Here is a 72,089-nt window from a genome sequence, read left to right as displayed (position 1 = left end):
TTCTTCCTTTATAGAAAGAGTACATAGATCTGAATTTTTATATATACCTTGTGTTTTCTAATCCTGCTAAATTCAAATACAAGTTCTAGGGGCTCCTAGAGATTTCTTAGTATTTTCTCTGTAGATGATCATTTCATCTACATATAAAGATTTTACTTATACTTGGCCAATCCTATGCTATTAGTTTATTTTTATTGCCAGACTATTTTGATTTGGGCCTATGTTTCAAAGTTTAATGGACAGATGAAGAGTATGCATATCTGCCCTTGTTCCCCACCTTAGGGAGAAAGCATTGTATCTTTTCCATTCATATAAGATGTTTTTGCTGAAATGAGTCCATGTCTTTGATCTGTTGAGAAGGTTCTGTTCTACTTCTAGTCTCCTGATAGCTTTGACCATGAACAAATGTAGAATTTAGTCCAATACTTTTTCTGCAACTACTGATAGGATCATATGGCTTTTTCCTTTCCTTAGTTAAAATGATGACTTATGGGGGTGGATCTTCCAATGCTGAACCAACACTGCTATCCGTATAATAAAACCACTTACTACATACTGCCAGATCTGATTTCTAATAGTTTTGTTAAACAAATTTTTATTTATGTTCATACTTTTCTCTTCTATTATATTTATCCAGTTTTTGTATTAGCACAATGTTGATATCCTAAAATGAGGGGAGAAGTGTTCCTTCTTTCTTCTGCTTTAAATGTTTGATATAATTTATCAGTTAAAATTTATATGAGCCTGCTGTTGTCATATAGGTAGGTTTTCAAGCTAGGAATATACTTTCTTTAATAGGTGCTATTCAAATTTTATATTTCTTCCAGAGTCAGTTTCATTAATTTGTCTTCCAAGGTTCTTCTTAGAAGCTGTCAAATTTATTTCAAAAAGGATTTTTGAAATATGCTTTCTATATCCTTTTAAATTCTGTAAAATCTGTGGTAATGTCTCCTAGATCCTAATATTGTAATTTAAAAAATGTATAACTGATATTGTGTAACAGGAAGAAAAGGTCTAAAAGAGCAGGGGAATTGTGAGGGGTAGGGGAAGGGGAAAAAGGGAAAGGAAAAAATATGAGAAAAGGGAAAAGATGGAAACAAAATCTTTGCAACTAGGGAAGGATGGAGGGGGTGAAGGGAGGGCAGGGGAAGGGAAAAAAAAATAAGAACCAAGATACTCATGTAATGAGTAGCCCCCAATGATGTATGTAAATGTATTTTATACCTAAAATGTACCAATAAACTTAATGGAAAAATAAATAAATAAATAAATAAAAATCTACATACCAGGGCCAGGGATTTAGCTCAGTGGCACTGTGCCTGCCTCACATGTGCAAATTCCTGAGTTTGATCCCTGGTACATGCACAAAAAAATCTGCATACCAAAAATTTTATAAACCAAATTAAACAACAAATTGAACTGAAAAAATTTTCAAGATATATGAAAAGGGTCAATATTCTTAGCATATAAAGAATGCATAGAAATTGATGAGAAAAATATGAAGCACCAGATATACAATAGACAAAGAAGATGAACAATTTATTAAGCAAAAAATACAAATGACAAATAAATATTACAAAGACTGACATAATTAGAAACCAAAGGAATGCAAACTTAAAGATGAGATATAAATGTTTTCCTTCTCTGGATGTAGTGATGAACTTTTAAAATATTATCCACATGCTAATGAGGATGCCAAAAGATGGGAATTTTGAGAATGCATTTTAGAAAAAATTTGGTAATCATGATGTTCTCAACATTGAATCACATATATCTTTTGACCTCAAAATTTTCTTGTAAGTAATGTACTCTAGATAAATATTCTACATTTAAACATTTAAGCCCAGTTTTTTATTGTGGTAAAATTGAAAGTAATGAAATACCCTAAATACATTAGGGGAATGTTTTAAGACACACTATTAAGCAGCTTTAAAAATAGTTAATAATTTTAATTACATGGTAAATTATTTACATAAACAGAATGTTAAATTGTAAGGGCTATAAAATCTCATATATTAAAAAAATGGCTAGGCCAAAAAACATTGGAAATATTCCAAGTTTTTATCTGAATTTACATGACTGTTAAAATTTTGCTATTTCTCACTTTTCTGAATCTCCCAAATTTTTGTTCGGGCATCCATTAGTTTGATAATCAAAATTAAAAGCCTGACTTTTAAAAATTGTAACAGTGGCACCCAGAAAGAATTAAATAAAAGGACTTATATGTAAGAACATATCACAGTTCCTAGCATGGGATAAATTACCAGTAAATATTGCTTCCTTCCCTTCTAAGTCAAGATCTGGAATAAGTAGTTTAATATCAAGCTCTTCTCTCAGATTGAACTAAATTCTGAAATTACCCTTCACCTTTGTTAGATGTGAGACCTTGAATAAATTAATTCACTTATTAAAGCTTCAAGATCTCATCTAAAATTTAAAATAATAGTTGAAAACTAATTCATTGGATTATTATAGGAATTAAATGTGTTTTTTCATCAAAGTTACTCATCTCAGTGCCTGGCACATAAAAAGCTTACAATAAATGTTAACTGCGAATATTTGTATGGCAAAGTAATAGGTCAGCTGTCAGCATTACTTTGGATCCAAGTAATGAATTTTAAAATGAATAAACCAAATAGGCTTCCCTTTAATCAAAGAAAGCAGAATTGTATGTCACATGAGCTAGTATGCACAGATACAGTAGAATCCTTGGTCTAATGTGAGAAAAGGCCTATCAGGTGTTTGAAATAAATTCAACAAAAGATAGGCCATTAGGGTAATGTCCATTCAGTTCAGGCAGTCTCAGCAGAGAGACCCTCACCCCCACCCCTTCCCATTAGGGAAGCTGGCTCTGGCTAAGCAATGGTCTCACCAGGGATAAGAGGAGAATGCAAACTTTCATTATCAGGGCTACTGGAAGGAGGGTTGGGAGTTAGGGGGAAAGAACCATATCTTCTTGAAGTGGGAAAAAAATTTTCCCAAATGCATTTAAGGTGCAAGCACAAGGGACAGGACTCTGAGGTGCAGAGGAAATGAAGACAGAAGAAAAAGCATACCTGCAGACATCATTCCCTATTCCCAATCGGTGCCTGAACTGCCTCCTTCAATGAAAGGCAGATGGCCTTATTTTAGGAATGTAGAATACTGAAAATATGTATTACATTTTCAGTATGGAAATGTGAGCTCAAGAAAGTACCTTTTTACCTTAGAGCTTCTAATTTTAAAAGAAACTGTTACTTTCAGACTGCATCATTTGGGAAGGCAAAAGAAAAATTAAAAGATAAATAATTATATTACTTTCATTTAATGATTTCTACTACAGTATTGCCATGGTTTTGTGAGCTTTCAACAGTTTCCTTAAAATGAAATCTCAAGAATTAAAGTAAAACCCAAAATGCAAACTAATGCCATTTTCTTTTTTCTTCCCTCTCAGAGAAGAAAACTAGACTGAGGATAAGATATGAATCCTTCCAATGAGAGAAGAGTAATAATACAAATTTGTTCCAGAAGATGATGGTTAACAGTCCTAATAATGTGGCATTCCACTTTTAAAACTTGACTTCTGATTCCTGCCTAGGTTTTTTGAAAGAGTATTGGTCACCCAAAGTAATACACAGCCTCTAGGGTGCTCTGTTGGAAACCCACATAATAAGTCAAACATGGCACAAATAGGAGGCTTGCTAGCACTTGGAACATTCCAGAAAAGGCCAAAAATCATGAAAAGTGCTTGGGAAAAGTAGAAGCTCCCCAAGAGTAAGTACCTTCAAAATCAGTATTTTATAGTGATTTTTTCATTTTATAAATTAACAAATGCTGGTCATAGAAACTTTGAGAGATATAGGCATGTATAAAAAAGAAAATTATAACATAATCTGATTTGTAACACTACTATTCAAGTTTTATTTTTTTCCAGGAACTTTTCTATTCCTTTGTATTATTTACTGTTTCTATAGAAATGTATAAAAAAAAACTACATAAAATTTTGCTCTGTAAAGAACTCTATAAAGGACAAGAAATTATATAAACTTTTGCCAGTCAAAGAATCAGCATTATCTTATTATTTATTAGAAATTTAAAATATCAAGTCCCATCTATTCCTTTTGAGTCAGAATCTTCATGTTAACATGCTTGCAGGAAATTCTTTAGCACTTCTATGAGGAATTTATTATTTCTTCACTTTTGTACATCTCTAATTTTTAGTTAGCAGATATAAATGTTTTAAAAGCTCTGGTTGTATCTAAATTGTCTACCAGAAAAAAATTTTACAAGTTTATATTCTCTCCAACAGTTCTGAGTATCATTTTATTTATACTGATTGTTCATATTATATCATGATTATTCATGTTTGATAATTTAAAAAACAAAATTGTATTTTTCATATTTAAACTAACAATCTTCATCAATCAAGGTTAGTGATTTAACTCCCATAATATACACAAAAATTTTATTTTTAAAATGTCCCTTAACTTTATTGAAAAAGAATAATATTTCTGATTTAAAACATTTTTATGCAGGTATGTAAATATATAGTCTAAAACACCCATTGCACTGAAAAAATACAAAAATAGAAGAGTGACTCAGAAAAATTTCACTGAAGTTTTTAAATGATTTAGGTCAATAAATAGCTACTGGGCCAGGGATTTAGCTTAGTGGTTCTGCTGCCTGCCTCACAAGCACAAGATCCCAAGTTCGATCCCCAGTACCAAATAAATAAATTAATAGCTACCAATCAGAATGAAGCTTAAAAGGTAAGCCTGAAAAAAAAAAAACTGAACCTATCATATAATATTTAATAATAGCAAAGAAGCAGTAATAAAAATTAACCAAATTCACAATAGTAATCAAAAAGCTAATATTTTTAAAACATTTTACTGAAAATATAATATGAAATATTGCCCTGTAATTATATAAGAACTGAAACTTTGTAAGGTATTCCCCAGAAATCCCAAGTCATCTTGTCACTATATAAGTAACTGCAAGGAAGAGAGAGACAGAGATGTAGACAGAGAGGGAGACTAGGGAAGTAGAAAAACAATGGATTTCTCTAAGAAATTTAGTGAGCCTTTCACTAGAGTACAATCAGATGAGGTCTTTCAAAGTTTAGCAGCTAGCACTGTGGTGAGAGGGTCTCCTTGCTTGTGGGATTTATGAGTTGGCACCAAAAAGGAATGAAAAACAATGGGCTCTTTTAAGAGAGGCACTAAACCCATCATAAATTAGAATACAAACAACTCTGAAAGATAATCTTCATTCCCAAGAAGGAAGAACACACAAGTAAAATAAAATCCACATGACAATGAAGTAAAACTCAATTTTTTAAATATCTTAAGTTTCCAGACCTACAGAAATTGTATCCCAGGGTGCTAAAAGAATCTGCAGATGTAGTTTCAAAATTATTACTTATTTCTTTAAAGAATCCTGAAAAATGAAAGGTTTTTAAAAACCAAAACTTAGCAAAGGCAACAGTTTTTAATATCATAAGGGTGAAGTTCAAAAGTTGCCTCTACAAAATTTTTAATAAACCATCTGTTTAACAATGAATAACAAAATGTTTTCCAGAGATAAAATGTCATTTTCGCTGCCTTTGTACATCAATTTTTAACTTAGCCAACTCTATCAATTGTTGCTAATACTAGATGTTAACATAGAACAAGTTTTAAGTGAATTGAAAAGTCCTTTTCCTCAACTATTAAGTGATACTGTGAAGACTTATTCTGAGCATCTGTATAATGTAATAGAAAGATATGAATCTTGCTAGTGCTGCCACTTAGTGTCTATACATCTGGACTAGTTATTCAGCATTTTCATGCTTCTATTATTACGTCTATAATTGTTGGAATAATAAGTAGGACGGTACATGTTCAAAATCCTACAAAGTGTGCTCATATGATGAACACGGAAGTCAGTTTCCTTTCCCTAAGGTAGAAGCAGGACCAGAACAGTAACTGATAATGGGAATGTAAGAGAGAACAGGGAAGTTTTTTGCAACTTGTAAAAATGAAGGCCGATCAGAGGTGATGTCCTGCCTACCTTTGCAATGAACTCTTTGTCTTCACTTATTCCATCAGAGGCTAGAAAACCAACCAGACAGAAGGTAAAAGAGAGGGCCTGTAGCTGCTGGTGGAAGAGTCTGGAAAACCACTGATATACATCAACTTAAAGGACTCAGTAAGTTCAGATCAAAAAGAATATGTGATTCCTAAGAGTCCATTCTAATCTGATTTTTCTGAGGCCAGTGAATATGAACAATACATGACTCCAAGCAATACAAGTTCGATCTGGACAGTTTATTTCCTCCAGGTTGAAGGAGCAGACAGTGAAGAAGGGACATTGTCCTATTCCCTCAAGTGTGTCCCTAGGACATAACATGTTCAATTCACCATCCTGCATGCTACAAAAAGTAAGTAGAAAATAGGAACTTAGAGAGAAAGTAGAAGAGGGGTAATCTAACAAAAAATAAAAAAAAATAGTGATAAATCAAAGTCTCCAATAAATATAATACCCCAAAATAGAAACAATTGCCTATATTCTACTACATTTTCTCTATTTTTCTTAATGTTATTTCTTTATAGATCATTACTTTGATTTTAAATAAATGGACGAGAGGTGATCTGATTAGGCTGTGGATAACTGGAGAAGCTAAAGTGTATCACAAAAGTCAGGCAAGACTAACATAACCCTACCATTAGCTGATCGCTTTGCCCTTTGTAATTCAGTTAATTTGACAGAGACTACCTCACCCTGAAATAGTGCCACAAAATTACAATGGCAGAACATCTAATTTTTAATGACCCATTGGTGCTATTCTGTAACCATATCTGAGGATGAACTAAGCTCAATTATTGAAGTTGAAATCTGTGTAGTATTATATTTTTTAACTATTATGACCTCAAAAATAAGATAGCCATGTAAAATGAAAACTATAGGGAAAAAAACTAATTCTATCTAAGTGGTATGATCTAAGAGGTACTGGAAAGAACTTACCAACTTCTCCTCAGATGATATGATAATATTTAAAGCACCAACTTGGGTGTTTGCTTGTTTGTTGTATTTTTAGTTCTACGCACTTTTTTCCAAGGGTAGTGACAGCTTAGACACATTTACATCGAAATCCTTTAGAATGGTGAAGAAATGGTAAAACACTGACCAAAAGTAAGGACTTTTCTTTCTATCACTTACTGGTTTGAAACTTCAAACTTTGACCTACTTGAGCCCTTTATGTCCTCGTATATAAATTGGAGGTAATCCCTGATATGGTCCCCCTCTAGATGGAGAAAGCCAAAGAAAATATACATTGGACGTGAAGATCGACCTGTCCAAAACTGAGCCTTTCCAGGCTACCCTTCCAAAGAGGACATTTTCTCCTCTATAGAAATGAGAGCAGCCATTCTCAGTACTTAAAGCAACCATTTGCTATACCACCTGGCCAATGTGAAGATTATCAAATTCTCATTTCCTGTAACTGCAGACTTTGAATCACAGTCCCCAATCACATCAGAAGAAAAGTTGGTAGTTACTCCACCCAACTACTAAGTTTGAGCCTGGAAATACTACCAAAGTCAGGCTTTCTTTATTTTGATACTTTGTATGGCCCTGATTACATTAGGAAAGGAGTTAAGTCTTGCTCAATTACATAGCTAGCAAAATCCACAGCCTAAAGATTGACGTGTCCCTCTTGGAACATCCTAGATTTCTGTGTGCCATTGTGATTATAATGAATAAAAGGGACCCACATTCCTGTGATTAATCATGGGTGCATAAGTTTTCCCCAATAAATGCCACTCCAGTTAACCTGATGTGAGTGCCATCTGGTCCTGTACATTGGTGTACATTACAAAGAAAATAAAAACTACTAAAATCTTCACAGATGTAGTGTGTTAGATTTATGCATGAGTTAATTAAATTTGTTTTCCTAGAGAAATGATATTGGAGGAGGTGAAGAGAGCATTTGAACTCTGGGTTTATAAAACCAGAAAGTAGGAACAAAGGTGAACACAGATGAAAAATCCATATTCTATATTTCTTCTAGATTAGACTTGATCCTAGATCAAGGCCTAAAATTTAGACAAACTTTCTTCTATTCTCTTGAATTAAAAAAAAAATAGCTAGATTTCTCCAGAGTAGAATAAAGCATTAAATCAAAGAATACTAAAGAGAAAAATGTTTGCATCAAAACCTGGCTTTCATGAGACTAACTGTTCTGAAATGGTGCTTTTTGTGTGCTGATCTGTTATGATCTTTTGAGGGCAGTCTGATCTTCCCTTCCACAGGAAGCCCCACAGGAAAGCAAGACAATGAAGGTGCAGGATGTGAAGGGACTCACCCAGAAAATTCTGCAGATTGAAAAATAGGTGGGCTGAACTCAAACCACAAGTGCAGGCACAGGAAATGACCCTACTAGGTTGTACCCCTGCCAGGGAAGATAGCCTTTAAGGAAATAGGAGCTCTAGGATGTTTGGTTGGTTAAAGAAAAAAACACAAAACAATCTTAAGGAAGCTTATTAGACAGTTAAAATTTTTTTTTTTTGTACCCAGGATCAAACTCAAGTCCTTGCACTTTCGAGGCAGGCGGCGGAACCACTGAGCTAAATCCCCAGCCCCTACAGTTAAATCTTTAATGTGATGTGAAACACCTCAGGAGCACTCTCGTATTCATACATATTCATACACCACTTAACCAGTTACTTGGTTAGAATTCCACAAGCAGAAAACATTCTTCTATATTTTATTTATTTTAGCAATTTTTATATTATTTTATTTATTTTATTGGTAATGTTTTGAGTACATAACATTGGCATTCCTTGTGTGGAACTGGTAAATGTACATACCACATCTTAATTTCTTTCTTTCACCACTCTCTCCACTCCCTCCCTCTCTTGATTGCCTTCCCATTTGAGAAAGATCTCCCTTCGTATTTCCTATTATCTATGTCTTATTTTACTTTTTATTTATAATTTGGGCTTTTCATATAAGAGAAACCATGAGATATTTAAGCTTGTGTGTCTGATTTCTTTAATTTAGCATTATGGTCTCAAAGTGCATCTATTTTCCTAGAAATGACTATCTTTCTTTATAGCAAAGCAGTGCTCCACTATATATAAATATCACAATTTCTTCATTCATCTGGTAATGAACATATAAGCTGCTTCCAAGATTTAGCTATAATGAATTCTGCTGCTATACATATGGGTATGCATGTATCATTGTAAAACAATGTCTTTAACTCTTTCAGAAAGATATCTAGAAGGGGAAGAGCTGGGGAATTTCTACTTTTAGTTTTTTTAAAAATCTCCATATTGATTCCATAGTGGTTGTAGTAGTTTACATTCCCATCAACAATTTAGAAGGGTTCCTTTTTCCCACAGCCTTTTCAAAATTTACTATTTGATTTCTTGATGATGCCCGTTCTTTCTGGGGTAAGATTCCATCTTGGTGTTGTTTATTTTTACTTTTCTAATGGCCAGTGATGATGAAAAACACAACTTTGGGTTCTTGTATATTTATTGGCCTTTTGTACTTATTCTTCTGAGAAATGTCTACTCATTTTCTTGCCCGTTTTTTGATTGGGTCTTTAAATTTGGGGGTCTAATTTTTTTAGTCCTCTCCCTGAGTAAAAGCTGGCAAATGTATTTTCCCATTCTGCACGTTGTCTTTTAATGGTTGGTTGTTTCTTTTGCTGTGCAGAAGCTCTTTAATTCATAATCCTGTTGTTGATTCTTGGTACTATTTCCTTGGCAACCAGGGTTCTGTTCAGAAAGTCCTTACCTATGCCTATGACTTCAAGAGTTTTCTCTATTTTCTCCTCTAGCAGGTTAAATGTTTCTATTTTAACATTTAGTTATTTGATCCATTTTGATGTTAGTTTAGTGCTTGGTGAGAAATATGGATGTAGATTCAATCTTCTGCATATAGATAGCCAGTTGTCGCAGAACCATTTATTAAAGAGGCTATCCTTCCTCCAAAAAATGTTTTTGGCTCCTTTGTCAAAGATCAAATAGTTGAATGTGCTTGGGCTTGCTTCTGCATCCTCTATTCTGTTCTATTGATCCTCACATCTGTTTTTATGACATGCTGCTTTTATCACTGTAGCTCTGTAATATAACTTCAAGTCCAAAATTGTGATGCCACCTGCTTTGCTATTATTTCCCAAGATTGCTTTTGTTATTCTGAGTTTCTTCTTGTTCCATATGAATTTTAGGATTGTTTTTTGACACTTCTATGAAGAATGCTATTGGTATGTGTTGGGATTTGTTGGGATTGTGTTAAATCTGTATATGAATTTTGGAAGAATGGCCAATTTTCCTTACACATGTTCTCCCTATCCAGGAACAGAGAATATCTTTCCATTTTCTGATGTCCTCTTCAATTTCCTTTTTCAGAGTAATGTAGCTTTCATTGTAGAGAGCTTTCACTTCTTTATTTAGGTTAACTTCTAACTATTCAATATTTCTTAATGCTATCATGAATGATATTTTTTCCTAATTTCTTTCTCAGTGGTATTTTTTCTTGGTTTACAAGAATGTTATTGCTTTTTGTATATTGATTTTGTATCCTGATACATTGTTGAATTTGATTATTAATTCTGGGAGTATTTTGATGAATTATTTTGGATCTTTTATGTAGAGGAACATGTCATCATTTTAAAACTAGATTGATTTATAATCTAGTTATAGGAAGTGTAACTTCCAGCATAATAATTGATGAGCAGTTTGTAAATCTTTATTTCTTAGCATTTTACAAACTCTAAACTTTTTTGCGTATACTGTTTTATGCAAGTCTTTTTTCAACCTTGTTATGTCCATATTAATATTCATATTTTACAGAGAAAACAATGTACTCTTGAACAGTAAGAACTTTCCTGAGGAGGCACTGTTTATGAAATGACAGAGCCAGGATTCAAGCCCAGATCGATGATGTCTGCAAAGCTCCAGCTAGGCCACAGTAGTGGATCTCAAAGCTGGCTGCAGCTGTGACCTTCAAAGGATTCTCTGAATGTTCTGATAATACCAAAGTCAGGACCCAATTTACAAAACCATCCTATAGAAAGTGAACAGACATTAGTAATCACAGCACCAAACTGTCACTTAAAGTAGTCAAGTTGTAACTTGCTTATAGTCACTCTGGCCTTGTGTGGTTATTTTTTAATATCTGGTTTATGAGTCCACACATTCTCTCCTCAATTTTAGTTAGACTATGGAACTATGCTGTTCAGTAAATCTCTCAATTTCAACTGCTGTAAGTAAATTACTCAGGATAAAATTGACATCTCTGTTTGGGTTTAGCGAGATACTAATCTGCATTGCCTAGGCCAGTGTTTTCCAAATCTGGGCGCACCAAGCAACCTACAGAGGATTGCAGACACCATGTATTTGAATACCTATTTTTATTTGAATTTGAAAAAATCTTTTTCAAAGCACCTTATTTATTATATTTATGGATACTGATTTTTATATGGTTTATAAGTCAATAGAATTCTACAGCTTTATCCCAGCAACAATACTTTGGTGTATCTAGTGGAAAAGCAATAGGAACTACTGGTCTAGACCACATTTCATGTGACCAGGGAAGTGTGATAATTCAGCTGGGGAGGAATTAGAAGGCAAAACTCCCTCTGGGTATGTAGTTCATGTAGCAATCCTCACAGGATGGAAGACAATGCACACAGAGGCAGAAACACCTCCTACACTGTGAATTACTTCATCCTCTTGGGCTTCCCTAGTCGCTGGGAGATACAGATCTTCCTTTTCTCCATATTCTTTATGGCTTACATCCTGACTCTGTTTGGAAACATAGCCATCATGTGTGCAGTGCACTGGGACCACCGGCTCCACACACCCATGTACATCCTGCTGGCCAACTTCTCCTTCCTGGAGATCTGGTATGTCAACTCCGATGTGCCCAATATGCTGGTGAACTTCCTCTCAAAGACAAAAACCATATCCTTCACTAGGTGCCTCCTCCAGTTGTACTTTTTCTTCTCTCTGGGCACAACTGAATGTCTATTTCTCTCCATCATGGCCCATGACCGGTTCCTAGCAATCTGCCACCCTCTGCACTATCCCACCATCATGACTACAAAGTTCTGTTGCAGGCTGGTTATCTTTTGCTGGGTGTGTGGTTTCCTCTGGTTTCTGATTCCAGTGATACTCATCACCCAGCTGCCATTTTGTGGCCCAAATGTGATTGATGACTTTCTGTGTGATCTTGGTCCCCTGTTGGCCCTAGCTTCGGCCTGTGTCTCTATCCCAGGGACTGTTCTCATATGTGGCACCATGAGCTCTCTCCTCATCTTTGCCACCTTTTTATATATTATCAGCTCCTATACCCTGGTGCTGAGAGCTGTTATGCAGGTGCCCTCCTCTGCTGGCCGAAAGAAGGCCTTCTCTACCTGCTCTTCACATCTGGCTGTCGTGTGTCTCTTCTATGGCTCAGTTATGTTGACATATGTGAGTCCAGGATCAGGACAAGCAGAGGGCATGCAGAAGTTTACAACATTGTTCTATTCAGTTTTGACCCCTTTAGTCAATCCCATGATTTACAGCCTCCGGAATAAAGAAATGAAGGATGCCTTGAAGAAAGTTCTGGGATATTTCTAAAACTGGTCTATGATGTTAATGAGTTATATTCAAATGAATTCATACTCTAAGCCTCCTGTCAGTGAAGAGCCAGGAAACTGGCAAATGAATGTGAAATTTTCAAAGGGTACATTTCAAAATCCAAACTGTCATCTCAAAAATGAAGCTTTTCCCCAAGCAAAACCAATTGCCTTTTCCATAGTATGTTCCTTATACTTCGGTTGAACATGTCTTTCATTCTTCCTTGTACTATATTTAGCTGTACACAAATGTGTTTCAATGAGCCTCTCTATCTCTATTGGACTATACATTACTTGAGAGAAGTAACTATTCTTTATTAATTTCTGTAATTTCAGAACTCCACAAAGCACATTGATGTCAATAATGTCAATCTAAATAAAACAAATATATTTGTTTCTATTTTCTCGCCAGAGTCTGTCATTCTTTTTTTAATTAAGTTTATTGGTACAGTCTAGATATACATAATGATCACATTCATCATAGGGAATTTGTATCTGTATATGACATATCTTAATATTTATATTTTCCAGTTCCACTCCCCTCCCTTCAACCCTGCTTCCCCTCCTTATTTACAAAACTTTGCATCTATTTTTACTTTCTTTTCTCATTTTTTTCTTTTCTCTTTCTTCCTTTCCCCCTCTCTAGTGCCCCTTCCCATTTGAACATTTACTTCCTATTTCTCATTATCTATTATATTATACATTTTCATCCTTTTTACACTTTCAGTTTCTTACACAGGAGAAACAATGTGATATTTACATATGTGTGTCCAGTTTCTTAAGAGTATGGTTTCTAGGTGCATCCATTTAGCTGTAAATGTCTCAAGTTTATTGTTCTTTATAGCTGAGTAGTACTCTACTGTATAAAAAACCCACATCTTCATCCATTCATTGGTTGATGAGCATCTGGGCTGTTTCCAAGATTTAGCTATTATAAACTTTGCTGCTATGAATATGTGTGCACATATATCTCTGTGGTTAATGCCTTTAATTCTTTTGGGAAGATACTGACAAGGGGGATAGCTGGGTCAAATGGAACTTCTAGTCCAAGATTTTCAGGACTCTCCACACTGATTTCCAAAGTAGTTTGCACCAGTCTATATTCCCACCAGCAGTGGAGAAGGGTTCATTTTTCCTCTCAGCCCCCCCAGCATTTGTTATTGGTTGATTTCTTGATAGCAGCCATTCTTTCTGGAGTGAAGTGGAATCTCAGCATTATTTTAAATTGCATCTCTGGAATGACCAGTGATGTTGAAAAATTTTTCATATATTTATTTGCTGTTTTTATTTCTTCATCTGAGAAGTTTGTATTCATATCATATGCCCTTTTCTGTGCTGGGTCTTCAAATTTGGGGTATTGATTTCTTTTTAGTTCTTTATATATTCTAAATATGAGTCTTTTCTCTGAGGAACTGCTTGCAAAAAAATTTTCCCACTCTGTGGGTTGTCTCTTCACTCTGTTGGTGATTTCTTTTGCTGTGCAAAAGCTTTTTAATAAGATGAGGTCCCAGTTGTTGATGCCTTGTCATATTTCCTGTGCAATCAGGGTTTTATTCATAAAGTCTTTGCCTATCCCTATGTCTTAAAGAGTTGTACCTATTCTCTTTTCCAGCAGATTTAGTGTTTCTGTTTTAATATTTAGATCTTTGATCCATTTTGGTTTTAGTTTAGTGCATAGTAAGAGACATGGGTTTAGTTTTATTCTTCCACATGTGGAAAGCCAGTTTTTCCAGCATCACTTATTAAAGAGGCTTTCTCCAGTGAATATGTTTGGTCTCTTTGTCAAAAATAAGGCGGCTGAGGGGCCAGGTTGTTAGCTCAGTGGTGCTGCCACTTGCCTTGCAAGCAGAAGGTCCTGAGTTTGATCCCCAGTACCAAAAAAAAAAAAAAGTTTGAAAAATAAGGTGGCTGGGTGTGTTTGGAGTTGGTTTTGCATCTTCTAATCTGTTCTATTGATCATCAGATTTGGGGTTTCTTTTGCCAGTACCATGCTGTTTTATCACAGTAGTTTTGTAGTATAATCTCAAGTCAGGGATTGTGATGGCCCCCTGCCTTGCCTTTATTGTCCAGAATTGTTTTTGCAATTCTGGGCCTCTTCTAGTTCCAAATGAATTTTAGGAATATTATCTCTAGTTCTGTGAGGTATGCTGTTGGTATTTTGATTGAGATTGCATTAAATATGTATAATAATTTTGGAAGTATGGCCATTTTTTTACTATGTTGGTTCTTTCTACCCATGAACAAGGGATATCTTCCCATTTTCTGATATCCTCTTTGATCTCCTTTTTCACAGTACTATAATTTTCAGTGTAAAGATCTTTTACTTCCTTTGTTAGACTGATTCCTAATTTCATTTTTTCAGTGCTATTGAGGTAGATGTTGTTTCCCCAATTTCCCTCTCAGTGAGTTTGTTATTTGTGTACAGAAATGCTATTGATTTTTGAGTGTTGACTTTGTATCAACACTACTATTGCTCTACTGAATATGGTTATTAAATCTGGAAGTCTTTTGATGGAATTTTTGGGGTCTTCTATGTAGAGTATCATGTCATCTGCAAACAATGATAGTTTAATTTCTTTCTTTCCTATCTTTACTCCTTCTATTTCTTTCTCTTGTCTAATTTCTCTAGCTAATTTTCCAAAACTACATTGAATGAAATTTTTTTCTTGATTCATAATGTAAAAAACATTGAATTACTATATTACTTCAAAACTCTTATATTACAGTTTCTTTTTGCCAAGGATTGTTCTAGATCCTAGTAATACAAAAGTGAACATGATACAAGACAGTCTTTGTCCCAATAAAGTTATCCTTTGGAGAGATAAGAGTGATAATGAACAGATATATAATTTTATAATTTGTTAAATAGTACAGAGGAAATAGAATAAGAGAATAGAGGTCAATGAAGAGAAAATAAGATATATTTTAAACAAGATGTTCTCTGAAGAGGTGACAGTGATTAGACCTGAATGAAGCAAGGAAGGTAGGAAAATGTGCAGCTGGGAGAATAATTTACACATAAAGAATCAGTGGAGCACTACTCTACCATAAAGAAGGATAGAGTCATTTTTTAAAATTTTTCATATTTATTGAGCATTTATAGAAAAGCATCAAAATTTTTAACATTGACTGTTTTTTGGTGGACAAAGCCTAAAAAAGAACAACACAAATAAATTCTTGTATGAACTACAATGAAAGTACCAACAGCAATTTACCAAAGAAAAACAAAACTTCAATTATCACACCTAAGGCAGTCTGCACAAATGCCATGTTATATACACACATGTTGTTTACACTGACAGCACATGTGTTTTTGCTTTCCTTGCCTTTTTGTAGGACATACTTGATATCTCATTGGTCTGCCTGTTTTTTCAGGAGTATTTTATTATACAGTATGTAGTTAACAGGAACATAAAGTATTAAATTCTTTTTCTTTTTTTTTTAACTGGGGATCAAACTCAGGACCTTGCACTTGCAAGGCAGGTGCGGTGCCGCTGAGCTAAATCCCCGGCCCAGTATTAAATTCTTAATATGTATTGTGCATTTGGAAAATGGATCCACCTTGAGACCTTAATGTTAAGTGAAAGAAATCAGACGTACAAACTTAAATATCATATGGTTTCTCTTATATGAGAAACCCATAATATAAATAAAAAGCAAAAATAAAATATAGATAATAGGAAGTAGGGAAATAAATCTTTATCAAATGGGAAGGAGAGCAAGACATGGAAGGAGGATTGAAGGGAGGAGAAGGGAATGAAAAAAAGTAATTAGAATGTGTTATGTACATGCCCTGACTCCCCATGAGGAATGTAAATATTATGTACTGCAAACGTACTAATAAAAAGTAGAACCTCTAATACAAAAACTAGGATGATATATCTGTGTGATTAGCTTAAGGGAAGTAAAAATAAGACCATTGAAATAGCCAGAGCCAGGAATGTATATGTCTTGTAAGTTAAAGATGATGAGCTTTTCATAAGATATTAATGGAAGTATTTTTACTCAGGCTTGTGTTCTTCTATAAGAGGATATTTCAATTTAACAGTGGGATCACTGGGTCACAACTAGGACTGGTTTATTATTTGTTCTATTTATTTAGAGGAAAGTTCAAGGAAACAGGAACCTATTATGGATTTGGGTGTTGTCAGGAAACAGACAATTCAGTGACTGGCATAGTAAAAGTTTTGATCTAAAATGTGGGAGGAATGAAACAATGATGGAGTTGCTATTAAATTCTTTTAAAGGATCAGTCACTTTTAGTAGCTGGAGGAAGTGATGTTTGGTTAATTTCATTGTTGTAGAGTATTCCTCTTTTTTTTTTGGTTCCGGGAATCAAACTTGGATCCTTGCACTTGTGAAGCAGGTGCTGGAACCACTGAGCTAAATCCCCAGCCCCTGTTGTAGAGTATTCTTATCTTTGTTTGTTTTCATGGCTGGTTAAACGGTGGCCTTGCTTTTGTCTCAATGTCCACCATGTCATGAAGTAAACTTGTCTGATATTCTATAGAAATCATTTAGACTAAACAGAGAAATGATGAGCAGGGACTCAGCACCAGGGAAAACCCCAGACAGGCAGGATCAAACAGGAATCCCAAGTAGGGACCCAGGACCAAACAAGGACCTGGGACTAAACCAGGATCCCTGACCAGGAAAGAATCTGAAGGGAAAGCATCTGCCTGGGACAGTTTTGACCAAATGGAAGGTGTGGTGGGTAAGCAATGGGGAGCTCTGCATAAAAATAAAAGAAAGGAAGAAGAAATGTGAGAAAAAGGGCCCAGGGCAAAAGGGCAAAAGAAAAGAAAAGGAATAAGAATGTACTTGGAGAACTTTCAGAAAAGAAGAAAGTGGGAAGTAAGCAAAGGAAAAAGCTGCCAGGGCAAAAGTAAAAAGGTAAAGGAAAAAAGTAGACAAGGTTAAAAAAAAAAAAAAGGCATAGAAAGAAGTGAATGTATGTGGGAATATGATCTTAACCAGAGTAACAGGGCAAAATTTAAAGTGAAAGTAAAGTTCAAAATTAAAATGAAAGCAGAATTCAGAATTAAAGGAAAGTAAGTGTGTTAAAATTAAAGATTTTAAACACTTTTAGGTAATTACTATTATAATTAAAGGAAACTAAGTGTGTTGGTGTGGTGTCAGTGTTGTCAGTGTTGTGTCAATTGAGGAAAACGTTTGCAAGGATAGAATGTGTTTTGTTGGAAAAGATTCTCTCAAACCTATGTAATGCATTGTATGGACATTATATTGCTTGACATTGATTCTTGGAAACAATTTATCTTTCTTTTTGTAGAAATTTGGGAACCTTGCCAGTGTGGGCCAGGAGTTTTGTGTCATTGCAGGAAATGAATGGATGATATGGAAACAATTTATCCTTCTTTTTTTGTAGAAAATGAATGAGCTTTGATGCAGGAGGTATGCATAGCCCTAAGGAAAAAAAAAATTCAAACTCATTCTTTCAGTTATGTAAGCACCCTGTCAGTGTAGGGGCAGGGGTTTTATTTGCATGGTTACAGGAAATGGAAGGATGATATGGATACCGGGGAAGGAATGTGACTTGACTTTCCTCAACAGTGAGAGCTTTCTCCCAGATGATAACTGAAGAAAACTATCCAGGAGGCAGAAAACCTCATCTATCATTGAAGTCTACCTGGCAAAGGACTTTGGGTGGGCCCTTTGGGGGATGTTTTTGATTGTTGATTAGCAGGAAGAAGCCAGATTGGTCTTTGTTCCTTGTCCCCTTATGGCAGTTGGGGGTGCTTCATTGGAGGAGGGACAGCTATGTTGGTATAGGCAGTTAGCCAAGGTATGCTCTTTGAAAAGAGCCAGTACAGATACATTGTAGCCATAGATGAAGGCCTAGTCATTAAAGACCAGACCTCGAGGCAAGGTTAGAATGGTTGTGTCTACATATTTCCCCTAAGAATGAATGGTAGTGATTGATATCTTCCTGCTGTTATTGTAAAACAAAAAGGGGGAGATGTTGAAAATATGAGGGGTTGGCTACATGTGGCACCCCAGCATGGGGCTTAGGACCCAGGCTTACCTACACTTCACTTCCTATTCAAATTCCTACACTACTGCTACTCTCCTCTTCCTAGATGGGTAACATTTTCTGTAACAATGAAATATGGCAGAAAGTGAGCACACCTGGACTCAAAATGCCTTTATACTCTACCTTCCCAGAGAGTAAAGGGGTAAGTATCCAAATCTCAAAAGAAATATGAACTAGGACATTAACCCCTATCCAACTATTCATTTCTGTTGATTTTACTATAGTTCTAAGTAAGACATGTTATACTGTAGGTACACAAACGAAAAAGTATTTCAAGAAATAATAGCTAAGAATTTTTTAGAATTAATAATAGTCACTTAATCACAGATACAAGAAGTTGAAAGAACAAAAGCATATTACACACACACACACATCATAAAAAATGTAAGTATATTCAACCTGCTCTGTCTAAAGGACAGAGAAAAAAGTTATAATATATACAAAGAAGCAAAAATAGGGGTTATAGCAGAATCACACTAGAAACTGTGTAAGCCAGAATACAATGGAGGGATATTTTTAAAGTACTGAAAACAAAATTCTGTGAACCAACATTCTATACCCAGTGAAAATATACTTTCCTAAAGAACAAAACTAAGAGAATTCATTAACACCAGACAACATAAGAAACCTTTAAATTTTTCAAGGAGAAGTAATATGACATCATGGATCCACTGGAAATGAAAAGCACTAGAAATGAAATAAATCAAATATATAATGTAGCAATATTGTGTGAGTTTGCAACAAACATAAGTAAATAGTGTGACAAAAAATATAGCCTAACGGATGAGAGTAAAGAATTTGGAATACTCCATTGTAAAACTCTTACAATAAACATAAAGAAGATATTACTTAAAGTTAGATGTTTACTAAAGGTGTACATTATATTTCTAGTTTAAACATTCTTTTAAAAAAATAAATAGAAGCCAGGCATGGGGTCACACACCTTTAACCCCAGCACTCAGGAATCTGAGGCAGGAGGATTGCTTCAAGTTCAAGGCCAATCTGGGCTATGTAGTGAATTCAAGCCTGCACTACATAGGAAGGCCCTGTCTCAAAAAACTAATAAATAAATAAGCCAATAACCATGTTAAAATTGATTCACAAAAATACTCAATATACATGTAGCAACTCCATTCAAGGAATATAAACATTATGTACTGTAAACATGTACAGAAAAGGGAAGGGGATCGGGATGGGAGAGGGAGGGAGGGAGGGGAAGGATAAGGCATGAAAAAATGGAATTAAAATGTGTTACATGCATGTTAAGAAATACAAATATTATGCACTACACACATGCACTAATAAATGAGAATAATAAAAATATTTAATGTGAAAGAAGGCAGAAAAAATGGAAAAAGAATTAAACAGATAAAATAAATAGAAGGTAGCTACAAAAATGGTAGATTTAGTTTATCCATATCAGGAAATTACATTAAATGTGAATGATATAACCAAATAAGTAAAGACCTGAGAATAGAAGTGGGAAGATAAACAGGACCTAACTATATACTGTCTATAACAAATCTACTTTAAATAAAAATATTTTAAAATATAGACCATACAACCTTTAGTCAAAAGAAACTTGGAGGGCTGGGGATTTAGCTCAGTGGTTCCGCTGCCTGCCTCTCAAGTGCAAGGTCCTGAGTTCATTCCCTGGTATCAAAAAAAAAAAAACCCAAACTTGGAGTAGCTCTAAATAGCAGACAAAGTAGACTTCAGAATAAGGAAACTTACCAAGGAATAAGGAAAGATATTGCATAATTCAAAAGGGATCAAATTCCAGGAAGTCAAAACAATTATAAATTTAATATATAACAACAAACCAAAATACATGAAGCAAAAGCTGAACAAACTAAATTAATTGAATCAAGGAGTGAATTTTACTTTACATAAAGTTAAAAACTCAATAGTATCTTAAAATAGATTAAATGATTCCATTTATATCTATTTATATGATGTTCTAAAACAGTCAAAATGAAAGTATTTTTGGTAGATTAGTAAAAAATGAAAAGCAAGGAATCATGCTATAGACTGAATGGTTCCCCTGGAACTCATATATGGAACTTAGAATGTGATGAGCTATGGAGGTGAGGTCTTTGGGAGGTAATTAGACTTAGAAGTCACGAGGGTAAGGCTCCCACATTAGATTAAAGTGCTTACAAGTAAGGAAAAGAGACCAACACTCACCCTTCCTCTCTCCACCCTGTGAGAACATAATACGAGGGTGTATTTAGGAGCCAAGAGGAGAACCCTCCCTAGAAAACCAAATCAGCTGGTACTCTGACCCTGCACCTCCAAACATCCAAAACTGTGAGAAATGTATTCCTCTTGTTTAATCCACCCACCCTACAATATTAGATCACTGAAACCTGCAATGGTTTGGCTATTTGAACCTGCCTAATCTCAAGCTGAAATAAATTACAGTGTAATAGTGGACTAATGGTTTGGATTTGGTGGTGTTACTGACAAACTAGAGATTCTAAAATTGGTAGACAGACTCAAAATAATGAATAAAATTGCATATGAAAGAACAGGAAGATAAACAAACACCTCTTATTCAGCAAAGCTGTGTTAGAGTTCATACCATCCTAAGAGTAACTTTTCAATAGAGGAAAATAAATAGGTGCCTTAAGAGTAGGAAGAGAAGGTGTGATCACTTCTAGAGAAAATTGGTCCCAAGAGACAATTAATGGGCTCTCAAGGGAAGGGAAGATGTGGGACTGACAATCTTCCCCCAGGAAGTTCCACTTTGGAAATCCACAGAAGATTGACTGTATCCCCTAGGATGAGTAAGTTGAGGTATCACAGCAACATAGATAAGTCTCTGTGAGTAGCAAATATGCCAATCACTCTTCAAGCCTTACCTTTGTAGCTACTGATTTGCCAAAAGTATCATGCCCTCCACTCTATATGCCTTTTGCTACAGTCAAAACAGAAGATTACAAGTCAGACCTGGCAGTTCTATAAGAATAAGGGCTCAGGAGCAATACAAGTATAAGACAGCTCTTAAATGTGGATTTTACCTCTGCTTTCATTTGTGTGGCTGAAAAAACAACCCCTCAAGTTACATAAATTGATGGAAAGAGATTCATTTTCACAAGTAAGAGTGCTGCAAAACTCCAGGATGTGAGAGAGGGAAGAACTCAGTAGTATGTAACTTCTGTCTTTATTAACTAGCAGTTTGACCCAGTAAGAAATAGCTGTTTAAGAGAACAGAAAACGTAGTGAAATGAAATCTGGAAAGAATTAATAAAAAGGCTATGAGAAGCAGAGCTGAGAAATTTAACTCTCCTTTATTTTAAGTAATATTTGGTTGAGCCACTAGGACAGGAAAGCAACAAGATAATTCAGGACTCCAGATTGATGGGGTCACTTCCACTTGGATACAAAATCATGGGAATTCTCACACACGTTGCTCATCAAGAAGTTTTTCTTAATATTTGTATTCTCTCCTCATGACTTCTTGGGTACTCATAACTATTCTACGCCAAAGAGGATCTACTTACAGAATTTAAAGGAAACTTGAAGTAAGGTGAAATGTGGAAAATTATGAACCCCTTCCACCCTATGAAATATTCAAAATTACCCTTAAAGGTATCCCATGATGTGATCTGGAAAGTATCTCTTTTTTTGTTTTTGGTACAGGGGATCAAACTCAGGACCTTGCACCTGCAAGGCAGGAGTGGTGACACTGAGCTAAATCCCCAGTCCTGGAAAGTATCATTTTTGTAATTAATACATTAATAAATAATCTTAACTAGCACACTTTTTGTAAAAAATGTCCAGGAATGTATTTTATACTTCTATTTACTTGAATTAATATCATTACAACATCATTTTCACTTTGAGTCATTTAGGCCGAAAAGGTAATTGTCCTCATTAATATAATGGATCCAGGAAACAAATGAAAAAATTAAGACCAAACCACTAGTAATAAAATCTTGGGCAACTACATTGACTTGCTTTTTCCTCTCTCACAATGGAAGTTAGACAGTGTCACAAACTAAATCTAGTGAATTAAAGGATTTTCATGAAGATTCTCCCTTCCTCTCCCTCCCCTCCCCTTCCCTTTCCTCCCCTTCCCTTTCCTTACTTTTCCTTCTCTTACCTCCCTTTGCCTTCTGTTTCCTTTCCTTCTATTCTTTTTCCTTCCCTTGCCTCTCCTTCCCTTTTCTTGCCTTCCCAAACAACTCCAACCTTCTGATCTATAGTGAGATTCAAACAACAGCAAGGATAGGGGAATAATAGAGGGATTCCTGTCTAGATAGGTCAAGGATCCCACTTTGGCCTTGGTTCCCAGAGAGCTCTGGAAACATCTAACATTGGTGAGCCTAAACATAACATTAATAAACCAGATGAAGAGAAGTATCTCTAGAAATCCTGAGACCTCTGGAGTGGTAGACTTTTACAAAGCCTAAAATTTACATATGTTTTATGATCAAACTGGTATGAGAGGGAGCCCAGCTGAAATCCATTATGTAGATGTCTGGACAGTTGAAGTTTTCCTGAGTTAACAAGCTTTGATGACCTCTGAAGATAGGACATCACTTTGGATATGTTTTGTCTGGATTATCATAAGATGTGAATACTGGTAACACTAACAGTGGTCCAGAATAAAAATGAACTGCACAAAATTTTCACTATGCTATGTGTTACCCTTTTCTTTCCTCCTTTTCCTTTGATGCCTGACATTTGTGCTTCTGATTCCAAAAATCTATGTACTTAAAATCCTGTGTCCAATATTAAGGGTTTTTTACATTTGCACTTAGAGACATAGACTGTCATTAACCTCCAAGCAGCTTATTGTATAAGATCGTGTCTCGTGAGAAAATTCTGAAAGAGAACTAACATATGATGAAACAATTCAGAGCTTGATAGTCTTTGGTAGTATATTTATCATAAACTTAATAGAATAATAGAATCTGAAGAAGTTAGGAGTATTTAAAAAAGAAAATATCCTTCAGGGTTAGGAAATAAGGTCACCTGGGTCATTTTCATTTTTGTTTTCTCTATATCTTAGGAAGCCATGAATATGTCAGAAGCCAACAGAGTGACTGAATTCATACTCCTGACTTTTCCCTGCTCCAGAGAGGTTCAGATCCTCCTCTTCCTGCTGTTCTGTGTGTCCTACATCCTGACACTGATGGGAAATGGAGCCATCCTGTGTGCAGTGAAGGTGGACCACAGGTTACATACCCCTATGTACCTCCTACTAGCCAACTTCTCATTCCTGGAGATCTGTTACATCAACACCACCGTTCCCAATATGCTAACAAACTTCCTTTCTGAGTCCAAAACCATCTCTTTTACAGCCTGCTTCCTCCAGTTCTACTTCTTTTTCTCCTTGGGCATTGCTGAGACTTTCCTACTCCCCCTCATGGCTTTTGACAGGTACTTAGCCATCTGCTGGCCTCTTCAGTATCCTACCATCATGAACAGTCGTCTCTGCATAAACTTGGTTGTCCTCTGCTGGGTGACAGCCTTCCTCTGTTATCCAGTCCCTATCTACTTTATCACACAACTCCCTTTTTGTGGCCCAAATATCATTGACCACTTTGTCTGTGACCCCGGTCCTCTTTTGGCCTTGTCCTGCATCCCTGCACCTGGAATTGAGCTTTCTTGTTCTTTACTGAGCTCATTTATTATTTTCATCACCTTCTTTTTCATCCTTGCATCCTACATGCTAGTTCTCAGAGCAGTGTTTCGTGTACCATCAGGAGCTGGCAGACGTAAAGCCTTCTCCACCTGTGGTTCCCACCTAGTTGTGGTGTCTCTGTTCTATGGAACCATCATGGTGATGTACATCAGCCCAAACTCTGGAAATCCAGCGGGGACACAGAAGATTGTAACCTTGATCTACTCCTCAGTGACTCCACTTGTAAACCCACTGATTTACAGTCTCCGGAACAAGGACATGAAGGCTGCCTTGAGAAAAATTCAGATGTGCACAAAAATTAGTCAAAATTAATAAGAACTCATGAAAGGATCATGTTTCTTTTTGTTTCTTTTCCTTCATTTTTCTCCCACTTAAATGTAAGTCTTTGTTCATTGGTTCTTAGAGACTTAGACTCCAAGCCTGCTAATTTCTGACTTTCAAGTACTGGACAAGAATGTCAGTTGGAGCAGACATTGCCTGCAAATTAGTATGTGATAGCTAATAATTTGAATTAATTGACTTGGATATCTCTTGTTTAGATTCTTCTCATACTCTGATCTCAAAAACCTGTTCAAGAGCCAGGGATTTAGCTCAGTGGTTCCGCCACCCCCCGGTACCAAACAAACAAGCAAACAAACAACCTGCTCAAATTTACCTGATGTCACTGATCTAATAATTGGCCTCATATTTTTTGAACTCTAGTAAGGTCAATCCATTCTGACAATTGGCTTTTCTGGACTAAAGATCTATTCCCTTCTCCTAGCAGAATAATAAAACATTCACATATTTTTTAACTAAGAAATAAGGAAAACTGTGCCTATCAGCATATCATAATTGAGTCAAAATTTTTATTTGACACTCAAATGGTTAATAACAATCTATGAGGTTGGGGATTTAGCTCAGTGGTTCCACCGCCTGCCTTGCAAGCACAAGGGCCAGTGTTCAATCCCCCATATACACACACACAAAAAAAATCTACATCACTATCTCAATTTGTCTGTTTCATAATTACTTGGGAAGTTTTTTTTTTTAAAAAAAGGACAGTTTCCCAGGTATTTCTCCAAATTGCCTAAGTCAAACACTTTACAGTCCACACTGGAAATATGCATTTCAATTTCACCCAGTTGAATCTGATTCACTTGCCCTGAACTAGTAGAGAGACTGATCTGATAGAGCATATTTCTGTATATATACAGCAATAGGAAAAAAACATAGAAAACTTTTATTAGTTGAAAGAAGAGAACGAAGTTACCATGAGCTCCATAAATGATGAAAACAGTCATGATGGTAGCAGTAGCAGTTTCCTTTCCTAACTCAACTTTCAAGTCCTCCATTCATAAAATAAGAAAAAGATTGTGTCTTCTTAACTTTTCCTACCTGTGCAAAATAATTTACACACCTGGAAATAGGTTTATGTTTCAAAAGAAGATTGGTATGTGGAACCATTACATTTTTAGATTGTAGAAGTACTGGTGGTCAATACAATGCATTAGAACTATGTACAATGCACAGTTTAGTATCAAAATCTTTCTACACTGTAGAGTTTTGCGAAACTGTTAATGACATCAAACACTAAGCACTTAATACACCATTTTTTTTCTGCTATCACATTAGGAACATCAATGGGCAGTCCATTTCAACTTGCAGCCTCCATCCATTTCTAGTAGGAAATTAATTTTCTATGTATACAATAAAGTTTTAATTGGCTGTTACACATTAATGATCCTTTAAAGGGAAGTAGAGGTGTGTAAGCTTATTTGTGTATAGCTGATTAATTTCGTTGAATTATGACAGTACATTTTGTGGAGGTTTTTAGGTCTAGAGCTAATGTTTGAGGGAAATTAAAATAACTTAAGTTTTGGTTAAATGGCCATAAGAGAGTGGACTTCAGGTATCTAAAAAGGAGAATGGGGAGGGGAAGAAGTAAACAGGACCAAGATGTGATATGTATATTATGTACCAGCGGCCCACAATGCATTTATTATTTATCACAAACATAGGCTAATAAAAATTGTTTAAAAAATAAAATACACAAAATTAATCATGGACATAAAACTATAAAACTTTCAGAAGAAAATATATGGGAATATTCTTGTGATATCTGGCTTATGTAAATATTTCTTAAAAGAACAAAGGTATTATTCACAAAAGAGCAAATTGAACTGCATCAAAGTTAAATATATTTTCCCTTGGTAAGGCTCTGTTAAGAAAAATACATCTGGGAGAGGGATTTAGCACATTGGTGCCACTGCCTGCCTCGCAAGCACAAGGTCCCAAGTTCAATCCCCGGTACCAAAAGAAAAAGAAAAAAGAAAAAAGAAAAATACAGCCACACGGGGAAAAAAATTATCCACAAAGCATATATTTGTTTAACAACTTGCATTCAAAATATATAAAGAATGCTTAAAAATAAAACAATGAGCCAGAAAGGAGGATAAACTTGAGTAATTTGTAGGAAAATGGATGCGCTTTGAGACTACAATGTTAAGTGAAGTAAATCAGACACACAAGCTTAAATATTGCATGGTTTCTTTTATATGAAAAACTCAGTATATAAACAAAGTACAAACAAAAGATAGACAAGAGGAAAAAAGAAAAAAAAAGTTATTGTATTCCAGCATGAACACTATATCTAAAAGTGTACCTTAATTTAGTATAAGTGTCTTTATGTGTTTGATAGGTATTTTAGGCCTATTAGTTTGGTTTCTGAATATATGATAATTAACTTTTCAAGAACTTTTAAGATAAATAAATGATTCTGATGCTGGCAAACTAAAAGAAGTGGGGTGGAGAGAAGAGAAAAAAATAATTGAGAGGTTTTATGTACATGTACCAACTCCCTACAATGAATGTCATCATCGTGTACTGCAAATATGTAAAATAAAACTTTTAAAATAAAAGATGAGAAAATAGCACCTTATAGATCTAGAGGTCTTACCATTCACTGTGATGTAATTCACAGTAGCCAAGAACGCAGTGTGTGTGTGTGTGTGTGTGTGTGTGTGTGTGTGTGTGTGTGTGCGGTTTGGATAGAGAATGTCCCCCAAAGGCCTCATGTACTCATGGGCAGGTCTTTGGAAAGTGACTGAATGATGGGGGCTGTATTGCTGTTAGGAGGTGGGGCCTGGTCAGAGGCATTTGTCCATGGGGGTTTGACCTGGGAAGTTAGGTCTCCTTTCCTGGTTCTTCTCCTTCCTTTCTGCCTCTTGGCTGCCTTGACGTCGTGCAGCTTTCCTCTACCCAGGCCTTTCGTCCATGTGGGATCTGTGTTTAAGCCCTCCGAGCATGGACTGTAACTTCTAAAATGTGAGCTAGGGCCAGGGATTTAGCTCAGTGGTTTTGCCCCCTGCTGCGCAAACTCAAGGACCCGAGTTCGATCCCCAGTACCAAAAAAATAAATAAAATGTGAGCCAAAGTAAATCTCTCTTTCTTTAAGTTGCTGGTGTTGGGTATTTTGTCCTAGCATTGAAGAAAGTGAATACATAATTCTTTTAAAAGATAGAATTCTTGCCATTTTCAATAACATGAATGGATTTGGAGAACACTGTACTAAGCGAAATAAACCAGATGCAGAATGAAAATTACTGCATTATCTCTTTTATATGTGGCATCCAAAAAAAGGTGGAATATGTGGAAAAAGAGAGTAGAATAGTAGTTAGGAAAGTTATAGGGATAGGAGTAAAGGGGAGATGTAGATAAAGGGATATAAGTTGTAGTAATGTAAGATGAATAAATCTGGAAATCTACTGTATAGGGTAAGTACTGTAGTTAATATTTTTGTAACTACTGGAAATTTTGTAAAAGAATAGATTTTAGTTGTTCTTGCCATAAAAAGTGTATAAGATGTGTTATTTGGCTTAACTGTAGCAATAATAGTAATTTAAATATATATGCATATCAAAATATCATGCTGTATAGCATAAATCTATACAACAACTAAAGAAAAATGGTCCAATTAAAAATGGGCAGATTTGAGCAGACATTCGACAGAAGATATATGGATGACAAGTCAGCAAATAAAAACATGTTCAAAATCATTGATCGATAAATACAAATTTAAAACTCGATGAAATACCACTGCAAATGTGATAGAAAGACCAAAATTAAAAAGGCTGATTATACAAATGCTGATGATGTAAAGGGATTGAAGCTCTCATACCCTGCTTGTGTAGATATAAAATAGTACATTTGGAAGACAGCTTGGAAGTTTCTTGAAAAGCTAAGTATGCATTTACCAATTTTCACCTCTAGCTGTTTACTTAAGATATCCCACACAAAGCTTGGAGACAAATGTTCCTAGCAGGTATGTTTACAATAACCCCAAACTAGGAACTAAACAATACAAACATCCACCAACAAGTGAATGGATGAACAAGTTTGCTTATACAATGGAATATTTTTCAGTAAGAAAAAGGAGGGAAATATTGATAGCTGCAATAATCTGAACGAATTTCAAAATAATTATGCTGCATAAAAGAAGCCAGAATATTTTAAAAATGAGTACATAGTGGTGAAATTCTAATTACATATTCTTATGACTTTAAAAATGTAAATGTCACATGATTGCAAATATTTATGGGATAAAGTACAGTATTTTAATATATGTATATATTGTGTTGCAATACATATCTCTCTGTTGCAAATGTTCAAAATCTCTGTTAGCTATTTTGAAATATTCAAATAATTATGATTAACCATAATTATCCTATTATGCTAATAACCATTAAAAGTTATCCTTCCTATCCAACTGCACCACTGGTCCTGTTAATCTTCTTTCCATCTCTTCTTACCCCACACATATCCTTCACAACCTCTGAGAATTGCTATCCTACTTTGTTTTACCTATGGGATCAAATTTTTTGGCTTCTGTGCCTGACTTATTTCACCTAAGCCCTGGAAAATGCAAACTCATCTGCAGTGAGAGGAAGAGCAGAGTTCCCCTAAGAAGTCTCCTAGAGGAGGAGAAAGAGAAAGGATTTACAAAAGCCTTGGGGAAACTTTGGGGATGAGGACTATGTTTCCTGTCTTGATTATGGGGATGGTTTCATAGTGCTTATGAGTCAAAATGAATCAAATTACACATTTTAAGTGTATACAGTTTATTGCATGTCGATTACACAGCCACAAAAATTCTTCTAAACACATATTCTCAGATCGAACTTAGAGATGAGGAAAAGATAAAAGAAATACAAAAAATAGAGAGGGAAGAAGAAGAAAAGAGGTAAAGAGGAGTACAGATATCTCTGAATATTATTAGTTAATCAATCACACTTACTTTTCTTGCCCATTTTCTCCACAGGGCTTGGCCCTCTCCTTGCGTGTCATTCACACTATATGTTTGCAATGAATTGAATCCTTGTGTTCTCCCCAAATTTATATGTTAAAACCTTAACTCCCAAGGTTTTGGCTATTAGGAAGAGGAGCGCTTGGAAGGTGAGTAGGCCAGGATGGCTGAGCACCCCTGAATGATATTAGTGCCCTCATGAAAGAGGCCTGAGATCCCTAGCACAAAAAAAGAGGCCCAAGGAATCCCTCACACTTCCACCACGTGTGTGCAGACATAGGGAGCTGGCACCACTTATGAACCAGAAACTTGGTCCTCATTAGACCCTGAATCTCCTGGAAGTTTGATCTTAGATTTCCAAACCGCCAGAACTGTGAGAAATAAATTTCTATTGTTTAAAATTTAACCATTTTATGGTGTTTAGTAATAGTGGCCCAAACCACAAAGATAGTGCTCCTTTACATTTTCTAGATGGCAAAATTGCCTCAGAGCACATTACTTAAATGTCCACTGTGTGCTAGAGTGGCTTTGTTTTACCAAACTTAAAAGACATGTGGCAGGCAACTGGGAAGTGGGGCAGAAAAGTGAACAAGGCTGCACTGCAGAGTGTCAGACTTGCCAGTCTGGGGACTGTGAAGTACTTTGAGATATAAATTGTCTCCACATGAGAAAGTGAACTCATGGCTTTTAGGTGAAAACTTCTGCCCCAATAGGGAGAATGGAAAGATGGGAGATCAGTCGTATTAGAAGATCTTCCTCTTTGCTGGGTGTGAGTAAACTCAGAGCCAACTCCTATTTACCTCTGTTCAGAGAGCAGTTGCAAAAGGACTGCCTTGTTACTGCAGAAAGCCTTGTTACAGTAGGAACATCCTGGAGCCTGGAAGCTGTCCCCAGATAGAACTGTCTTCTTAGAGATCTCAGAATAAAGTCTCATGGGAAAACTCTTTGCATCAAAGCCACCTTAAGTTTGTTAATGCATTTAGTCCAAGGCCACAGGAACAACTGTAGATTAAAAAGTTATATTGATTACTCTTTATAACAAGGAATAATGTACACTTTGGGGAACTGCTGAAATGTCCCTGTAAGATGATGTTTAAAAGAACCAATGAAAGGATTTGTGTTTTGGTTAGGTGATTTAGGGGGAGTCTAAGGAAATGGCTGTTGGGTCCAATTGGATGTTATCTGAAAGACTACTTCGACAACTAGGTGTCTTAAAAATCTCACTTATAGAGAGAACCGATAAGAAGGAAAGTAAAATAATAATTGGCCTCCAGAAAGTATCAGTCACTCGTTTTAGTCAAGATAAAAGAATGTTTGGTAATTTAGGGTAGGGGTAGCCCTGAAATATTGTTCTTGCCTGTTTTTAGGAAAAATTGTGAAATAGATTTGTTTTATTTCATTTTATCATGATCTCTGAGCTTGTATGAGGTTATATTCTGTGAGGTCAGGTCAACAAGAGAATAGTCCAACCTAGCTGTGTCAGACCAGCTTGAGTAACTGAGGCCCCTCAGTGAATGTCAGATATGTTAGGGACATTTAAGGCTGCTTTTACTTCCCTCAGGCTTACAGGATTATTCATTGGCCACACTTAAAGGAGTTAGGGATAGTATTACTGGTTGGCTGACTAATTAATCAATCAATTAGCTTTTTATTAATATTTCATTCCACCTATGACAAGTTTGAACATGCAAAGGGTATTGCATCAACTTTCACAGAAAAACAAACAAACAAACAAGAATTAAAGCATTCCCCCAGGGAAAATGATAATAAGCACAGAATGTCTCTTGACAGTGTGCTCCTTTTAGAAGCAACAAATGGATCCTCAAGGATCAGGAGAAATAGGGTAACTTGCTTCCTGTCAGGCTTTGCTTATAACCCCTCCGTCCTTCAGCAAACAAACTCAAGGATCCTTGTCATAACTGCCACCTTTCTCTTCACTCTGGTTCTGCCACAAAGATTATCACTGCTAAGAAAATTCAAAGGAAGCTCCTGAAATCTTCAGTTTGGGATTCCCTTTTCTGATACAGGTAGTAAGGCAATATAGTGTTCAGAAGGACAAAAAAATATAATTGCAGAAGGTAATTCTGTGTTAGGATGCCTCTACCCCCAGCTCTCTTTGAATTTACTACATTCATACACAGAACACAATATTTCCTAAACTCTTACTGGTCAGGAACTGGTAAACATACTGCTAGAGCCCTTTAAAAACATATTATTATGTGCATTTTATAACTAGGACAGTATTAATTTACTATGATTGATAAAGAAAGCTCTTATCTAAACTCGGGAACATTTGTTAGACACAGCTACCTACACTTGTCCCAATCTGAACAATTATACATGAGTCTTTCTTTTTTAAAGTATTTTCTGGAGACAGATTACCCAGTGCTGCAGATGGGCTAGTCCTTTCACAAAAGAAAAAAAAAAGTGCAAGGAGGCTAGAGGAGGAAACTGTGCTGTCTTGAGGTATCTCGGACTGACTGTAGAGAGTGGGCTAACAAAGTTGAGCACTACAAAGATTTCTACTACGTCAAATTCTGAAGGAAAATTAAAATTTGAGGAAATGTTTTCCTTTCAAACTGTGTTTTGACACAACTTGCCTTATTCAGACACAGTCTCTGTCAACTTTTCTGGAGTTTACTAACAACTAAATAAATCCCCCAAAAGGCAGTTGTGTTGTTAGTTAACAGTGTGAGGAGCCTGGTGCCATAACCACAGAACACTTTACCTGTGTTCACAACCGCCAAAGCAGGGCGAATTGGCTAGACCTTTCGTTTTGTTTGGTTTGGCTTTTTTTGTTTGGTTGGTTTTTAAAATTTCATTGTTTGGGATGGAATACAGGGCTACATCCACAGCCTTAGAATTTTTCATTTAGGTTTGGTTTGGATTTTGACAGCTCCACCTGAGACTTTTGGCACAACATAGTTTCTTCGGCAGAGAAGGGAGAAGTAATAAAAGGTAAGTAAGAGTGAGGTCTGCTTAAATATGTTAGGTTTGACATAAAATGGTGTTGGCACACTTATAATTGTTTTCACATATTTCCTACTCTTTAAAACAGCTCGGTAAGACTTACACATACAGAATTTTCAGAGGGGGAATGGTTTTACTCAAAGGTCAAACATGATTTATTTTTCAGTTGTTATTTTTTTAAAGTAATTTGCTACTGCTGCTGCTGCCACCACCGCTGCTGCTGTTGAGTAGAAAATGAGGTATAAAAGGGCAAAAAGGGCTGTGTTAGGATCCCACTGCAGAAAATTGGTGGTGAAGTGTAATGATTTGAACTTAGAGCATGACAGTGGAGAAAAATAGAAATACATGAGTTATATGTTAGAAATAGAAGCAGCCAATCTTACTGATGAGTTAGATCTGGGAGATAAGAAAGGAAATAGCTGCACAAGCGCAAGGACCTGAGTTCGATCCCCGGTACCAAAAGAAAAAAGGAAATAAATGTAACATTAAAACAGAGTAGAGGAGGGGAGTTCTTGAATAGTCACAAAACCATTCATTGTTAAATATAATTTGAAATGATAAGCAAAATGATTATCTCAGAAGGCAACCTTTTAGAAATACCCTGCCCTACATCTTGATTTAAAATGCCCAATCATACTTAGTAACACATTATTTTGATTTACAAAGAGCTGATTGACTTTTAACTGAGTTAGTACTAAACTTGTAGACCTAAAAAGGATTTAAATTTATGTAATTTAAGATCTACAAGCCATATTCACATATTAGAGTAAACTTTCCTTAGTCACTCCTTCCATTCTTTTAGCAGGTATGCACTCTTATGGCTCCAACATTCATTAACAGCCACGTTCAAAGAAAAGAACTTTTGATTAAATAGTTTCTTCAGATGTGACCATGTTAACATCTTCATTCTTAAAGAAAATAACCTAAGGCAAAATATATTAGATATGTCCTGGGGATTTAGCTCAGTGGTGCCGGCACCTGCGTGGCAAGCATAGGGTCCTGAGTTCAATCCCCTGTACCAGAAAAAAATTTTATATATATATTAGATTTGTGTTCATCTAATTTAAATTTACCTTCCAAAAAGATGAACATGAGGTAGCTGACACTCTCAATCCCTAATCATATGTCCTTAAAATTTAAATTCAAAAGTCATTTAGAAAATGTAAATTAATGACACAAAGACCAGAATTTGTCCTTTCTATGGCTAAAGTCCTGAAAGAACTGAGACAATATAAATTAAGGCACAGATTAGCAGGATCTCAAAAAATTTTATCAGCTACTTGAGTCTTCCTGTCAGAGAAGTCAAATAGACTCTAGAACTAGATCAAGGTCAGAGAGAAAAGTTATTGCACACATTTTATAAGTTTCAAAATATTTATCAGTTTGCTAATCCCCTTCCAAAAAATGCACTGTAATCAACAGGTTCTCCCCTTACATCATCTGCCAATTATCCAGAAAATTCTTATGGCTTAATATTTCAACTAGATTATTGTCAGACTCCTCAAATACTCAAATAACTATGTTAACTTTCAAAAATAACTTTTGATTGAATAAAATTGTATTCCAGATGATGAAAAATTAATATTTTTCATGTTTCTTATGCGTGTTCTATTTATAAAGGGTTATAATAATGAAGCCCAAAATATGAAAGCAAGATTATTTAACAAAGATTATTGGGGTTTTTTTAATTCATGAAAACATAAAACCATTATACAGAAGTATAACTATCCATAGTTACTGTACTTTAAGAGAGGTGCTCTGTCAATAACGACAGGTTCTATAGTTTATATAACTGGATAGGAACCAATGAACTTTGTGGGTTTGCATTCCCATCACAGACAATTAAAGATCTATTTCAACAAGCCCCAATTAATGCTGATTCTACTATTGATGGCTAGAAAACTACTTTAACAGAAAGTAAATGTAGTTGTTTCTTATAATTAAATTACATGTTTTACTCACAAAATTGGGAGATTAAATTATCAAATGACATGTTAACTATCTCAAAAGAAAAGAGATTCCAAATATCTGTCCTAAGAGTTCCCTTTCCACACAATATAAGTCAACTTCACCTTCAAATACTTGTGTCAGTGTGAGATCTCTCTCTCTCTCTCTCTTGCATTTATTCATTCATTTTATAAATAGTTATTAGAAGTTTTCAAGGTGTGAAATATTAAACTCATCTTCAATCATAAACTAACTTCTCAGGCAAACTGAATCCTCCTGAGTGAGCCACTTCAAAGAATTCTTTCTTTGTAGAGGCAATTAGCAAAAGCAAGGTGCAGTAAAGAAATGGTTTAAATCATTGAGCTGACTATTGGTTCATCTAGTTGGATAATGAATTTCCCAAAATGGCTGTAAATTAGATCCTTCAATAAAATGTTCTCATAAACCAGATCTGGGGACAGTTTTTTATTACTTCTAGAATATACTTTAGAGAATGAAACAGACTTGTTGGCACCACATACTCAGGCAAAAAAAAGTGCTCCCATGAAAAGAACTACCCAAAAGGAAAAAAGTTATTTGAAATGCCATCTACATATTATTCCCTAGGCCGTGGTGAAGTCCTTAATATTAGAGTTTGCCAGTGATATTCAGAACACTCATATACTGCCAATCAAAGTGAAAAGTAGTGCAGTAATGAAGGAAAACTCTTGAGCTTAATCTGCTAAAGTTGAAGATACACACTCTCCACACGTATGAATGTACAGTGAACCAGAAGAGATTCAGTACATGATCCCAGTAATGTTACTTCTAATAACCCCAAACTGAAAATAAATCAAGGTATTCACCTTCAGTATGGTGGTTAAATAAGTGATTTATTTGTATAATGCAATGGTATAAAGCAGTAATAATGGACCAGCCCCAGATACATTGGATAACCCAAATCTCACACAAAGTTCCTAGTACTATTAAAAAAAGAAATCACCCAAAAGTCCAGCCATTTATGCAAAGTACAAACACAGAAAAGACCAATTAAAAATTTATAATTACATATTTATTAAATCATAAAGAAAAATAAAGAAGTGAATACTGTAAGGAAAGAAGAGTGTTACAACTGTAAGGCAGCAGCACAGGGAGAGTGACTGGTGTAGAGCAAGAGAGCAGAGTCTAGGGTATGAGTGACACACTATTTCTTGACCCCAGTAGTAGTTACACTACTACTTTCTTTAAAGTATTTTAGTAAACTATATATTGATAAATAATGCACATTTCCATACACTTCACAGTAAGGGCATTTCTGCATGTATCCATCGATACTCACTGAATTTAAGGGCTTTTAAAGATTAACAACTATTGTTTAACAGGACAATGTTTCAGGACTAGACTGAAATAGTGACCATTAATATATAAATGTTTACTGAATTACTCAGGTTAGCTTAAGGACATATCTGGGTTTGAATTTGTCTTTTAACTATCATTTGTTAATTGCTGGTACATGTTTCCCCTTTGGTTATCAGTGCGATTGCAATACATAATAAATATGTTCATCATGGGAAATTGGAACATACACATATTGCATCTTGATCTTTTTTACTTTCGCTTTCCTTTTTCAGCTCATCGACAAATGAAAACTTTCCATGCCCCCAGCAACTCCAACACTGTCACAGGCTTCATCCTCGTGGGCTTCCCCTGCCCCAGGGAGGGGCAGATCCTCCTCTTTGTGCTCTTCTCTGCTGTCTACCTCCTCACCCTCATGGGAAATGCTTCCATCATCTGTGCTGTGTGCTGGGATCTGAGACTGCACACACCCATGTACATCCTGCTGGCCAACTTCTCCTTCCTGGAGATCTGGTATGTCACCTCTACAGTCCCCAACATGTTGGCCAACTTCCTCTCTGACACCAAGGTCATCTCCTTCTCTGGGTGCTTTCTCCAGTTCTATTTCTTCTTCTCCTTGGGTTCCACCGAATGCTTTTTCCTGGCAATTATGGCCTTTGATCGGTACCTTGCCATTTGCAGGCCTCTGCACTATCCATCCATTATGACCAGATGCCTCTGCACCAATCTTGTGTTAGGCTGCTGGACACTTGGTTTCCTCTGGTTCCCAGTCCCAATCATCATCATTTCCCAGATGTCCTTCTGTGGATCCAGGATTATTGACCACTTCCTGTGTGACCCAGGTCCTCTGTTGGCCCTCACCTGTACCAGAGAGCCTGTAGTAGAGTTGACTAGCTCTACCTTAAGTTCTCTACTTTTATTTATTCCCTTTGTCTTCATCATGTGTTCCTATGCTCTGGTTCTCAGAGCTGTGTTGAGAGTTCCTTCAGCAGCAGGGCGAAGAAAGGCCTTCTCTACCTGTGGGTCCCACCTGGCTGTAGTTTCTCTTTTCTATGGCTCAGTGATGGTTATGTATGTGAGCCCAACATCTGAGCATGAAGCTGGAATGCAGAAGATTGTGACTCTATTTTATTCTGTAGTTATTCCACTCATTAATCCTGTTATATATAGTCTGAGAAACAAAGACATGAAATATGCAATGAAGAAATTACTGAGAAAATAAAAATGAGACATCTTAAAAGATTTCAAAAGACAGAATCTATTTTTAGCTTCTTGATAAAAAAGAATGATACCACTCAGAAAATTGGCCATTTTTTATTTCCCAGAATTTGTAGAGCTATAAAGGACTTCAAAGAAGTACTCCATCTCCCTATTTTTACCAAGGATAGAGCTATCAATTGAAAAAAATGAGTTGAATTTACAGGGAAAATATAATGAAAAACCAATCTTCTACCAAAAAAGAAAACTTCTCCACAAAGGTAGAAGAAAAAGAAATCAGTTCTGTTATTATTAGACCAGAATGCAGTGTTCATGATAGACAATTCATTAAGTGATTGCAAGAACAGAAATATTACTCTTTTTATATAGCAAAGTGAATACAATCCATTACAGGCACACTTTCAAGATAGACAATCGCTAGTCTTCAAAAGGACTTGATAGCATGATTTGTCACAGGCAGATTATCCTATATTCCCTCATTAATTAGAGTGCCTATCTATATTTCCTAATTGGCTTTATACAAAAGGAAAACAAGTTTAAACTTTTGGGACAGGAATAGTTTTGGAATAGAACTTGGAATTTAGTCCACCAAAGTTAGGCTCCTACCTTTCCACAGACAGTAAGAATAAAAGCTCTATCTTCCTTGATGATTACATTCCAAAGAATATATTTCTCAGTCCTTTAAAAATACATTCCTAGATTATAAAGCTGGGCCAAAGCTTACTGAGCATTTAAAAACATATACATCTTTCAAAGAATGAGAAATAACTTATTTACTGGTTTGCTAAAGTAAATACTCTAAGAAAACAAAGAATAGAAAGTGCCTCCTTTGTTAAGTAGGGATAATAAAGGCTTATGTTTTTATCATATTTGTCCTTGGAAGTTACATAGGACCATAACCTTAAGACAAACCTAAAGTGTTCTACTTTCAACAACCCCAAGTTACCTTTACTCCTTTAGTTGAGCTTATATTTCTGTCCTCCAGGACACCTGTCATAGTAATATCAATTAATAGCCTAAATATTAGTATCTCTAAAATATGTAAATATCTTCAGATAAGTAAGAAAAATATCATAGCTACAATTGAAAAAGTGCCAAATATATAAAAAACAACAGTAAAAGCTTTTGTGTCTAAAAAGACATTCTATTTTGTTCATTAGAAGAAATACAGATAAAATTATAATAAATATACTCCTTTTTATCCAAAATTGAAAAAAAAGTATGTCGAGGAAAATAGCAATCTTATTCTTTACTAATAGAACATAAATTGGTATAACTTCTACAGAGGACATTGTACCAATGACAATCAAACTTTGAATGGTTTTCCCTTAGACCCAGCAATTTCATTCTTAAATATTTATCTTACTGGTATATGCACATAAGAAAAAATGACATATGTACAATAATATTGACTACTCTTTCTAATAGCAAACAAAGAGAACCTTCTAAATTCCCATTAATAAGTAATTCAATAGATTTTTTATCTATAATACAGAAAACTATAGAATTGTTTAAAATGAAAATCTGTGCATATCTTAATTGTTAAAGATAAAGCAGAAGAGAGCTGTACCTTGGGTTCTTTCATTAAGAAAAATTATACGTTTATGTAAATCTGTGTGTTCACAAAGAGATAATATGTTTCTTGAAGAAAAAGAAACTAGTAATCATGGCCGCTTTGGGGAAAGAGAATTGGAAGTGAGGATAAGAAGAGGAGTCATTATACTATACATGCTTTTGTATTAAATTTCATTCTGTGTTTATGTATTGCACTAGAACACTTGATGTCAACATTAAAAGAATAAATTTTAGAACTATTTCACAATAAAATTGGAACCAGAGAAACATTTCTTCAAAATTACTTAAGAAACTAAGAAGGGACATGATTATTGATGTGAAATGGAAAAGAAAAAAAAGGAACTTCTTAGTGTCATCTGACTTAAATTCTTTGTGCTGGGACGGAGAGGAAGATGTATTCTTCCTCTAAGGAACTGAGTGTAAATAAAATATAAAAAATGAGAGTAGCTTTTCTTTCTCCACATTCACTGAGTCATTTAAAAAATTGACACTAGCCAGGCATGATGGTGCACACCTGTAATCCCAGCACTCGGAGGCTGAGGTAGGTGGACTACTGCAAGTCTGAGGCCAGCATGGGCTACATAGTGAGTTCAGGGCCAGCCTGAACTACAAAGTGAGACCCTGCCTCAAAGAAAAAAAATTAGGCATTTTCAATATTCTAGGTACTGAGCCAGTGGGTAAATCATTATAAACAAATGAACAAGACAGACTTTCATCTCTCATAAATTCATACTCTACAAGCAAGTAAACAACCAGCAGAGATAAAAGCCAGGTATATTCAAAGATGAAAAAACATTAAAATTTCTGAAAGATGCATCTATCCATGCAGGGGCTAATGTCTATTTACAAACATATCATATTATAGAGAATAGAAGTTCTCCTAGGATGTGTCTATAGGACATATATTATCCATCATGATGTATAATTGGCCTCACCTACTGATTTATTAATGAGTAACCTTAATAAAAATTAAGTATGGTTACAAGATGTAATATAATCTTACAATTCAAAAGATAATTAGACAGATGTAGAAAAATAGATGTAAAGAGAAATGGCAATAAATAAATGACATTATTTGGGCGTTAAAATCTTCAAAATATACAAAAGTGCAAATACTATATATTGATATTTAAATTTTTGTACTCAGACCTTAACTTTCCTCTGAGTCAGAATCACATTTTCTGAACTGTATCTTGTGTATCTGACCTGATTTTATGAATACAGTATTTGGCTTTCTTTTTAATTCCAAGGGATTTACTGACATTTACTTCCATTCAAGAAAGACATTTAAAGACATTTAATAATTATTTTCATCTACAATTTTAAAAATGACTTGCTTTTTTCACCTTCAATTCATATCTAGTAATGAAAATAACTTTACTTCTACTAACAACAGAACCATATTCAATAGCAATAGTGTAAATTTAACTAGCATCTTTTCTTTTTGTCTCGCGGTGCTGCTTATGTAGCAAGGGAATGTTTGGTGGAAGTCAGTGGAGAAGCACAATTACACCACATTCTGCCCTCCTCAAATAACTGAGGTGGTCAGATCTTGGGACAGGTAAAAAGAACTATAGTTAGTCACACCCACAGCACTGATGGCAGCTGGGAGGTGGGACCAGAGAGCTTCTGGGATCAACAAGCCTTCCTGCTGTTGCCCCGATCAACAGGCAGTTAAGCAAATTACAGCGGGTGGGAAGCTCTGATGGACTATAAATGGGACTGTGAGGAAGTTTTGATTGTGTGCTTTTGCAACCGTGTGAGGGGTTTATTTTTGTTTTGGTCTTGATTTTGATTGTGGTTTCCTTTTTATTTCTTATTTTATTGTTTTCTTTCTTTTTAAATTTTTTTTTCTTTTCTGAATTCCTTTTTTTTTCTCATCCCTTTCTCTCCAGTCCACTTATCTTCTTTCCTTTCTTCCTTTCATCTAGCATATGTACAGAAGATACCGGTACATATGCAAATAAGAATAAGAATTCAATGATACTTTGATTTAAATAGTCCCATTCATGGGCATTTTAACAAAACTCACCAAACTGTGCATAGAGGACAAACATAAAATAGCTACCAATAAAGTAATAGGATCTGACAATCTCAAGGCTTCTATAAATCTATTTATACTTCCTTGCCTCTACATTCCTCCTCCTATGTCCACAAATATTTATTCAAAGTCCTTCAAAACTAGCCCTCTACTCAAGCTATAAAAATAATTCCAACAGAGTGTAAATTCCTGTTTTTCACTTAATATTTGTATTTTCTTCCTCTCTTCATAATGACCTAACACCTTCTTTGTCTTTCATTTTTTCATCTCCAGTTTTTCATCATTCCAGTCTGCTCATAGCAGTATAGTGCAGTCAATAAGGGACATTGATAAAAGGATGAAATTGCTAAAGGAAGTTTTAATGTAACATGATGGTTGAAACTGTTCATACTGTTATAACTAGTGGGGATTATAAACTGGCAAAACAGCCACCGGGTCTGATCCTATTAAGTTGAGTATGCAAACGAAGCCAAGTTCACAGTTACTGGAAAGTAGACAGTAACTAAAGAGATCTCCATATTAGCAACAATGTCATTTCACTCTAATTGACCTGCAACCCTCAGCACATAAAAAGAAAAAAACAAACATGAGAAAGCAAGGCAACAAAATGCCTACAAAGACTCCCAACTCTCCCAAAGCAAATCCAATGGAGATCAATGGAAAGGAATTAAAAAACCAAACAGCTGAATTGTATAAAATGATAAAAGCAAATAAAAGGAAAATCAATGAGGTCACAGGTTATATAACTAAAAATATAATGGACTCAATAAGCAAAATGTTCAATGAATTTTACAAGTAAAAACTAGCAGAGCTAACCAAAATAATTCAGGCCATGGATGACTAATTTAGGAAAGAATTAAAGTCCATGAAAAGACACTAAGCAGAAATCCAGGAGATAAAAATTTCTGCCGAAAGTATGGCCAGCAGAAGTGTCTGATATGAGATAGAATGTCAGATGAAGATAGGATTAATAAGTATTATTATATACTAGAGGTACCTTAAAATAAAAATCATGGCAAATGCATTTAACAGTTGCTAGATAATGCAGTCTAACATAAAATTAATTGAAATGAATGAAAATTCATGTTTAGCATTGTAAAACTATTTATAAAATCATATCAGAAAACTTCCCAATCATGGAAAATGAATTGAAGTCTTTCCACTTTAATGACTCTTAAGCCCTCCACATAGATACACACACACACACACACACACGACAAATAAAAAAATAAGGCACAAAATGCATCCAAAATTCTAAACTCTCCCAAAGCTGACCTATGGGGCATCAATGGGGAAGAAATAAAAAGCCAAACAGCTGAAATATATGAAGTGATAAAAGAGAAAACAAACAAAAAAAGAATATGGGGTTCTATGAGCTAAAAAATGACATAATTATACAGATAGTGGATTAAATGAACAAAATGATCAGTGAGGTTTCAAGATATTAATAAGAAGCTAATTGAGCTAAGCAAATTGATACAAAACATGAACAATCAGTTTAACAAAGAATCAGAGAACATGAAATGATACCTAATAGAAATCCAGGATATAAAAATATTCTATTGAAAGTCTTGGAAGCAGAAGTGAGCACCATGAAGGAGATTGTCGAAACAAGAAGATAGAGCTGATGCATGTGGTAATCTCAGAGATTAAAAACAAGAGATAGGGCCTGGGATTTAGCTCAGTGGTTTGGCCACCTGCTGTACAAGCGCAAGAACCCGAGTTCAATCCCCGGTAACAAAAAAATTTTAAAAATTTAAAAAATAAATAAAAACAACAAATCATGGAAAATGGATCCAACAATTGCTAGATGATATAAAGTAGACTAATATAAAATTGATTGAAATTAGTAACAAATCACAATATGGCACCAACAAACTGTTTACAGAAATCATAGAATATTTTTCAAGTATGGGGAAATAATTTAACATACAGGTAAACAAAGCATATAGAAAGAATGCTAAATAGTCATGATCAGAAAAAACTTCTCTATGAAACATCATAGTCAAAAATCCCAAGAGTCCAACACAAGGAAGGACATAATTTTAAAAACTGTTAGAGAAAAGCAACAAATCACTTATAAAGGTAAACCCATTAGAGTTACAGTAGACTTCTTAACACAAACCTTAAAGCACAGGAGAACTTAAAATAAAATGTTTCAATTCCTAAAAGGAATCAGCAACAGGAAAATTATGCAAAGAAGGGAAAAAAATCAATGCTTTTGGTAATAACTCTCAATCTGAATAGTCTCCATTCCCCAGTCAAAAGACACAGATTGACAGGTTGGATCACATTTTTTAAAACTATATATTATGCTGTACAGAAGAAACACATTTATTTCTGAAAGAAATTCATAGACTAAAAAATTCAAAGGATGGGAAAAATTTCATTCAATGGAAACCCAAGAACAACCAAGAGTAGCTCTCCTATTTTCAAAGTGGATTTCAAGTCAAAACTAATCAGAAGAGGCAAAGATGTTAAATACATATTGGTTAAATGTATATGGTTAAGGCTAAATACATATGGTTAAATACATACTAGTTAAAGGAATGATTCAACAGGAAAAGATAGCAATTATAAATGTATATGTGCCTAATACCGGAGCTCCCAACTTCATAAAATAAACACTACTGGACATAAATGACCAGATAAACATGATCACAATTATAGTAGGTGACTTCTATACCACACTATCACAAATAGATCGACAAGGGGCCAGGGATCTAGCTCAGTGGTTCCCACTGCCTGCCTCGCAAGCACAAGTTACCAAGTTCGATCCCTGGTACAAAAAAAAAAACCAAACAGATCAACAAGACAAAAAAAATCAACAGAGAAGTATCAGAGTTGAACCACACTTTAGAACAAAAGAACTTAATAGATATATACAGAGTATTTCACCCAAGAGAAGAATATACATTCTCAGCATCACATGGAACATTCTCCAAAATAGGTAAATCCTCACCCGTAAAGAAGGTTTAAATAAATACAAAAGAATCAAAATTATCACATCCATATTATCATATAATAGAACAATGAGACTAGAAATTAATGACAAAAGAAAATGAAAAATTTTGCAAACACATGGAGATTGACTGATCAGTGAGTCACAGAGGACTCTAGAGAGTTCCTGGAATCAAATGGTAATGTCAATACAAAATGCCAGAACTTATGGGAGGGACTGAAAGCTGACCTAAAATAGAAATTCACAATTGTAAATGCCCATATCAGAAAAACAGAGCAAGCCCATAAAGATACCTAAGATGCACCTCAAGATACTAGATAAAGAAGAACAGTAAAAGTCTAAAATAGTACATGGAAAGAAATTATAATGATCAGAGTGGAAATTAATGAAATTGAGACTAAAAAATGTACAAAGAATCAAGGAATCAAAAAGCTAATTCTTTTTTTTTCAAGATTTCCAAATCAGTTTATTGATTCTTGTCCTGACAGCTGGCATTGTTAATACTTTAACAGAACCACTTAAAATAAGCTAAATATCTAAGGTAGATACAGGTACAAAAGATATACAAATTAAAACCATTTAAAAAGGAATAGATACCCTAAGTTGTCCTTGGCCATAACTTCCCCCCCCCCATTGTTTATTGCTACATTTTAGGTATAAAATACATTTACATACATCATTGGGATCTTGTACCATTACACAAGTATCTTGGTTCTTATTTTTCTCCCCTTCCCCTGCCCTCCCTTCACCTCCACCCTTCCCTATTTGCAAAGATTTTGTTTCCATTTTTTCTTTTCTCATATTTTTCCACTTCTTTCTTTTCCCCTACCTCTCCCACTTACCCTGCTCCTTTAGACCTTTACTTCCTATTACACAATACCAATTATACATTTTTTAAATTAAAATATCAAGACCTAGGAGACATTACCACAGATTTTACAGAATTTAAAAGGATATACAAAGTATATTTCAAAAATGTGTTTTGAAATAAGTTTGACAACTTCTAAGAAGTAACTTTGAAGACAAATTAATGAAACTAACTCTGGAGGAAATATAAAATTTGAAGAGCACCTATTAAAGAAAGTATATTCCTAGCTTGAAAACCCACCTATATGACAACAACAAGCTCATAAATATTTTAACTGATAAATTATATCAAATATTTAAAGCAGAAAAAAAAAGGAAAACTTCTCTCATTTTAGGAAATCAACAATGTGCTAATCCTAAAACTGGATAAAGATAAGAGAAGAAAAAAGTATGAATATAGATAGAAATTTGTTTAACAAAACAAACTCTTAGAAGTCAGATCTGGCAGGATGTAGAAAGTGGTTTTGTTATAGGGATGGCAGTGTTAGTTCAGCATTGGAAGATCCACCCCCAAAAGTCATCATTTTAACAGAGGAAAGGAAAAAGCCATATGATCCTGTCAGTAGTTGGAGAAAAAATATTGGACTAAATTCCACAGCTGTTCATGGTAAAAGCTATCAGGAGACTAGAAGTAGAGCAGAACCTTCTCAACAGATTAAAGACATGTACTCCATACTTACAGCAAGAATGCCTTATATGAATGGAGAAGATAACAGTGCTCTCTCCTGAAGGTGGGGAACAAGGGCAGATATGCTTACTCCTCTTCTGTCCGTTAAACTTTGAAACCTAGGCCCAACCAAAATAGTCTGACAATAAAATGACACAATTAGGATAGGATTGGCAAGGTAGAAGCAAAATCTTTATATGTAGATGAAATGATCATCTATAGAGAAAATACTAAGAAATCTCTAGGAGCCCCAAGAACTTGTATTTGAATTTAGCAGGATTAGAAAACACACGGTATATATAAAAATTCAAGTCTATGTATACTTGCTATAAATGAAGAATTGGATATTGAAATTTAAAAGTTATGTAGGAATACAAAGGATCTAGAAAAGATAAAAAAGAAACAAACAGACAAACAAAAAGTGTTGGAAGACATTTAGTACCTAATTTTAAGACTTCCTCTAAAGCTACAGTAATCAAGGCAGTGTTGGTGCAAAGAAAGACATATAGATCATTGGACTAAAACAGAGAATCTAGAAATAGAACCACACATATATGGTCCACTGAGTTTTGAAAGATTATTTAACATTAGCAATTTATAGACTATAAACTCAATTCAAGACCCGAGGAAAAGATAGTGCTTTCAGCAAACGGCACTAGAACACCTGGCATCTGTATATAAAAAGTTAACTTCAACCCTTTATTTCCATACATAAAAATAACTTGAAGGGATCTATGAACCTTAATATGAAAGCCTAAAAGTATAAAACTTTAAGAAGAAATTATAAGGGGAAATGTTTATGAATTTAGGGTAGGCAAGAACTACCTAGGATACAAAAGACATGATGTATAAAAGAAAAAAATTGATAAATGAGATTCCATCAAAATTTAGAACTTTAAATGACATAATTAAAATGAAAAGTAGTCCTTAAACAGACCATATTTACAATGCATATAACTTATGACCAGAATATATAAAGAACTCTTACAACTCACTAGTAGACAGCCCAATTAAAAAGTAGACATAAGAAGAAGATAAATGGCCAGGACAACACAAGGAATGGTGTGCAACTCTAGAATCAAAAAAATACTAATTAGTACAATTACAAGACTGAATTATACACTCATTAGGGAGATGAAGTTAAAAGTTTTAAAAGCCTTGTCATGACATTTTCTTTTTGTTGGATTCTCCCTCTTTGCTTTTAATTTGTCATGCCCAATGGATTCATTCTGCTGGGTTTCCTGGAGTTGTGATCCTCATTGTCTTTTCCTAGGATATTGTCTAAAATTTTTTGGAGTGCTGGTTTGGTGTTCACAAAGTTCCTGAGGTGCTCTGTATCATGAAAGTATCTTATTTCTCCATCAATTTTGAAAGATAGTTTTGCAGGGTACATCAATCTGGGTTGGAGACTGTTTTCCTTTAGGGCTTGAAATAAGTCACTCCAAGCTCTTCTTGCCTTGAGAGTTTGCGTTGAAAAGTCTGCTGTGATTCTGATATTTCCTTTGTATGTGATTTTTTCTTTTCTCTCACTGCTTGCAGAATTTTGCTCTTTTGTTGAATTTCTGGAATCCTAATTATTATATGCCTATGTGTAGACTTTTTTGATCAAGGCTATTTGGAGTCCTATATGGCTCACTTATCTGTACATCAAGTTCTTTTCCCCTGCTTGGGAAGTTTTCTGCCATCACTTCTGTGAACAGTTTTTGTATGTCAATTAGTCTTATGTTATTCTTTTCCCCTGCTTGGGAAGTTTTCTGCTGTCACTTGTGTGAACACTTTTTTTTATGTCATCTGAACTCTCTCTTCTTTCTTCATTGACTCCAATCAGTCTTATGCTATTCTTCTTTGCATCGTCTAGCAGCTGCTGGATTGATTTCTCATGTTCCCTTACAATTTTAAAGCAATTTTTCTTTTCCTGGTCACTAATTGCAATCTTATCCTCTATATCTGAAATTCTGTCCTCACATTGGTTCATTCTGCTGTGTAGACTTTTGATGGAGTTTTTAATCTCCTGGAAATCTGTTTGCATCTGTTTTATGGATTCCATTTGTTTCCTATGTTGGAATTCCATCATGTTCCTCAGCTCCTCTATTTTTTTTTAATCTGTGTCCTCTCTAGATTTATTAATCATGCCTTGCAGTATGGGCACAATCTTTGCTGTTATCTGAGAAATTATTTCTGATTTCATTTTTTCCAGATCCTCTTTTGTTGCCAGTTCAGGGAGTGGTTGAGTATCAGATTGTTCCATCTTGTTTCCCTTTGGGGTTGCTGTAGGTGATCCAGTAGCTTATTGAGGATTTTTGCATCTATGTTCCTTAGTGAGATTGGCTGATAATTCTTCTCTTTTTCAGTTGGATCTTTTTCTCCTTTTGGGATCAAGGTGATGCTTGCTTCCAGGAATGAATTTGGGAGTATTGCTTCCCTTTCAATTTCATTGAAGAGTTTAAACAGTAGTGGCAGTAGTTCTTTTCTAAATGTCTTGTAGAATTCAGCAGTGAAGCCACCAGGACCTGGGCTTTTCTTTGCTGGTATGCTTTTAATTATGTTTTCAATTTCTTTGATTGATACTGGGTTGTTTAGAATTTTTAGGTCTTCTTCGTTCAACTTTGGTAATTCATATGTATCTAGAAGTCTGTCCATTTCTTCTGTGTTTTCCATCTTATTGGCCTATAGGTTCTCAAAGTAGGAATTGATGATCCTCTGGATTTCTTCTAGGTCCATTGTAATTTCACCCTTTTTATTCCTACTTGCATGGATTTGGGTCTTTTCTTTCCTTTTTTTGGTAAGGTTTGCTAAGGGTGTATTGATTTTATTTTTTCATTTGAAGAACCAACTCTTTGTTTCATTGATTTTTTTTTTGTATCATTCTCTTAGTCTCCATTGGATTGATTTTTACTCTGATCTTTTTTTTTTTTTTTTTTTTTTTGGTACTGGGGATCGAACTCAGGACCTTGCACTTGCGAGGCAGGTGCCAGAACCACTGAGCTAAATCCCTGGCCCCTTTTACTCTGATCTTTATAATTTCCTCCCTTGAATGAGCTTTGGGTTTGTCCTGCTCTTCTTTTTGTAGAAACTTGAGGTTCAGCATAAGGTTGATTGTTTGAGCTCACTGTTTTCCTAATAGGAATATTCACTGCTATTAATTTCCCTGGTAAGACTGCTTTCATTGTATCCCATAGATTCCGATATGTTGTATTGACATTGTCATTTAATTTTAGGAAAGGTTTGATTTCTTCTTTAATTTCCTCTGTGTTCTGAAGAACATTCGTTCTTCAGAAGTGTGTTGTTCATTTTCTAAGTTTTTATGCAATTCTTGCAGTTTCTTTTGCTATGGATCTCCAATTTCATCACACTATGGTATGATAATATACAGGGGATAACTTCAATTCCTTTGCATTTACTTAAACATGTTCTATAAGCAAGTATGTGGTCTTTTGGAGAACGACCAGTGTGCAACTGAAAAGAATGTGTATTCTGATTTTGTGGGTTGGAACACTCTGTAAACATCTTTTAAGTCTCTTTATTCAAGAGTTTTCTTGAGTTCTAGTATTTTGTTTATTTTTTGTCTATTTCATCTATCTTTTTTTGACAGTGGGTATTGAGTTCCCCCACTACTGTTGTATTGCTGCATATTTGGAAAAAATGGGACAGGCATTACAATCTCCTGTCCATACCAACAGAGGCAATTGGTTATGCTGTTGAATTAAGACCTATAATATTTTCTACATTGTATTGCCTTGGATTATCCTTGAACTGAAAGTACAATACTAGAGAAATTAAATACCATTCATTCACCTGACATCTTTAGCATAGGATCTGACTTTTAAACTGGTTCTATCCCAACTTTTCTAAGCTGTAACGGGGGGTTAAGATGTAGGGTTTTTTAAAAATAACAATCAGAGCACGCATCCTATACTCATCCTATATACACAAGAACAATATTGAAAACATTGTATTAACATTAATTCTCCCTTCCACAACCAATATGGAGGAATCAGCCAGCTATTTGTGCAGCTTCTTCTCAGCATGTGTCAAGTAAACCCCTCTACTGGTTTCTGAACAATGAGAATCCATAAGCCCTTGCTAGAAATGTCTGCAACTTCACTCACTCTCAGTTGGGTTAGGTCAAGCATAAAACAGTGATGGCAAAGAAAATCATTTCCATACCTTCTTGTTTACTAGAGCAGATTTGTCAGACTTAAAGTTGGAGAATTGTCCTGAGGGAAGCTGGTATAGATCTTTTGGATACATCTATAAGTGACAACATACACAACTGATGTTTTAATCTAATCAATAATTGTAACTAAAACATCATCTTTTGATGAATAAAGTCCTGATATCATCTGTACTTGTGTACAGTTTGAATAAAAGTAAATATTTTATAATGAAAAGAGATTAAAAACCAAATACTTATTCTTTTCCATTTAAAGAAAATTAAAAATTAATTAAATTTAATTAAAAATTAACAAAAGAACTGCTTGAATCCCATAGAATTTTTATCTCTTCTCTTCAATTTTTGCATCTAAGGCCATTGGACCATAATTATCTTTAGCAGTCATAGGGGGTTGGACATGTTCTGTCACCAGATTGTTCAATTTCACATTTCTTCCTTTCAATGAAATACCTTTCAAGTTTCCTAGGACACTGCAGTGGTGTCCACAACAGCATTTCTTTTGTATGTTGTTTCCCCAAACTTCATCTCACAGGGTTATTTGAGTTTGAATGAGGTAGTTGGTACCTATGTACGCATACATGATCTATCTACATTCTGTTTGTAACAATGTAAAAATAATTTCTTCAGCAAATATTTATGAGATACCTACTGGCTTCTTCAAAATGTGCTGGGCGATTGGGTGTCTTGAGTAAAACTGAAGGACAAGAGGAGCAAAGATTCTGATTCCTGAAAGTACTTGACCATTTATAGAAATTGAAAAAACCAATGTTATTTTAGTTACATAGTGTGCAGAAAATACCACGTGTGCATGGATGGATGAATGAGTGTGTACAGGTGTGTGTGTGAACAGACAGTAAAGCAAATCCCAAAGGCTTTACAAACTCACTATTATTATCTGAAATTAGCTCAGAAGATCTGAGTTAGTTCCACAGAACAAGGTGATTTCAGCTATTCACCTCTAGCTGTCCCTGCCCTTTCCAACAAAGCCAATTTTTCTACTAGGATCCATAGTAAAATGGATAGTTTCTGGTCTCTTCCTTATAAATGTACAGGACAGGAAGAAGGAAACAATGGCCAATGAACTTAACCTGACCTGATACTTATTTTTATACAACCAGAAAGCAAATAATAATTTTTACATTGTTTTTGTAGGTTGGATATTTTTTTTCTTAGAGTATGTTTGTAGTACAGAATTTTATATTCCTTGTGGGAAATTGGTACACATAGATAATAAATCTTATTTTAAATTTAACTTAAAAATCATAGAATAAGATATTGTGAAATATTAAAAAATACGTGAAATTTAAGTCTTGCTGGACTTAAAGTTTTACTGGAAAACAGCTACATACATTCATTTTAGTATTGTCTATAGCTGCTTCTGTACTATAGCAGCAAAGCATAGTTTAGACAGAGAGTATTTGGTCCACAAATCTAAGCTATTTACTATAAAATTGGCCAACCCTTGGCACAAATCATTGTAGAGATGGGCTCTGTTTCTTTTTCTTTTTTTTAGTTTTATTTATTTATTTTGTATATCCTTTTATTGATACATTTTAGGTGTGCAATATAATGACATTCATCATTGAAGATATGCATCTTTACAATGCTGGCTAGTGCATGTGTGACCAAGTACACAGACTCTCAGTGGGAGCAGGTTAGCATTTAGGATGATTCACACCCTCTTACCTCTCTGTTGGACAGAGTTTCTTCAGTGTGCCCTATTTTATATGTGCAGTGGTTGTGGTAGTAGAGTGAATATGTATTCTTCATGAAAAAGAGTTTGTGTGTATATTTCACTGAAAGTCACAGATGAGTTTGGAGATGTTAAGATGGGTGAAAGCAAAGACCACAGTTTAGAAGTTGTATTTTATGCTAAATAAGTTAGGAAGCAAATTGTTGTTTGTGTGGAAAGGAAGAAACTAATTAGATTCCATTTTATTAAAATCCCTATGGCTGTGGCAAAAATAGAAGGTTGTAGAGGGGCAACATACACTTACACACAGAGCTGCAATGATTTTACTTCACAGAAATTGGAAGAAATCCCATTTTGGGAGGATATATATATATATATATATTTCATTATATACAACCCTGATGGAGAGTATTGCGTATGTGCTCAAAAGTTGAAATCTCACCAATAAATAAGTATTCTTAACCCATAGTGAAAAAGTGAATGGAAGGAAAGAATCAACTTTACATATTTAAAGCAGTTATTGATGTTGATATGTTTCTATGTATTTTCTTTCCTATGATTATTTAATTATAAATCAGAGTCGCATTTATGCATTGTACCATTTAGCAATTCTTCAATTTTCACAGCTCACAGACATATGAAAAGCTTCCACACTCCCAGCAACTCCAGCACCATCACTGGCTTCATCCTCCTGGGCTTCTGCTGCCCCAGGGAGGGGCAGATCCTCCTCTTTGTGCTCTTCTCTGCTGTCTACCTGCTCACCCTCATGGGCAATACTTCCATCATCTGTGCTGTGCGCTGGGATCTAAGACGACACACACCTATGTACATCCTGCTGGCCAACTTCTCCTTCCTGGAGATCTGGTATGTCATCTCCAGTCCTCAACATGTTGGCCAACTTCCTCTCTGACACCAAGGTCATCTCCTTCTCTGGGTGCTTTCTCCAGTTCTATTTCTTCTTCTCCTTGGGTTGCACTGAATCCATTATCCTGGGAGTTATGGCCTTTGATCACTACCTTGCCATTTGCAGGCCTCTGCACTATCCATCCATTATGACCAGACATCTCTGCACCAATCTTGTGTTAGTCTGCTGGATACTTGTTTTCCTGTGTTATTTGAGTCTGATTATCATCATCTCCCAAATCTCCTTTTGTGGATCCAGGATAATTGATCATTTTCTGTGTGACCCAGGTCCTCTGTTAGCCCTCACTTGCAATAAAGCTGCCATGATGGAGCTTGTAATCTCTAACTTAAATGCTGAACCTGTTGTTCTGACCTTTCTTAACATCATCTGATCTTATGCTTTGATCTTAAAAGCTGTATTGAATTTCCCTTCAGCAGCTGGGAAAAGAAAGGCTTTTAACACCTGTGGGTCTCACCTGGCCTTGGTTTCATTATTATATGGTTCAGTACTAGTGAGTATGGGAACCCAAAATCAGAGCATGAAGCTGGGATGCACACTTTATCTCTTTTATTCTGTTTTGATCCCTCTCCTTAACCCTGTGATATACAGTTTTAGGAATGAAGATATGAAAAAAGCCCTGAAGAAATTTCTAGGAAAATAAAAAACATTAATTAAAAATGCTTTGGATAATTAAATTGTATTTAAATTACTTTTAATATTTTTTCTCGATCAAACAAATGGTTAAGAGAATGGTGGATGGTTTGTGAATTCCTACTTCCCTCTGTCAGGTCCAGGTACAAGTTTGAGTTCAGAGGACAGAGAAGCTCAGCCAGTCCCAGGACCCAGAAGGGAGCTCCCTGCCTCCATCCCAGGCTCCTAGGGCAGAGAGCCTCAGCCTGTCCCAGCACCTGGAAGGAAGCTCTCCACCTCCATCCCAGGCTCCTAGATCCAAGAAGGTGAGCTGGTCCCAGCACCTGGAAGGAAGCTCCCCTGCCTGCATCCCAGGCTCCTAGGGCAGAGAAGCTCAGCTGGTCCCAGCACCCAGAAGGAAACTCCCCTCCTCTATCCCAGGCTCCTAGGGGAGAGAAGCTGAGCCAGTCCCAGAACCCAGAAGGAAGCTTCCCCACTGCCATCCCAAGCTCCAAGGGCAGAGAAGGTGAGCCGCATGGGCACCAGAAGCACTCACCCCGCGGAAATGAGAAAACACAATAACAAGCCTCAAAAACAGACTTCCAGATCACCTACAGCAACCCCAAAGGGAAATGAGATGATACTCAACCAGCTGGACTCTCTGAACTGGCAACAAAAGAGAATCTGGGAAAAATGAAATCAGAAATAATGACTCAGATAACAGCAAAGATTTTGGTCATGGTGCAAGACATGATTAATAAATCTAGAGAGGACACAGATAAAATATTAGAGGAGCTAAAGAACATGATAGAATCCCAACATAGGAAACAAATGGAATCCATAAAACAGATACAGATTTCCAAGAGATTAAAAACTCCATCGAAAGTCTGTGCAGCAGAATGAACCAATGTGAGGATAGAATTTCACATATAGAAGATAAGATTGTAATTAGTGACCAGGAAAAGAAATATTGTTTTAAAATTGCAAGGGAACATGAGAAATCAATCTAGGAGCTGCTAGATGATGCAAAGAAGAATAACATAAGACTAACATAAGGCTCAATGAAGAAAGAAGAGAGAGTGCAGACGACATAAAAAAAAAAAAAACTGTTCACACAAGTGATGGCAGAAAACTTCCCAAGGAGGGGAAAAGAACTTGACATACAGATAAGTGAGGCATATAGGACTCCAAATAGCCTTAATCAAAAAAAATCTACACATAGGCATATAATAGTTAGTATTCCAGAAATCCAACAGAAGAATAAAATTCTACAAGCAGTGAGAGAAAAGAAACAAATCACATACAAAGGAAAGCCTATCAGAATCACAGCAGACTTCTCAATGCAAACTCAAGGCAAGAAGAGCTTGGAGTGATGTATTTCAAGCCCTTAGGAAAACAGTCTCCAACCCAGATTGATGTACCCTGAAAAACTATCTTTCAAAATTGATGGAGAAATAAGATACTTTCATGATAAAGAGCACCTCAGGAACTTCATGAATACCAAACTGGCAGTCCAAAAAATTTTAGACAATACCCTAGGAAAAGACAATGAGGATCACAACTCCAGGAAACCCAGCAGAATGAATCCATTGGGCATGACAAATTAAAAGCAAAGTGGGAGAATCCAACAAAAAGAAAACGTCATCTCCCAAGGAGACCCTTACTACATTTTTTTATGTTGGGAAACTTTATTTTTGTTTGCAAAAAAAATGAGCATCGAAAAGAATACTCCAAAGAATAAGAATTACTACAGCAAATAAAAGGAAATTCAAATATGATTTAATCAATGTGTTGCCTTTTTAAATGTCACTTCTTGTTTAATCTGTTGTTTTTTAATTATTATTAAAAGCTTTAAATATGAAAAAAAAGAAAACGTCATGACAAGCCTTTTAAAACTTTTAACTTCATCTCCCTAATGAGTGTATAATTCAATCTTATGATTGTATTGATTAGTATTTTTCTGATTCTAGAGTTGCACATCATTCCTTGTGCGATACTGGCTATTTATCATCTTCTTATGTCTACATTTTAATTGGGTTGTCTATTAATGAGCTGTAAGAGTTCTTTATATACTCTGGTCATAGGTTATATGCATTGTAAATATGGTCTGTTTAAGGACTACTTTTCATTTTAATTATGTCATTTAAAGTTCTAAATTTTGATGGAATCTCATTTATCAATTTTTTTCTTTTATATATCATGTCTTTTGTATCCTAGGTAGTTCTTGCCTACCCTGAATTCATAAATATTTTCCCTTATAATTACTTGTTAAAGTTTTATACTTTTAGGCTTTCTTATTTAGGTTCATAGATCCCTTCAAGTTATTTTCATATATGGAAATAAAGGGTTGAGGTTAAATTTTTTGTATACGGATACCAGGTGTTCTAGTGCCATTTGCTGCAAACACTATCTTTTCCTCAGGTCTTGAATTGAGTTTATATTCTATAAAATGCTAATGTTAAATAATCTTTCAAAACTCAGTGGACCATATATGTGTGGTTCTATTTCTAGATTCTCTGTTTTAGTCCAATGATCTATATGTCTTTCTTTGCACCAACACTGCCTTGATTACTGTAGCTTTAGAGGAAGTCTTAAAATTAGGTACTAAATGTCTTCCAACACTGTTTTTGTTTTTTATTTTAACTTTTCTAGGTCCTTTGTACTCCTACATAACTTTGAAATTTCAATATCCAATTCTTCATTTATAGCAAGTATACACAGACCTGAATTTTTACATATACCTTGTGTTTTCTAATCCTGCTAAATTCAAGTACAAGTTCTAGGGGCTCCTAGAGATTTCTCAGTATTTTCTCTGTAGATGATCATTTCATCTATATATAAAGATTTTGCTTCTGCTGTGCCAATCCTATCCTGGTTGTGTCATTTTATTGCCAGACTATTTTGGTAGGGCCTAGGTTTCAAAGTTTAATGGACAGATAAAAAGTAAGCATATCTGCCTTTGTTCCCCACATTAAGGAGAAAGCATTGTATCTTCATGATTCATATAAGGTGTTCTTGCTGGAAGTATGGAATACATGTCTTTAATCTGTTGAGAAGTTTTGGTTCTACTTCTAGTCTCCTGATAGCTTTTACCATGAACAGCTGTGGAATTTAGTCCAATACTTTTTCTCCAACTACTGACAGGATCATATGGCTTTTTCCTTTCCTCTGTTAAAATGATGACTTTTGGGGGTGGATCTTCCAATGCTGAACCAACACTGCCATCCCTATATAACAAAACCACTTTCTACATCCTGCCAGATCTGACTTCTAATAGTTTGTTTTGTTTATTGCACAACTTTAATTGGGGGCATCTAATATATTGTTTTTTATATATTAGAGATATTAATCCTTTATCCAAGGAATAACTAGAAAAATATTTTTGGAAACTGGTCTGTCTCTACTTACTCTAGCTTGTAAATGGTTTTTTATGAGTTAGTGATTTGGTCCAGAGTGGAGCCACATTACCTTTCAAAGTGTCCAGCAGCTATAATACCTTGTCATCTGGCCAGCCACCATCTCACTGCATGACTGTGTGGAACTTTTATGCAGGCATGAATCACCAGACAGCACTTTTGTTCCTCATCTCCTTTTTTCTCTTTTTTAGTAACTGGCCTTAAGAGTTTAGCCTCTGATTTTAAACAGCAGATTGGCTAGTGAGAACAAGAGAGGAACATTTTTCTTTCATCTCACAAAGAAAAGAAAAACTGTTTACTATCCTTTTTAAAATCATGAAACCACTGGGAAGGCAGATCTACAATCAGAGGACAAGGGCAAATGCAAGTACATACTGCAAGGCAAATGTGGAGCACAGGCAACACCAGAGGGCTACTCCCATCCTGCACTATAGCTGGGCAGTTGAGGATATGCTCAAGGAAAAAAAAACTCATCCATTTTAAAATGGCCACAGATTTTGGCTCGACTTGAGTGACAGACAAGCCAAAACCAGCATATGATGCTGGTGCTGCCGACTTCAAGTGGGTGTACCTCAGCGTTGGGAACAAGCCTAATGGGAGCACAGAGCTGCTGGACCAGAGAACACACAGGGGCCTAAAGCTCCCTTCTCCAAGGTGGTATGTTGCACAGCTAGAGCAAAAGATCTTTGCACTTAAAACTTCTCTCCCTGGTCAAATAGGCTGCCTGTGGCCTCTGCCACCTGGCTTTTCTACTTCCTTATTTAAATGCAGGTAAATGAAAGACTGATGCCTGATGCCTGAGCAGAACAGCTTTAACATTTAAAATCTAATCAAAGTGACTGTGAGTGTATAAAAACAGAGCCATCCCAGTTCTTAGTCCTTTCTTCCATTGAAATAAATACAAGAGATGTTTTTCCCATATGGTTTCACTCTGGTTAAGTAGAGTCATCAAGGGACTTGAAATACCAGCTAAGCTATCAAGTGGCTAAGATAAAATACAAATTTGAACACGAAGAGATTCAACTAGGTGGTTAAAAAACTTTGGTGGCAAACTTCTGCCATTACTTCATGGAAATTAAAGGACTAAGCAAGGTAAATGATGCCCCAGCCTCTTTGTCCCTCAGGAGTTAAAGGGCTCCCCATATGGTGACGACAAAAGCCCCCAGGAGTCTTTCTTCTATAACTCTGTGTTATTGATACTGAGCAATAAATCAGGTCCATTCCTTCCAATTGACCACAGGACTCCATAAGAGCTTAGTGCCTAAAAAAAACCCAACATTATGCAGAGGAGGAGGCTTCCTGGCCACTGTACCACCACTCCCAGCACAGAGGAGAAGGAACCCGGGTGCCTCACCAGTGCTCCCACCAGAGAGGAGGAGACATCTGAGCGATCATAGCACTACTCCCAGCTAAGAGCAGGAGGATTCCAGGCCACCATATCACTGCTCCTAAGACAGAGGAGTTGAGCCACACACATGCCAGCACCATCACCTTCAAAATGGGAAGGCACATAAACAAGCCTCAAAACCAGACTTCCAGATCACCTACAGCCACCTCAAAGGGAAATGAGATGGAACACTCTGATACTCAACAAACTGGACTCCTGGAACTGGCAACAAAAGAGCATCTGGAAAAAATGAAATCAGAAATCATTTCTCAGATAACAGCAGAGATAGTGCCCATAGTATAAGACATGTTTAATAAATCTAGAGAGGACACAGATTAAAATATTAGAGGAGCTGGGGAACATGATGGAATCCCAACATGGAGAACAAATGGAATCCATAACACACATGCAAACAAGTTTCCAGATTAAAAACTCCATTGAAAATTTACCCAGAAGAATGAGCCAATGTGAGGACAGAATTTCAGATATAGAATATAAGATTGCAAATAATGATCAGGAAAACAAAAATTTCTTTAAAATCATAAGGAACTATGAGAAATCAATCCAGCAGCTGCTAGACAATGCAAAGAAGAATAACATAAGACTGACTGGAGTCAATGAAGAAGCAGGAGAGAGTTCAGATGACATAAAAAATGGTTCATAGAAGTGATGGCAGAAAACTTCCCTAGCGGGGGGAAAGAACTTGACATACAGATAAGTGAGGCATATAGAACTCCAGCTAACCTTGATCAAAAAAATTCTACACATAGACATTTAATAGTTAGGATTCCAGAAACCCAACAGAAGAACAAAATTCTACAAGCAGTTAGAGAAATAAAACAAATCACATACAAAGGAGGGCCCATCAGAATTACAGTGGACTTGTCAATTCAAACCCTTAAGCAAAGAAAAGCTTAGAGTGACTTATTTCAAGCCCTCAAGGGAAAGCCTCCAACACAGATTGATTTACCCTGAAAAACTATATTTAAAAATTGATGGATAAATAAGATACTTTCATGACAAAGAGCACCTTAGGAACTTCATGAATACAAAATGAGTCCTCCAAAAACTTATATACAGTATCCTAGGAAAAGACAATGAGGATCACAACCCCAGGAAGCTCAGAAGAGTGAGTCAATTGGGCATGACAAAAGAGTAAATGCATAGAGGAAGAATACAACAAAAAGGAATATTCATGACAATGATAACTCAATACGTATCAGTTATAACTGTCAGTGTTAAGTGTCTCAATTCAACAATCAAATGAAATAGACTGGCAGAATGAGGCAAGAAGCAAGATCCAGAAATATGCTGCATATAAGAAACACACTTAATTCAAAAAGAAACTCATAGACTGACAGTTAAAGGGTGGAAAACAATACTGCATGTGACAGGAACCTGATAAAATGCAGGAGTAGCTATCCTCTTTGCAGATCAAGTGAATTTCAAAACAACACCAATTAAGAGAGACAAAGAAAGACACTACATCCTTGAGAGGGGAACAATCAATGAAGAAGAGATAGCAATCATAAATATACATGCACCAAACACTAGTGTGCCCAACTGTATAAAACAAATACCAAGGGACATGAAAAATCATATAAGCATGAATACAATAGTAGTGGGGGACCTCAATTTCCCAGTCTCACAAACAGATAGACTAACTAGACATAAAATAAGAAACAAAATACTAGAATTCAATCAAACTCTTTTACAAATGAAATTAACAGATGTTTACAGAGTGTTCCACCCCACAAAATCAGAATACACATCCTTTTCAGCTGCACATAGGTCATTCTCCAAAATAGACCACATACAAACTGACACAATATATTTAAGTTAGTGCAAAGGAATTGAAGTTATCCCCTGTATATTATCAGGAGATAGTACAAAGAAATTAGAAATCAATAGCAAAAGAAACTACAAAAATTTCATAAACAAATGGAAATTGAGCAACACACTTCTGAAGAACCAATTGGTCACAGAGGAAATTCACAAAATCAGACAGTTCCTTCAATTAATCAAGGACAATATAATATAGGAGAATCTATTGGACATAATGAAAGCAGACTTAGAGGGAAATTCATAGCAGTGAATACTCATATTAGGAAAACAGAGTGAGCTCAATTAAACAACCTGATGCTGAAGCTCAAGCTTCTAGAAAAAGAAGAGCAGAACAAACCCAAAGCTCATACAATGGCAGAAATTATAAAGATCAGAGCAGAAATCAATGCAATGGAGACTAAGACAATGATACAAAAAATTCAATAAAGCAAAAAGTTGGTTGTTCAAAAGAATAAACAAAATTGACAAACCCTTAGCCAAACTTATCAGGAAAAGGAAAGAAAAAGCCCAAATCTATGCAATTAGGTATGAAAAGGGTGAAATTAGAATGGACCGAGCAGAAATCCAAAGGATCATTAATACCTATGTGGCAATAAGATGGAACACAGAAAAGAAATGGACAGATTCCTAGATAAGTACAAATTACCAAAGTTGAACGGAGAAGACCTAAAAGTTCTAAACAGCCCAATATCAATCAATGAAATTGAAAGTATAATTAAGTCTTACCATCTAAGAAGAGCCCAAGTCCTGATGGCTTCACTAATTAATTCTACAGGACATGTAGAGAGGAACAACTGCCACTTCTGTTTAAACTCTTCAATGAAATTGAAAGGGAAGCAATACTCCCAAATTCACTCCTGGAAGCAAGCATCAACTTTATCCCCAAAGCAGAGCAAGACCCAACCCAAAAAGAGAACTATAGGCCAATCTCACTAATGAACATAGATGAAAAAAATTCGTAATAAGATACTGGCAAATAGAATGCAGAAGATCACCAAGGAGATCATACACCAGGACCAAGTGGGATTCATCCCAAGGATGTGGGGATGGTTCAACATATGCAAATCAATCAATGTAATACAGTATTTCAATAGAGCCAAGGACAAAAACTATATGGTCATCTCTGTAAGCATTTGACAAAACCCAACAAGCATTTATGATAAAAAAAAAACCCCTACAAAAAATTTGAATAGATGGTCTCTACATCAATCTGATAAAAAACATCTATGAAAAGCCAATAGCCAGTATCATACTAAATAGTCAAAATTGAAGTCCTTCATACTAAAATCAGGAACAAGACAAGGATGTCCACTATCACCACTTCTGTTCAATATAGTCTTGGAAACATTAGCCACAGTAATTAGACAAGAGAAAGAAATAAAAGGAATAAAGATAGGAAATGAAGAAGTCAAATTGTCATTATTTGCAGATGACATGATACTCTATATAGAAGACCCCAAGAACTCCACCAAAAGTCTTTTGCACTTAACAACCAAATTCAGTAAAGTAGCCAGATACAAGGTCAACACATAAAAATCAATAGCTGTCCTCTACACAAACAACAGACTCACTGAGAGAGAAATAGGGCAAACAATTCCCAGTAAAATAGCATCAAAAAAAATGAAATACCTAGGAATGAACCTAACAAAATAAATCAAAGAATTCTTGTCTGAAAACTAAAGCACTCTGATAAGAGTGATTGAAGACTATATCTGAAAATGGAAAGACATCCTTTGCTCCTGGGTAGGAAGGATCAACATAGTGAAAATGGCCATACTTCCAAAACTGCTATATAGATTCAATGCAATCCCAATTGAAATCCCAACAGCATACTTCACAGACCTAGAGAAAAAAATCCAAAAATTCATTTGGAACAAGAAGAGACCCAGAATAGAAAAGCAATTCTTCCTAACAGAGGTAAGGCGGGAGTATCACAATCCCCAACTTGAAACTATACTACAAATCTACTGTGATAAAAACAGCATGGTGCTGGCAAAGAAAGAGACCTGAGTACCAATGGAACAGATTAGTAGATGCAGAAACAATTTCAGACACATTCAATCACCTCATCTTTGACAAAGGAGCCAAACACACTCCTGGTTTCACAGGAGTCTTTAATAAATGGTGCTGGTAAAATTGGGTTTCAACTTGCCAAAGAATAAAACTAGACCTAAATCTCTTGCCATACACTAAACTAAAATTCAAATGGATTAAAGATCTAAATATCAAAATAGAAACACTGAACTGGGTGGAACAGAGGGTAGGCAGAACTCTTAGAGACATTGGTATAAGAAAAGATTTTATGAACAAAACCTCAGTTGCCCATAAATTAACACAATCAACAAGTGGGATCTCTTCTTATTAAAGAGCTTCTGCACAAGTGAAACAACCAACACAGTGATGAGACAACACACAATGTGGGAAAAAATTTTCAATTGCTGTTCCTCAGACAAAAGTCTACTATCTAGAATCTATAAAGAATGTTAAAAAACAGACCTCCCAAATTTAAAGACCCAATCCAAAAATGTGCATCGGAAATGAAAAGACATTTTTCAGACAAGAAGCAGAAATGGCAAATAAACATATAAAAAAATGTTCAACATCACTGGTCATTTGAGAGATGCAAACGAAAACAATGATGCAATTTCACCTCACTCCAGAAAGAATGGCTGCTATTATGAAATCAACCAGTAACAAATTCTGGCGGGTCTGTGCATAAAGAGAAACACTGCTTTACTGCTGGTGGGAGTGTACATTGGTGCAGCTAGTGTGAATATCAGTGTGGAGATACCTCAAAGACCTAGGACTGGAAGTCCCATTTGATCTAGCTATTCTCCCACTGGTTAACTTCCCCAAACAATTAAAAGAATCATACCACAGGGATATATGGGAACCCATATTCATAGCAGCACAGTTTATAATAGGTAAAACTTGGAAACAACCCAAATGCCCATCAACTGGAGACTGGATTTAGAAAATGTGGGGGGTTTTTTATAAAATGGGGCACTACTCAGCCATAAAAAATGAGAAATTAGAGGCATTTATAGCTAAATGGATACATATTGAGATGAGACTCTTATGTGAAATAAATAGGACACATATGTGTAAATACTGAATAGTTTCTCTAGCGTGAGAAACTGAAAGTATAAATAAGAACTAAGAGGTATAATACATAATGTGAAATAGGAAGAAAAGGTGCAAAGGGGAAGGGGAAGTGGGATGGGTAGGGGAAATTAAAGAAGGAAATGAAATTAACATGGGAAAATAAAAAATGGAAACAAATTCTTTGTAAAGAGGAAGGGATGGAGACATTGAAGGGAGGGCAGGGGAAGGGGAAAAAAATAAGAACCAAGGCAGATTATGTAAAGGTGCAATTTTCCAATGAAGAATGCCATTCTATTTTATACCTAAAATGTACCAATAAAATGAAATTTAAGAAAAAAATGTATACACCCTAGCAACACAAAAAAATAAATCTTCAAAAATGTTCACCCCCAATTATTTACACCTTTTCAGCTAAGGCCTCTCTTGTTTTATTGGCAAAGTCCTTGTCACCAGCAAGTGCTTCAGGGATGTAACTTCCTCTTCAGCATCAGGGATAGATATGGAAGAATAACATCCTTTGAAAATTTGCTCCAGGAAGTTTAGTAAAGCTGTCCAAACTGAAGTGGCTGATTCCTGCAAATGACCACTAGCAACTGTTCCTCTGGAAGTTGTTAAAGGGACACTGCACATCTTGGAGGTTCCTGCAGTCTCAATGTTTTCATTTGTCCTATGAGACCCCCAGACTTCCCTTTGATGAGGAGCTTCAGTAGGCTATTGGTGTCCAAAATCATCCCAAGAACAACCATCTTTTTGTTCAACTTTAAAAGCATTCCAATATACAACTTGGCTAGGACCAGCTGAACTGAAGCCCGCAAAGTCATGAGAATCTTGAAAAGCATTGCAGTCATTTTCAATATTTGGCACATAATCAAAATCTCCAAACTCACTGTCTTTCCCATTTATCAGTTTTGAAACAGGTTCAGTGCCAGTTTCACTCGACTTTCTTGCCATGTGACATTCCTCTGATAAAGGAACAGAAGTATGTTTTAGGTCTGACTCAGTAAATAGCATTTCATCTTGGCAAGAAGTAGCATTTGTATCCCCAAATTCTCCAAAGTCATCACTTGGTTTGCTGACGTGTGGAAAGTGCTGTAAAGACTCTTCAAAAGTGACATCACTCATTGAATCTTGAGTACCAGTAATGAGAGGTGAAGTGGTGCCACTGGCTGTGCCAAAGTCACCAAAATCATCCTCATTGGTATCATTGCAAGTTACAAAGTCATCACTGCTTTCACCATTTTTTACACTTACAGGATCATGCAAAACATCGTCTTCTGTGGAATCAGTGCTTAGGCTTTGGGAGTTAGTAAACTTTCTTTCTTCTTTGGAAGAATCAATTTCATCAGCATCAGAAGTTTTCATAGAATCCATGCCTAGGTCAGCACATTTAGCAGAAAATAAATCAAGTTCTCCCATAGTTCTACATTGTTGTCTCATAATGAATTCTGAATAGTCAGCTGAGTCTACCAAACTCCACCACTTTGATTGCAGTGTGGGAAGGCCTTGTTTTTCAACACTGAAACCTCGGTTAGACACTATGCTTATTTCTGAAACACAGGTATCCTCTCCATCAGTATCTCCTTTATCATCAAAGCTTCTACCCAAAGACACTTCTTTAAGAGAATTCACTTCATTGACTCCGTTAATTTTGTAATTTTCCTGAATAGTTAGTGTATCTCTGTCATGTAAAACTGCACAGCCTATTTCTTCTAGTTGTATCCATTCCTTTTTGGAAAATGTAGTAAAATTTGCAATTCCTTCAGCAGGACTAGGTGCAGAGTGAAAGTTACACTCAGTGCTAATAGGTTTCTGTCCCTTTGAATCAGCTACATTGTCCAGATCATCTGTTCCCTGTGGATTTACAGTTGCCAACCCTGTAAACCCATTTGTTAGAACCTCCAGACAAGGAGGCTTTTCACCATTGCAGCTCTCTAACTGTTTTGATGAACTATGTTCATATCAGTTCTAAAACCTCCTAGAGAAAAACTTCCAGGTGTTCCAACATTCTGTTTCTGCCTCACTACTTTATTTAAATCTCCTGGACTTTTCATGCCATCAGTGGAAGTATCTAAAGTTTTAGATGAAATTATTTCTTTGCTGGTGGTTGAAAATAAAGCATGAGACTGTCCTTTCAGAGGAGTAGAAAGTTCAGAAGTGATATCCTTATCATTACCATTTTTCATGGACTTAAAGCTTGTAAGGCAATCTACATTTTCTGAGAAATCATGTATTGGCATAAAATGATTTGAAGGTATAAACTTTCCTTGGGACGAGTAAAATGTGATATATCAAAGGCAACGAACACTCTGCCACAGGACTAACTTCTGAAAATCCACAAATTAGTCAATCTCCCCAAATGAGTCATTATCATCATACTCCTCTGCTCCATTATCCAGTGGTGGTGGGCATGAAGAGTACATTTGAATTATGTCTGGCTCTATTTTTCAGTTCCTTTCAAATAATTAATTTATACCTAGCTTGTCTGGGGCCACCACATTGGGCATGGCTCGGGGGCCTGGGGAGAAACTGGTTCCCTGAGGAAGGACCGGCTATTCCAAGGAGGTGAGAGCAGAAGGCAGGCTACTCCCAGCCCTGTCAGTGCAACAGCACCATGGACACCCACCCAGAGTTTCAGTGCTGCTGCGGGACCCCCATCCCACTACCCTCTGCCCTCTTCTGCTGCTGTTGCTGTCGGCATGGCCTACACCTCCTCCTCCTCAGTCTTATATTATTCTTTTTTGCATCATCTAGAAGCTGCTATATAGATTTCTCATGGTCCCTTGCTATTTTTAAGAAATCTTTGTTTTTGTGGTCACTAATCATAATCCTGTCTTCTATATCTGATATTCTGTCTTCACATTGGCTCATTCTGCTACATAAACTTTCAATGGAGGTTTTAATCTCCTGGATATCTGTTTGAATTTCCTTTATGGGTTCCGTTTGTTTCCTATGCTGAGATTCCATCATGTTCCTGAGCTCCTCATGTCTGCTTGCAAGTTATTAATCATGGCTTTCACTGTGGACACGGCCTCTGTTGTTATCTGAGACATTATTTCTGGTTTTATTTTTTTCAGATCCTCTTTCATTGTCAGTTCAGTGAGTTCAGGTGCTTGAGTTTCAGATTGTTGTATCTCATTGCCCCTTGGAGTTGCCTTTGGTGACCTGGAAGTCTGGTTTTGAGTTGTATTTAGGTGTCTTCTCATTTCTATTTTTGTTGTTGTTGAGGTTGACATTTTTGTTTTAATTCCTGGGTTACTGCTTGTAAAACGTTCATTGTGAATATGTGTTTTGCTAGTACTTAGAGCCCCTCCGGAATGGCTACTTCTTGGATTGTCTTCCAGGTTTAGGTTGCCTGTAGGTTTTGAGTCTGTAATGGCCCTTAGGTAATCTCAGTCTTGGTATACTAGGAAGAACAACTGAGTAGATGAATCATGTCAGAATGGCCAAAATAATGCAATCAGCATCAACAATACCATCAAACACAGCCTAGAAAATGACAAAATGTGGCAACTATTAATCTACTACCTTTGACTGCATAAACAAGGCTTATGGTTATATATCAAATCTAGAACCAACCAGAAATATATTTACAATAAATAAGCCATTCAATATAGTGAATTTGCCCACTGGGGTGATTTTGAAGCAGTTGGGGTGGGGGTAGAGAAATAGGAGGGAAATGTTAGAAGTAAGGTTAGAGGAAGATCATGTGAACTTTGGGACAAGGTGAGGACAGAAGGAAAAGAGAGAAGGAAGGGACAAAAATAAGAACAAGACAAACTGACAGCAATGAAAGGACCAGAATTTGTATTCTCACTGCTACAAAAATAAGGACAATTGAGAAAAAACATGCACAAGAATAGTGAGAAATGAAGAAGAGAGAGAAAAGAAAAACATTTCCTTCAATGCATGTCACTGTTGTTCACTGGGGACAACTTGGGTAGCATACAGATAAGTGTAGACTGATCTCAGTGAGCCAGCCATAGTCCACTGAAGTTCAGGCTGGTTTCTGGCTACGAGGCTAGAATCGAGCTCCCTGACTTTCCTTAGGTTTGAACTCTGTACCATTCTACTGCAGGTTGGAGCCACCCTTCCCCCACAACAAGTCTGGTTCTTCTAGAAGGTGTTGACCCCAACAACTCACCAATTGCTGCAATCTTCTGCACTTTTATTGAGGTGACTCTTTGCTCTCACAGTGGGCTTCAGTTCTCAACAAGCCTCAGAAAGCCCTTCTCTACTGCTTACCACTGCACTAATTCTGGGGCCCAAAATGGTGGTCTTCTGCATCCATGAGCTGTGCTGCTGTCCTGACAAGCCCCTGGCTAGGGACTGCATGCACATGCCACTGTTTGGTTGTCCCAGTGTGCTGCTGGCAGGGGTCTGTGCACCTTTACCCATGTTATCCAAGTGGGCCTGTGCCTGGGGCCTACATGCGCTTACCCAGGGTGTCTGCATGAGCTTCTGGCTGTGGCCTACTGCAGGCCACTGTTACCATTTCTGAGACTCCAGGTGTATGACGTTCAAATTGTTCCACCTTATTGCTTCCTGGGTTTGCCTTTGGTGAGGGGGAAATTTGCTGTTGCATCTTGCTTGTGTATTCTCAATTCATATATTCTTGAAGTTTAATCCCTGGGTTGATGCTTGTAAATTGTGCATGCCAAACAGCTTTATTGATAGTACTGAGAACCCTTCGGAAATGACTACTCCTCAGAGATGTCCTCAGGTGTAGTTGGCTTTTGGGTTTTGAGTCTGTTGCAAGATTCTACCTTTTCACTTTATTGGGGCTGAGAAGTTGCTGTCTGTTTGGCCTAGCCCCTTGTTTTATGGCACTGACATGTAGTATTATTTATGATCCTTATGCAATCTCAGTCTTGGCATACAGGAAGAACAAATGATTTAGTACAATTCTGTCACCTTGGCTTAAGTAGTGCAATCAGCAATAACAATAGTATCACAGGCAACCTAGAAAATGACAAACTGTGGTAACTATTGATTTGCCACCTTTAACCATATGAACTATATTTGTGGGTATATAACAAAATGTAAAACTAACCAGAAAGTTTATATAGCAACTATGCCATCAGTATGGTATTTTACATTCAGGGGAGAAAATTCAAATGGTGTTTGGGAAAAATAGAGGGAAAAAAAGGAGGAAAAGGAGAAGGAGAAGGAGGAGAAGGAGAAGGAGGAGAAGGAGGAGGAAGAGGAGAAGGCGAAGGCAAAGAAGAAAAGAAGAAGAAGAAAAAGGAGAAGAAGAAGTAGGAGGAGGAGGAGGAAGAAGAGGAGGAGAAGGAGGAGGAAGAGGAGAAGGCGAAGGTGAAGAAGGAGAAGAAGAAGAGGAGGAGGAAGAGGAAGAAGAAAGAAGAAATTAGGACAAGGCTGGAGGACAAAGGCAGACTACACAAATATGAGGAAGTGGTGATGAAAACAGCAGGGGGAGAAGGAAAGAAGATATAAAAATAGGTATGGAACAAAATGACAACAACAATGACAAAACTATATACAATGCTCACACATATATAAAAACAAGATCGAGAAAAAATAAAAGAAAACAAGAACAAGAAAAGAAAAAAAATTTAAAATATCCACTTCAAGGCATGTCTTGGCTGTCACTGTTAGACAAATTGGGCACACAGAGTCCAGATCCATGTTGATTAATCCAAACAAGCCAGCTGCATGTTTATTTATTATGCATATTTATTATGCATATTTATTTTAGAGTAGTAGATAATCCTAGCAAGCCTGCACCTTTGGTTCTAAAGCTCAGGGTGGTTTTTGGCTGTGAGGCTGGAACTCTATTTGTTTAGCCTACAACACACTGTATGTCTCCTGCTGGCTTCAATTCAGCTCCTTGCTGGCTTGAACTTGGTTCCTTGACCATCTCCTCACATGAAAGTGATTCCAGCTCACTCTGATGGAGACAGTTCACAGCTACTCTGAGTTCTGAGCTCAATTGGCCCCTCTCCAACAGAGCTACCAGTCAACCTCTCTCTGCTGGGGGATGTCTGAACCTGAATGACTCACCAGCCACTGCAGTCCACTGCAGCCACTACTGTGTTCCACTGGTGTTTTTCTATGGAGGCCTAGAGGGTTACTAGTAGTCATCAGGCATCTGCAGGTTCAAGACACGTTTCCCATGCAGAGAAATTCCTCGTGGAGAAAGCGTCTCTTGCTATCTCCTTCATTGAAGTCTCTCTCCTTGCTCTCCCTATGGGCTTCAGTTCTCACTTCAGATCCTCACTGTGATGTGGGGCCACACTTCTCTCCCTCTCTTCCACACATTGGTATATTTCAGCATCTGGACACCAAATCTTAGAGAGGCTGTTTCTCTGCTGTTCACCACTCTGCCATCTTCCTGGATGTCCCACATGTGATTCTCTTGATGGGTTATCTTTTAAATGATTTCTTGCATTCTCTTTGCCAGCATCTTGTTAAGGATTTTTGCATCTATGCATTAAGAATATTGGCCTGTAGTTTTTGTTGTTATTGTTGTTGCACCTTTTGCCTGTTTTGGTATTTGCATTATGCCGGCTTCAAGGAATGAATTTGGCCTTGTTCCTTCAACTTCAGCTTCATGCAAGAGTTTGAAAAATATTGCCATTAGTTTATTTCTGAATTTCTAATATAATTCAATGGTAAAACCATAGTTTCTGGGCGGGCTGTTCTTAGTATTAGGGTCTTTATTAATTTCATTGTTATTGGTTCATTCTGAGTTTTATATCTTCTGAGTTACAGGGGTCCTTGTTGGGCAATTTTGAATTCTATACTGTGGAAAGAGGAAAAATCAAATCTACTCAACTATGAAAGTTAAATGAACTAATGAGTACTTGAGATAAAATGCCTTCCACGTCTAGGGGAAAAGGGACATCAAATGAGTTGTGCTAGAAGACCTGCACCTCTTCCAGAGATGGGGAAATCTTAGAGCCCAATTCCCAGTGGCACAGGCAAAAAAAGATCTAACTCCCAATTTGGACATTGAGAATATGTCCTCAAGGCAACTGATTCAGATTCTCAGGCTCCAACCCCAAGGAAGGGAGGGAAAATCTGTAAAAAAGGCAAGGTGGTCTAGGGAGAGTGGGCTTCCTGCCATAACTGTACAACACTACAACTGAGGTCTCACCACACTTTCAACCCATCTCTCATTTCTGGCCCTGTCCCTAGAATCCCTAACTGATGAAATACCCTAGAGGCCCAGAAATATCTTCCAGCATGGCAGTCACCACACCATGTGTTTCTTAGGCAGAATTTTCCTCAAACATATAGTCATGAGAAGCTTGGTGATGGAAAAGATAATAGTTTTGCCTCTAGTGGAAAACAGGGACGGGAAATACCAAGGGTCTCCAAAGGAGACAGGCCCCAGAGGAAGGGAGAGCCAGCACGCAACAATCTCCTGCCATGGTTTTCCTATTATGGATAAATTGATCCTCACAGAGTGTAGGAACAGGGAAAGGGGACATTACTAGAACATCTGCAGTAAGTCCTAGTACCCTGTGAGCCACGGCAGCACAAGGCGAATTACTGGAAAGGTAGAAAAATGAGACTGAGAAGAAGCTGAGCTTTGAGTCTGATCAGTGCTGCTCTGGGCGGCAAAGACGAAAGCCCCAGTTTACCGCACCTTTTATTCAGTACATCGGGGAGAAACAAATGTAACAAATGACTTGCACAGAGTTCAGTACATCCGCGTAAACAAGATGTAACAATCCAAGAACAATGAGGAACTGAGTAGATGAAGATTCTGCTCCTCCGAGGATGTCTTCAGCTGGTGTAATCCTGTCCTGGAGAATCACAGAATGACAGGATCATTGAGGTCTCAGTTGTGACCGGAGGCCGAAATGGAATTGTGGCTCAGAACGCCATACCTGGGCTGTAGGAAGGAGAACTAGGCCTAATCAAATGGTTTCTCCCTAAAATTATGTAGCATTGCTCCCAACAACAGAGCACACAACAGGGCTCACGACCTGGAGGCTCTGCTTATATTATCCCTACTTCCTTCAGCAAACACAGAGACCTTCACCTTATTTCTACTCCTCCACTTCTTGATAGTTATAACAGCAGTTTCCTGATAGTTATAACCACCTCTGTCTGCTCTTCAGGAAAATTCAGCACTGTCAGAGTAACTTCAGGTTTGAATTCTTCTTTTCCATGATGGAAGAGGAAGCGATGCTTAGAGAAGAATATCAGAATATCAGAGCTAGAAAAATCATGACCCTCTAAATAAGACTGCCTTCCATCTTGCTTGATTTATGGTAGGTCTCCAATAATCTCTAAGATTACTAAATGTCAGCCATAGACCAAGTACTTCCTATATGTCATCTTATTTAAGACCTTAAGGATAAAAACCTTTGGGAGAAAGTGTTATTCTATTTTACACTTGGTGGAATTAGGAAATAGTTTATATAATTGAATGGACAAGGTCTCTACAGTTGATGAACCATAGCCTGTAATTCAAACCCTAGATTTCTTAGTCTAAATCCATTGGTTTTCTCCCATACTTTAACTGTCCACAACTTCTTATAAATAGGGAAGTTTCTCTAGCACTTTGCAAAAATTGGACAGGTATGACAATCTCCTGTCTATGCTAACTGAAGCAATTGGTTATGCTGTTGAAATCAGATCCATGTTTCTCACCATTGTGTCTTCTTGGATTATCCTTGGAAATAAAGTACAATATCAGAGAAATGAGATACCATTAATTCAGTTTACATCTGTATCATAGGATATGACTTTTACACTGATTCTGTGCTAACTTTTCTAAGCTATAATGGGGGGTGAGGATGTAGGGTTTTTTTGAATGGTAATCAAAGGAAGCCTCCTGTACACATAAGAAGAACATTGAAACCATTGTAATAATATTAATTCTCCTTTTTGCAACCAATTTGGAAGAATCTACCTGCTCTTTGGGCAGCTCCTGCTCAGCATGTTTTGGGTGATTCCCTCTACTGGTCTTTGAACAGGGAAGCCAAATAGTAAAAGGTGAGAATCCATAAGCCCTTGGTAGAAATATCTGTTACTTCACTCACTCTCAATTTGCTTAGGTCAACCATAAATGGTGATGGAAAAGAAAATCATTTCCATGCCTTCTTGTTTACTAGAACGGCTTTGTCAGACTTAAAGTTGGAGAATTGTCCTGACGGAAGCTGGTATATATCTTTTGGATTCATCTATAAATGGAAACATATGCAACTGATGTTTTCACGTAAGCAATAATTGTAACTAAAACATCATCTTTCGATGAATTAAATCCTGTTATCATCTATACTTGTGTACAGTTTGAATAAAAGCAAATATTTTATAATGAAAAGATTAATAACCAAATAATTTTTTTCATTTAATTAAATAAAAACTACTTGCATCCCATAGAATTTTCATCTCCTCTCTTCTACTTTTTTGCAGCTAAGGCCACTGGACTATAACTATCTTTAGCATTCATCTCAGGTTGGATATGTTCTATCACCAGATTGTTTCAATTTCACATTGCCTCCTTTCAGTGGAATACCTTTCAAGTCTGTTGTAACACTGCAGGGTTGTCCACAACAACATTTCTTTTGTATGTTGGTACCTCAAACTTCATCTCACAGGGTTATTTGAGTTTGAGTGAAGTAGTTGGTACCCATCTATACATACATGATCTATCTATATTCTGTTCATAACAGTGTAAAAATAATCTTTTCAGCAAGCATTTATAAGATACCTACTGACTTCTTCAAACTGTGCTGGACAATTGGGTATCTTGAGTAAAAGTGAAGAACAAGAGGAGCAAATACCTTGA

The 72,089-nt window shown here is 36.2% G+C and overlaps 3 protein-coding genes and 2 pseudogenes across 3 annotated transcripts; 4 read left to right on the top strand and 1 right to left on the bottom strand.

Moving 5' to 3' along the window:
* Positions 1-11,645: 11,645 nt before the first annotated feature.
* LOC101721098 (olfactory receptor 11H7-like) lies at positions 11,646-17,484 on the top strand. Its single transcript, XM_004865080.1, has 2 exons — positions 11,646-12,582; positions 17,411-17,484. The coding sequence occupies exons 1-2, from the start codon at positions 11,646-11,648 to the stop codon at positions 17,482-17,484; spliced, it is 1,011 nt and encodes a 336-aa protein (XP_004865137.1).
* A 6,189-nt stretch (positions 17,485-23,673) lies between these two features.
* LOC101720753 (olfactory receptor 11H6) lies at positions 23,674-24,615 on the top strand. Its single transcript, XM_013065675.1, has one exon. The coding sequence runs from the start codon at positions 23,674-23,676 to the stop codon at positions 24,613-24,615; it is 942 nt and encodes a 313-aa protein (XP_012921129.1).
* An 11,194-nt stretch (positions 24,616-35,809) lies between these two features.
* On the top strand, positions 35,810-37,061 carry LOC101720391 (olfactory receptor 11G2). Its single transcript, XM_004865078.2, has 2 exons — positions 35,810-35,840; positions 36,112-37,061. Exon 2 carries the CDS (start codon positions 36,126-36,128, stop codon positions 37,059-37,061), a length of 936 nt encoding a protein of 311 aa, XP_004865135.1. The 5' UTR covers positions 35,810-35,840; positions 36,112-36,125.
* A 14,612-nt stretch (positions 37,062-51,673) lies between these two features.
* Positions 51,674-52,601, top strand: LOC101720053 (olfactory receptor 11G2-like; annotated as a pseudogene).
* Positions 52,602-62,681: 10,080 nt separating this feature from the next.
* On the bottom strand, positions 62,682-66,905 carry LOC101719698 (aftiphilin pseudogene; annotated as a pseudogene).
* Between the last annotated feature and the right edge of the window lie 5,184 nt (positions 66,906-72,089).

This window comes from Heterocephalus glaber, unplaced genomic scaffold (genome assembly GCF_053883595.1).
Source record: "Heterocephalus glaber isolate CG9 unplaced genomic scaffold, H.glaber_assembly_v1.0 deba00001662, whole genome shotgun sequence".
NCBI classification, from domain to species: Eukaryota; Metazoa; Chordata; class Mammalia; order Rodentia; family Bathyergidae; genus Heterocephalus; species Heterocephalus glaber.
This window is presented reverse-complemented; position numbering and strand designations above follow the sequence as displayed.

What these genes read in the sequence shown, in the direction of transcription:
- LOC101721098 (XM_004865080.1), top strand. Translation starts at nt 11,646, where the DNA reads ATGGAAGACAATGCACACAGAGGCAGAAACACCTCCTACACTGTGAAT. An exon ending in GGATGCCTTGAAGAAAGTTC is followed by an intron (nt 12,583 to 17,410) that starts TGGGATATTTCT and finishes AAAGGAATAAGA; the next exon opens with ATGTACTTGGAGAACTTTCA.
- LOC101720753 (XM_013065675.1), top strand. Translation starts at nt 23,674, where the DNA reads ATGAATATGTCAGAAGCCAACAGAGTGACTGAATTCATACTCCTGACT.
- LOC101720391 (XM_004865078.2), top strand. Translation starts at nt 36,126, where the DNA reads ATGAAAACTTTCCATGCCCCCAGCAACTCCAACACTGTCACAGGCTTC.